Source organism: Lissotriton helveticus, chromosome 6, assembly GCF_964261635.1.
Source record: "Lissotriton helveticus chromosome 6, aLisHel1.1, whole genome shotgun sequence".
NCBI lineage: Eukaryota > Metazoa > Chordata > Amphibia > Caudata > Salamandridae > Lissotriton > Lissotriton helveticus.
In genome coordinates this window covers 1,401,142,209-1,401,214,297 of record NC_136067.1, presented here as the reverse complement: position 1 = coordinate 1,401,214,297, position 72,089 = coordinate 1,401,142,209, and positions in this window count along the sequence as shown.

The window sequence follows — 72,089 nt, the reverse complement described above, 5'->3', positions numbered from 1 at the left end:
CACAAAACCAAGTCCAGACATTAAAGAGATTCTGTTACAGATGGCTGATTTGGCCATTCGTTGTTGATGGTTCCAGTTTAAGGGACGAATATGGAGCATTAAAGGATGCCTATGCAGTATGCTCTATTACAGAGACACTGGAGGTGTCTGTAATACCAAACGTGATGTCGGCACAAGTATCAGAATTGGTTACTTTACCAAGAACGTGTTGCCTAACTGAGAATCTGAGTGTGACAGTTTATACAGATAGCCTGTGTGCTTTTGGTGTTGTTCATGATTATGGGCAACTGTGGTCATAAAGGAGATTCATGGCATCCTCAGGAGCTCCAATAAAGAATGGTGACTACATATTAGATGTACTTGTTGGTCACCCTTGAAAATAAGTATGCTGATTAAATAGCGAAATATTGCACACTACAGAAAGAATCAGTGGTGCAGCAATATGAGAATGATGTATTTGGAAATAATACAATACAGCAATTGAATAATGTAAACTGTTTCTTTATTAATTAAATGCAAACATCTTTGAGTGAATTATGTAACGTACAGGATGATGCTCCAGAAGAGAAAGGAAAGTGGGAACATGTGGGCTATAAAAAGAATGTTGCTGAAGATGTATATAATCGTTGTACGGTGTGTTACTTAAATATTCATGGTAAGAAGAAGGTTACTAACATGAATCAGAGTGGCAAATCAGAGGGCCCATTTACAAGACTGCAGGCAGGTTTTTTTGAGAAACCGCATCATAATGGATTGAACATCATCTTGGTGATTTTCTGCCATTCTTCCAAGTGGGTGGAGGCCTATCCCACAAAAAGAGCATATAGCCGTAAAGTTGCCAATTTGTTGTTGAGTGAACTGATACCAAGATCTGGTCTATCCACTTACATTGCATGAGATCGAGGTGCACATTTCAAGAATGAGGTGCTGCAGATAATCTGTACAGCTTTTAATATCAAGCAGTGTTTCCAATGTAGTTATCGACCACAATCCTCTGGAGTAGTAGCGAATGAATGGAACTCTCAATACAAAGCTGGTGAAAGTGTGTGTTGTAACTGGTTTGAAGTAGCCTGATGCTCTTCCCCGTATTTCGATGCATATGAGGAGTATCTTTGACAGGAAGATGGGTTTGTCTGCTCATGAAGTGGCGATGGGCAGATCGATGAGGCTGGCATTTGAACCTACAGCTGCAGTGGTTTCAATAACTGATGATCTCATGATAGACTATTGCAATTGTCTAGCTGATATGATGAAATCTGTCTCTCATCAGGCAAATGCATCTCCAGAAGATTACATATCCTGCCACGGGCTGAATGCTGGTGACTGGATCGTGATCCATAAACATGTCCTTAGTGGGTGCCTGGATGGAAGAGGTGCTGGACCGACTGCAGGTGGTACAAAACACAGCAGCCAGGCTAGTCCTCAATGCTCCCCCCAGATCTTCCTCTAAACCTCTGTTGGATAAACTTCATTGGTTATCCATTCACCAAAGAGTGAAATTTAAGACATGCTGCATTGTACATAAAGGATTACATGATTTAGGACCTGTCTATTTGGCTAATAAATTTGTTCCATATGTTCCCACACCTACACTTAGGTCAAGTGAGCAGCTGCTGCTAAGGGTACCCAAGATCAGCAGGACCAGACTGGGTGGCAAGGCTTTGTCAGTGGTGGGTCCTATTTTATGGAACAGCCTTCCTCTCCAACTAAGACAGTGTTCCGACCATTTTGCTTTCAGAAAGCAGCTGAAAACCTTCTTGTTTAGGTCTAATTAGTTAAGCTATGAGATACTTAAATATCAGCTAACTTGTGCGTTCTGGTGTTGTATTATTACCATTGTCCTGGCCTATGCATCTGTTGTCTTTCAGCGCGGAGATACTCCTCTGGGAGTTTATTCAAGCGCTATACAAACCCGCAAATAAATAAATAAATAAGGTGTAAAGGCCCCTACCAGATGGTAGTAACAGCAAATACAGCACTCACGTGTGAGGGTGTGCCTCAGCGGATCCACACTGCTCACACAAATTCAGTAAAAGCAGCTGAAGCAATGGATGCAGCCAATGATCAAGACGCACAACACCCACAAGTGACCGAAAGTGTTAGTCAAAGCCAAGCTCGGAGAGTGTATACAGAGGGGGCTGAAGGTACTGAAGACAGAGACAATTTACAAGACAAAAATTTACAAATCAAAGTCAACTTGCAAATTTGAAGGGGCAAAGTGAAGTTTCAGGTGAACAAACATTGTGATGGAGAACCTGAAACTCCAGAAGTCCAATTTCAGAGTGATCAGAGTGAAGAACTGTTGCAAAGCAAAATATCAAAGTATGAGTGGTAGCAAGAAGAATTAGTAGTTGATCAAAGCAATGACGAGCGAATGCTTGAAGGGGTTTTGTGCATGGCGACTAAACGAAGCGTCCCAGTGCTAGGCCAGGACGTATTATCCAATACCAAAACTGAAACAAGAAACTCCCCTAAAAAGGAGCAGAAAAGCCACGTTTTCAGCATCTTTTGGAAGGCTTCATTCAAAGGAATGGTCCAGGGTTCCAAAGGGAGCTGATTCCAGGCTTTAGCAACTAGAAACAAGAACATCTTACCTCCCTTATTCATGTACTTATTTGAGAAACTACCACCAGAGCTGCTGACACTGTTTGCAAGGATCTATCAGTAAGGGAGAAATCTGGCTGCAAAAAGCCAGGACTGTCTTGAAAGAGGGCATGGTGACCCAGAGACAGGGATTTCAAAGAACACACTTCTTAATAGGCATCCAATGAAGAGATCTTAACAAGAGGGCAATCAACGTCCATCTGAGAAGTCTCAGAATAAGGTGAGCCATCACATTTTGTGCAACCTAGTGCATTGCAGCAAAGCTTCAGACAACCCCAGGTCGAGAGCATTGGCGTAGTCCAACCTGAAAGTGACCTGTGAATGAATTACCATATTCCAACAGTGCATGAGGAGTATGACCAAAAATGCCTTGAGGGTTTGGAGCAATCCAAAGCAGGTGCAGATGACAGCCAAAATCTGAGGTTGCAGAGACAGTTGATTGTCCACTCTGACTCCCAGATTTTTAGCTAGCGAAGATGAAGGGGATGGCAGAGGGGGAGGCCAAGCTGCTTCCCAACAGTTGCCTGTGTGGGATCTGAAAAGAAGAATTTCAGTATTGTCCATGTTACAGTTCAACTGACTATCATGCATCAAAGCAAAGACCACCTGCATGCTATCCTTGGATGACTTCTCCACGGAAGAGGATGCTCCTTCAAAAGCACAGAGCAACTGGGTGTCATATGCATATGAAACTATTTTGCATCCAAATACTTCCACCAACATGCCTAGGGGCGAAGAAAAACATTAAATATTGTAGGGCTCAAAGATAAACCCTGCAGCACCCCCTGTTTTACTGCTTTAACAGCAGAGTTAAAAGACACCACTCAGACTGAATGCCCTCTAGAATCAAGGAACAATTTCACTCAGTCACACACATGACCTCCAACCCTCAGGTTGGAGAGCCATTGTAAAGGAATTGTATGTGGGACGGGTTCAAATGCTGCTAATAGATCGAGTAAGATCACACCACATTTTTACCTTGTCGCAGTGACCACTTGATGTGGTCAGATAATTCTAAAAGCACCGTCTCTGTATTGTGACAGAACCCTGATTGACACTCTAACGGCAGTCTGTGGAAGATGTTCCTTCTTAATTGTAGATCAGTGCCTAAACACTGCACTGAGACAGCTCTATTAAGAGAAGAACTCAAGCCAGATGTACTTTTTTTAACAGACAAATAAAATATAGGAGGCCCCCTGTTGAAAGGTCTGGGACCAGGGGAAAGGTTAGGAAACTGAGTGTCCCTAAGGTCAAGTCCTGCCGTTGATATGGTCTTAACGAATTAGGTACCCACTGCGACTAATTAATAACACAGTCACCACATGCACCTCTGGTGTCCACCAAATAAAATATATATCATGTGTATCAGAAACTTCAACTGACTGGCAACGTGCAATTTAGAAAACGCTAACTAAGAAATCGTGCTCAGAGCCGCAATAGACTGTCAAAAGTATAAAGAGCACGATTTCTTAGTTAGCGTTCTCTAAATTGCACGTTGCCAGTCAGTTGAAGTTTCTGATACACGTGATATATATTTTATTTGGTGGACACCAGAGGTGCATGTGGTGACTGTGTTATTAATTAGTCGCAGTGGGTACCTAATTCGTTAAGACCATATCAACGGCAGGACTTGCCCTTAGGGACACTCTCTTTTTTTAACGGAGACATGGCTTCAATTGGAAGCTGACCCGGCCGTTGTGCGGGCAGTCCCCCAAGGCTGCACAATAAAGAGAGCTGACCGTACTATTGGTAGAGGTGGCGGTTTAGCCATTATTTACAAAGATCTATATAAGTGTCGTAGTAATCCCCCTACACTCTCAGACTGTGAAAGTATGTCTTTTTCGCTAGAATTTTCCCCGATAAATACCCTCTCAAGTCTCTTAATTTACAGACCGCCAGGTGCTTTGGGTCAGTTTATTCGAACCTTGCTGACCTAGCTGCTACTTTAGCGCTTAATTCGGCCAACTTCACTGTACTGGGCGAAGTAAATCTACACTTAGATAACTCCCTTGATGTCTCAGCCAATAATCTTCAGCTGAGCCTTCAAGCGATTGATCTGGCACAAATAGGGTCTTCTCCGACACATGATAAAGGTCATCTTTTAGATCATGTGTTTAGTAACATCGAAACCCTGACCACTGAAACGCCCGTGCCACTTCCCTGGACAGACCACTACTTAATTCCTCTGACGTGGGTAACTGGAAGATCTGTATCTGTTCAAGAACCTAAAAAACAGTGGGGCAGAACGTGGGCCAAACTCTCTTCCACTCTATGGGAATCTGCTCTTGCTGACCTTAAACCCGTGAAGGTTTCTAATCCTAACACGGCCAGTAGTAATTTTAACAACTGGATCCAAAACTCCCTTGATCTAGTCCTTCCTAAGGTATCCATGAATTGTATAAATAGGCAAGAGGTAGCCCCATGGTTTACACCCAAACTGAGAGACCTAAAACAATCGTGTCGTAGGCTAGGGAGGAATTGGAGACAAGACCGCTCTCAGTGTAGGACTATAGAACAGCGGTTAGGCTATACAAAACTGAAATTAAGGCCGCACAAGCTCTCTTCTACAAAACAAAAATTAATATAGCTGCCAACTCACCAAAGGAAATCTTTCAGATAGCTAAATCATTGATTACTCCCCCTCAAGAATCAGTACCATCAGAAGGAGCACTTGAACGCTGCAATAATTTAGCAACATACTTCTATCAGAAGATCCAAACCATTTATGCCTCTTTTTCCTCTGATAATTCTGAGCTAGATGCAATGGCAATAGCTAGTTCTAGTATTCCGGCCATATGCATGCTGGAACAATTCACCCCTCTGGACACTGTCTCTTTGGACAAAATAATTCCCAAAGTCTCCTCAGGCTCCCCTATGGATCCAGCACCTCCCCATCATCTTACTTCAGTTATTGATTCGATTCGCCCAGCCATCCTTGACGTCCTCAACACCTCAATTGCCTCGGGCGCAGTCCCTATATCATGGAAATGTGCAATGGTTAGGGCCCTCTTAAAGAAACCCAATCTGGATCAACGCAATCTATCCAACTACCGCCCCATCTCCCTTTTGCCCTGGATGAGCAAATTGGCTGAGAAGCACATTAATAACATCTTAGTTGAGTATTTAGAGTCCAACAACATGCTGTGTACTTCTCAGATGGGTTTCCGTCCCCAACATGGGACTGAGCCAGCCCTGTTGGCAGTGACAGTGGAAGCTAGGAGTCTACTGGACCGAGGAGGGAAGGCAGCCATTATTCTGTTAGATCTCAGTGCTGCGTTCGACACGGTTAACCATGCCATTTTAGTACATCGACTTAGTGGCATGGAAGTGTCGGGCGCAGCACTGACATGGCTTACCTCCTTCCTTGATGAGCGTTTCTTTCAGGTCTTTGAGGGGGAGGCTACTTCCACAAAGAAGCCACTCAGCTGTGGGGTTCCTCAGGGCTCTGCCCTGAGCCCCACCCTTTTTAATGGTTACATGAGGCCCTCGGCGGAGTTAGTCCATTCATTTGGCATTACAATTGTCACCTATTGTTATGTTAACGTCCTCAGGATCGGTTTGTGGAATAGTATGCCCACCTCTAGATCGAGTCAACGCCTGAATAGCCGTAATGGCACAGAGCATTGAGAGGATCAAGCAAAGGGAAAAAGATGCAAAAATCAGGGAAGGAAAGGAAGGGGACAGCAGGGAGGGAGATCTGTAAGACACAAACAGAGCACACACATAAGACTATGTTTGCATCAATCGGAACTGACAATAGATATACAACCACCTATAAGTGTTATACCTGTAAAGGAAAATATAACTCTTCTAGATGAGTAGAGACTTCTGGTAGCGTAGAAATTGTTGCGGTGTAACTAAAACAATACAAAGCAAGTAACAATACTATAATAATTATTCACACCTTTCAGCCTTCTCTCTATACATACAACACATAGAGAAGAACCTACCTAAGTATACCTCTAACAATGCATCACAGGGGAAGAGTGAAACCATACACCTCTAGTATACCCCTGTTAAGTGGAAGAGGTAAATACAACCGTTAGCACCTAGACACAATGAATTACACACTGCCACCTTTTGTATTATCCATTTCAATAACAAAGAAACATGTGAAGACCCTTGGTAATTCAGTTCAATTACTAGCCCAAAGAATGCCTCTTAGATGGGTTCAAGGGTATATTCCAAAGTACGAGAGGGTAAATGATCACCACAGTTCATGTGCGCCTTGCACACCCAAAACCCCTACAGGGTAATCTCCGTTGGCCGACAATACCAACCGGGCCAAATCCAAAGTCAGAAATGGTCACAAAACCTAATCACGGTAACCGCCGTTACCGAGACGAACATAAACAAACACCAAACAAAGTACTTCAGCGATCCCGCTGCATAGCGCTGTGGTGCCAGGCACCCTTACCACACCAGATAGTCCAAAACTCCACAACGCCTCGAATCCCTCTGGAAGAATTCCCGACACCGCCGTCAGCCGCCGGATGTCTTAAATGCGTTCTCGTGTGATCGCGTTGGAACGCGAAGGATCACAGGAACGGTAGTTTTCGGCCCAGGGCGTGCCGGGAACCGTAGTTCCTACGGATCACGTTCATGACAGTACATCCCCCCTTTCAACAGAGGAGATCATGGACCAGGTTTAGAGGGGCATCTCCTATGGAAGGCAGAAACCAAAACCGGGGCATGAATTCCCAGAGCGGGTTCCCACGAGTTTTCTTCGGGCCCATACCCTTCCATGACACCAGATACCACAATTTACTCCTCCGAAGCTTGGAATCCAATATTCGTCTCACCTCATACTCCAGTTCTCCCTGTACCAACAGAGGAGGCGGACGATGCTGGCCCTTTGAGCGTGAAGGTTTCAACAATGAGACGTGAAACACCGGATGAATGCGTAAATGGGAAGGGAGCTTCAACTACACCGCAACCAGGTTCACGTGTTTCAACACAGTATAAGGCCCAATGTACCGAGGGTTGAAAACACCGCTTTTCCTGAAGCGTAAATTCCTCGTGGACAACCACACCTCGTCAACCTTACAGTACAACGGACCTTGTCTCCGATGCTTATCAGCAGCAGCCTTGTACCTAAGTTTCACCGCCTGCAACTGATTCTGTGCTTTAGACAACGTTTCTTTGATGTGTTCCACTCTTTGAGCCACCTCCGGAAGGAGAGACTCAGCTGTTGGGTGAGCATAGGGAAGAAACCGGGGGTGTCTGTCATACAAACAGTAGAAAGACGTGTTCTTGGTAGAACTGTGAGTGGCATTGTTGTAAGCCACTTCAGCCAACCACAAGTAGTCCACCCAGTTCTCCTTACTGTTATCCACATAACACCTCAAATACTGCTTAAGAGTTTGATTCAACCGCTCAGTTTGGCCGTCCGTTTGTGGGTGAAAACTCGTGGAAAGGGCAGTGTCAATATGTAATGAAGAACATAATTTCTTCCAAAACTGGGCGGTGAACTGTGAGCCTAGGTCTGAGACTATTACACTCGGCAATCTATGTAAGCGAACCACGTTGACCATGAGTAGAATAGCCAATTGACCCGCCAAAGGCACCTGCTTGCAGGCCACAAAATGCCCGTTCTTAGACAGGTAGTCGACCACCACCATTATGGCCGTACATCCCCGGTCAGCAGGAAGTCCCACAATGAAGTCCACCGATATCCGATCCCAAAGGATCGAGGGAGTAGGGAGAGGCTGCAGCAAGCCCTGCGGCCGTGAGTGGTCGGATTTCATGCTAGCACATTGCGCACAGGCGGACACCCATTGCCCCACATCAGGTCTCACAGAAGGCCACCAGAACTGTCGCAGCACACGCTCCAGGGTCTTGGCATACCCCAGGTGACCCGCACACGGAGACTCATGGCACCAAACGTAGACACGTTTCCTCAAAGCCAATGTAGGCACCAACAACCTGTTATTGAACAGTGGCAGGCCCCCATGCAACTTCCATTCCGGGTGTCTACCAAGCCATGTCCTCCAAACGAAGGAGTCAACACCCTTCTTGACGTCCCTCAGGAACGTATCAGGCTGCATAGCACATACCACTCTGTCCGGCTCCACGATACTAGCCTTGTCCCTCTCCCCACACTGGGAGACCGTCGACTGGCGTGTGAGAGCATCCGCCTTCCGATTGTCCGCACCTGGGCGGAACGTAATGACAAAATGAAAGCCAGAGAAAAACATCATCCACCTGAGCTGTCTAGGCGTGAGATGACGAGCGGCAGACATAAACTGTAAATTCCGATGGTCGGAGTAGACCGTCACCACATGACGGGCTCCCATGAGGAAATGCCGCCATTCCTGAAAGGAGTCTCGAATGGCCAGAAGCTCCTTCTCAGCAATGTGATAGTTTCTCCCAGCAGGATTCAGTTTACGTGACATATACGCCACCGGATGTAGCTGACCCGTATCCGCATGGCGTTGAGACAGGATTGCTCCAATCGCCACATCCGAAGCATCCGCCTCCACAACATAAGGTCTATCAGGATCCGGATGGGCCAATACCGGGGCTGACACAAAAGCCTCTTTGAGAGCAGTGAAAGCAGCTTGCGCGTCCTCAGACCATACAAACACGCTTGCTTTCTTCAACAGCTGAGTGATAGGCGCCACCAACCGAGAGAATTGATTGATGAAACGCCTATAAAAATTGGAAAATCCGATGAAACATTGTACATCACGGACATTACATGGAACAGGCCAATTCCGAACAGCAGCAACCTTCCTTTCCGCCATCTCCTGGCCATCAGAACTCAGCATTACCCCCAGAAATTCCACATTACGAACATGAAAGTCACATTTACTGAGTTTGCAGTAAAGATTGTTTGCCTGCAAAATGGTGAGCACGTTTGCCACATGCTGACGGTGCAGATCCTCCGAGTCTGAGTAGACCAGGATATCGTCTATGTAGACGATCACATACCGGTCCAAGATGTCACGAAAAACGTCATTAAGAAAGAATTGAAAGGCCGCTGGGGCGTTACAGAGTCCGAAGGGCATCACCCTGTACTCGAATAGCCCATAGCGAGTCTTGAATGCGGTCTTCCATTCATCCCCGCTACGCATGCGAACCAAATGATAGGCCCCTTTCAGATCAAGTTTTGTGAACACCGTAGCTTTTTTTACTTGTTCCAACAAAACACTGATCAAGGGTAGAGGATACCTATTTTTCACAGTGATGGCATTTAATGCCCTATAGTCCACACATGCGCGTAGTTCGTCATTAGCTTTCGGGATGAAGAAAAGTGGCGAGGCTGCTGGGGATTTAGATGGACGTATGAAACCCAGCCCCAATAGTTTGTCCAAGTACTCACGAAGGTGTAAGTTCTCAGGCTCCGTGAGAGCATAAATCCGCCCACAAGGTACTGCAGCTCCCGGGACCAGATCAATCTGGCAGTCATACAGCCTATGGGGGGGGGAGTTCCTCAGCCTGTGCCTCATTAAACACCTTGCCAAAGGACTGATACACCGCAGGGAGTCGAACACATTTTTCTGCTGCCGTGGCTATGCAAGACCCACCAGACAAGGCTTGAGCGGGTTTCATAGTTCCCTTATGACAATGATTCAAGCAATACTCCGAACCCATAGAAACTGTTCTGGTGTCCCAATTTATACTCGGATTGTGTTTTTCCAGCCACGGTAAGCCAAAGATTATACCATATTGAGGAGCCCTGATGACACTAAATGCAAGAAACTCCGAGTGTGTGTCCCCCAGTAACACCTCGATTTCTTCTGTGTCATAGCTAATGGGACCCATACTGAGCTTCCTCCCATCCACAGCATACACTTCCTCAGGCTTCTCTTTCTGCACTAGGTTTAAACCCATACGTTGGGCTTCCTGTATATCGATGAACATGCCCGTGGCCCCTGAATCCACCATAGCAGACGTGACTACAGATTCACCGGCCAGCAACAACACAATGGAAACAAAAAAAAGGTTTGTTACCCTATTCAATTTGCCTCATAACGAAGGGACATACATAGGACTCCAAGAAAACCCTTCCTTTTTCCCAGAGTCAATCAGTTTTCCGTCACCTTTTCTGTATCAGCGGAAGCCACTCGGTTACCTCGAAATCGGTTGGCTTTTGGCTTTGTTGGGCACTCTCTCACGTAATTGCCCTTTTTGCCACAATATAAACAAAGGCCTTGTTTTCTCCTAGATTCTCTCTCAGCCGGTGTCAAAGCTGTTCTCACCGCTCCTATCTCCATAGGTTCAGAAGAGGAGGCCTGATTCCCTTCCTTGGTAACATGTGTCTCAACCACTGGTTTCCTACGGTTTTCACCTTCCCTCTCGCCTAATCGATGATCTAACCTTAGGGCTAAGTCAATCAAACCTTCACAAGTAGTGGGTTGAGGATCTATTTGTGCTATGACGTCCTTAAGTTCGTCATTCAACCCTTGATGAAACAATGAGGCCTGTTTGTTCTCGGGCCAGGTGGTTTCTGCCACTAAACGCCTAAAGGCGTTCAAATATACAACTAGGTCACCTTTACCCTGCCGTAATCCCAACAATTCCCTATCTGCTGTGTAGGAATCAGCCCTTCTATCAAATACTCTAAGAAATTCAGTTTGGAAGGCTTCCCAATCATGCAATAAAGGATTATTACAATGAACCAACGGAACAGCCCATTGTGCAGCGTTGCCTGCTAAATATGAGATCAGGAAGGCCACCTTAGCCTGATTGGTAGGGAATGCTTTAGGCTTACAGGAAAAATGTAGAGCTATCTGAGTGAGGAACACCTGAACCTTGTCTGATTCCCCATGAAATCGTTCTGGAGACGCCAATGGAATAGCCACAGGCATCTCTAGTACCACCGGCTGCGGCGGAGGAGCAACCCCCGCATCGAATGGATTGCGCTGAATGCCATCCAAACGGGCCCTCAGGTCCGCAGTCTCCAACCGAGACGCGGAGACTTCTAACTGTAAGCTACCCAGAGCCTCTATCACATCTTCCAATGTGGCCATACTTGCACAACCCGACCAGGAGGACTATTATTTGTAGGTCGGGAATTCTGGTATGTTAACGTCCTCAGGATCGGTTTGTGGAATAGTATGCCCACCTCTAGATCGAGTCAACGCCTGAATAGCCGTAATAGCACAGAGCATTGAGAGGATCAAACGAAGGGAAAAAGATGCAAAAATCAGGGAAGGAAAGGAAGGGGACAGCAGGGAGGGAGATCTGTAAGACACAAACAGAGCACACACATAAGACTATGTTTGCATCAATCGGAACTGACAATAGATATACAACCACCTATAAGTGTTATACCTGTAAAGGAAAATATAACTCTTCTAGATGTGTAGAGACTTCTGGTAGCGTAGAAATTGTTGCGGTGTAACTAAAACAATACAAATCAAGTAACAGTACTATAATAATTATTCACACCTTTCAGCCTTCTCTCTATACATACAACACATAGAGAAGAACCTACCCAAGTATACCTCTAACAATGCATCACAGGGGAAGAGTGAAACCATACACCTCTAGTATACCCCTGTTAAGTGGAAGAGGTAAATACAACAGTTAGCACCTAGACACAATGAATTACACACTGCCACCTTTTGTATTATCCATTTCAATAACAAAGAAACATGTGAAGACCCTTGGTAATTCAGTTCAATTACTAGCCCAAATAATGCCTCTTAGATGGGTTCAAGGGTATATTACAAAGTACGAGAGGGTAAATGATCACCACAGTTCATGTGCGCCCTGCACACCCAAAACCCCTACAGGGTAATCTCCGTTGGCCGACAATACCAACCGGGCCAAATCCAAAGTCACAAATGGTCACAAAACCTAATCACGGTAACCGCCGTTACCGAGACGAACATAAACAAACACCAAACAAAGTACTTCAGCGATCCCGCTGCATAGCGCAGTGGTGCCAGGCACCCTTACCACACCAGATAGTCCAAAACTCCACAAAGCCTCGAATCCCTCTGGAAGAATTCCCGACACCGCCGTCAGCCGCCGGATGTCTTAAATGCGTTCTCGTGTGATCGCGTTGGAACGCGAAGGATCACGGGAACGGTAGTTTTCGGCCCAGGGCGTGCCGGGAACCGTAGTTCCTACGGATCGCGTTCATGACACCTATGCAGACGACACCCAGCTAGTGGTCTCATTAAACCAAGCTGAGGGGTCGTCTAGCACTCTGGGTCCCTGTCTAGAGGCAGTAGCCAGATGGATGGAACTCTCCTGCCTTAGGCTAAATGGGGAAAAAACTGAAATTATGTTGCTCGGCAATCCATCGCCCAACATTCTTGTCCCCCTATGGCCAACCTGTCTGGGACCTCCCCCCTCCCCCAATACACAGATAAAAAGACTGGGAATTTGGTTGGACAGCTCCCTTGATTTTACTTTTCAGGCCACTAAAACCTCATCCACCTGCTATGGTCTGATGAGAATGCTCCGGAAGATTCTCCCTTTGCTGCCGTTTCAGGCGAGGAGAATCATGGTCCAGGCTTTGATACTCTCTCGCCTGGACTACGGTAATGCTCTCTATCTGGGAGCCCCCCAGGCTGCAATCAATAAGCTTCAGGTTACCCAGAACTGCGCAGCCCGACTTCTCTATCAAATACCTCGCTGGCGGTCTGCCAAACCTGCCCTGAAGAAACTGCATTGGCTTCCTATTGCAGCCAGGATACAGTTTAAAGCCATGTGTCTGACTCAGAAAGCTATATGGAGGACTGGTCCAGCTATATTGCATTCTCTAGTCACTCCGTATCTCCCCCACAGAGCCTTGCGCTCTAGCTCATTACACTTGGCCACCTCCAATAAGATAAACAAGGCTCGTTGGGGTGGCCGCTTGTTTTCTGTCAACGCTGCAAAAATCTGGAACTCCCTTCCCCTTACCCTTAGAAAGAACAGTAATCTGTCGGCATTTAGAAAGCTTCTAAAAACTCATCTGCTTGGAATCACCTGCTAACGCCTGCCCTGTTGCTTCTCTGATTCTAGCCACCAGCGCTGCGAGGCCTCAGGGTAGTTTATGCGCTATATAAATATAATTTTCATTTCATTCATTTCATTTCACTTTGATGTAGATACTTCTCCTGCTCTAAATAATCGGATAGTTTGGTGTTCATAACTTTCTCCAACATTTGGAGCAACCTGGCCACAAAGAGATGGGACTGCAGTTACTAAACATGTTTGGATCTAGCGAGGGCTGCTAAAGCAGAGGAATCACCTTAGCTTGTGTCTAGATGGCTGGCAAGGGGTCGGGTGACAGTGATAGATTACATACTATGTTGATCACCAGATTAAATACCTCAACTGCTGCTGTTAACATTGCAGAAGGAAAAGAGTCCAACAGAGATCCAGATGTACAGTTCATAACAGCCACTGCTGATTGCTCAAGGGAAAACACCCTGAATACAAATTGCTGTCAATATCATCCGGCCTCACGAGTGGAGGTACTGCCTTCGATGAGTAAAAATTCTTTGGATATCAGCAATCTTGGCCTCAAAGAAAACATTAAGGCCATTGCACAATTTCTGAGAGGGAACAATCACCCTATTACAGGCGTTAGGGTAGAGAAATAATTTCACAACCTGGAAGGTAGCACTAGAACTACCCGCTACAGCATACATTTTATCCTCAATATAGAAGATCTGAGCCTGTTTAATAGATTCATGACATATCCTGAGAGCATTTTGTATCTGATTTTCCTCACTGAGTAGTAATCTTTGTGAAAGTCCCTCCTAGCTTTTAGCATGCTCTCCTTTTAGCGACCAAGGAGGGGTAGAACCACGGGGCAGAAGCCTCTTTCCCTCTCTCCTTTGTCCACTGGCACTGTGCCAAAGCCTCAGCAGCTCTACCCAACTATCTGGTAACGGCCACCACAACTATTTCCCGTAAGGTTTATTGATTTGTCCCGTGATTATTCCTTAGAATTTATTTAGTTATTGAGTGGTCCCAGTCATTGATCTATTGTATCTGTTATATTCTGTAAATTTGATGGGGATATGTAAAGATGGTGGCAACTCCAACTGCTACATCAAGTTGAGAAGTGATATTGAAAAGTACATTTTTGGGTGTCTAAAGTTTTTGGGGTTCATTTTATTATTGGGATTTGGTGCCTACATTGGCATTCACATTGTTATTCTGCCCACTACAGCATGCAGCATGTAGCAATGATATACCCTATTTCACTGTGAGCTACAGCATTCTGCTTTTTGGCAAGGAGCACATCCACACAGGAATCAGTTCCCTTGAGTGTCAAGTGCATTGATAACACTTAATGCTTTTGAGAACAAAACATATTTTTGCTTTTAGCCCACCCCTTTATATTTTTTAATTTGTGAGAGCCCAGCACCTTTCCCAATAATAATGTTTTACAAAAACGATGACAAAACAAAACAATCATTGACAAAGTCAAAAGGCTGGACGCCAAAGGTAGGCTTATTTGGTTTTGCCAATGCTATTTTTTAAATCTCTGTCAACAATCCTTCAAAATATTTCTTTGTTAAGAAAATTGAATTGCTGTAACCCTTTGCCTCCTCTCATTGTTGTTTTAGGACAGACTATTTTACAAGATTTTAAATTGGTTAATATTGGTAATTTGTATACAATACTGTATTATGATAACTATTTGACTCCAGGACTTGTTGGCGAAGAACAGATTAAAGCCTAGATTTGCTAAAAGTTGTGCAGGTGATTGTGTGATACTGCACAATTTTGGAGTGTATTTGCGGGCCTTTTAAATGGTATTCAAATGAACATAATTATTTTTCTTGCATTGTGCCACATGAGCATCCGTGTAAAACATAACTACCCTTTACATTTCCTTTCACTGTTCCCAGGTAAAATGTTCCATGTTGTCACTGCCCCCAACCCATTGCCCGGATAATAATTTATGGGTTTAACCACCTTATGTCCTTGACCTCCAACTTATTATTTGCAGATGAAACCCTCTTCTTGTGGTGTAGCATTCCCTAATGTCTGCCAAGAAGCTTACTCCTGAAATATACAAGGCACATCTCCACTCTCTTACGAGCAACTCACGGATACACCCATATATTCTTGCAAATTGAATAAGCTCCTTTTTTCCCACATCGTGATCACCCTTACAATGTTGCATCAGTTCTCCCTTCCCTCTACTGCCATTCTAGCATGGCGCTCATAAAAGCAAAAACACACAAGATACCCAATCAAATTAAGGGCTTCAGCATGCAATATTGTTGAAATAATTTACCACAATCAGGCCTCATGCTTTCACAGCAAACCACAATGCATAAATGTCTGAGAAAGTCCTCAACATAAAAAAAATAGATTGATTAAAACCAACGCACTCATTGTTAGAAATTGGGTTTCTAGTTGGCAGAGGTTTGCACCCTGTCCAAGTATGGACCACAATCCTAGCCAAGGTAAGCTAGATACACACTTTAAATTAACCTGTGCTCACTCTCTGGTAGCTTAGTACAGAGCAGGCAGGCTTAACTTAAGAGGCAATGTGTACATTTTTTGTGCAACACACAGTAACACAGTGAAACACCACAAAAAGACTCCACACAGGTTCAGAAAACAGAGAATATTTTTCTGAATAAAACAAGACCACAATGACAAACATCCAGTAAGTAGAAGTTGTGTTATGAATTTATAAAGAATATACCAAAAATAGTGCTTAAAAGTCATTAGCTGTCAAAAGGTTGCATGAGGTCACAGGACGACCGAGATGGACAGCAGGCCGGCTACAGGACCCGGTTTTTGCAGACATCAGCTGCAGAACCCTTTTCTGATGCCCAGGACTGGAAGGGGCACCTCAGACAAGGGTTTGACTCACAGATGGCAGAGTCCAGCAGCCCCAACAAGATTGTAGAAAGTCTTTTGTGTCCCTAAGACTTCGGAAAATGGGAGGCAAGCCATTGAAGTCACTCTGGGTTCAAGTGAGATGGGTCCAGTCTTTTTTCTCAGCAGTGCAGAGATCAGCAGGCAGCAGGGCAACTCAGCTAAGCAGATAAGCAGTTCCCCAAAACAGTCAGTTAAGGCAAAGTGGCAATTCTTACAGCACAGAAATATTTTCTCCAGCAGAGTTCTTCCCAGGTTCAGTAGTGTACTGATTTGGTAGTGTCATGGCCCCAGCACTTATACCCACAAGTGCTTTTGATGTAGGGGCTGACATCAAAAGAGTTCTCCAAAGTGCACACAGCACTCCGGTCTGACAGGCTAACAGTGGTGGGTGTGGGGGTGCATCAGTGCTTTGTGTATGGACAGGACACTACCTAATGAAGTGTACGTGTCAGCCTCTCCCATTCCTTCCTGCCCAGTAAGATCATCAGAATGCAATTGAGTGCAGATGAATGCTCAGAATGAGGACAAGCCTTACCTTCCTGGGTTTGTGGCTGACTAGAGAGAAGAGTGTAGCTGTCACCCAGCCCAAATCTGTATTGGAGAAAAGATGCAGACAAACAAGCCAAAGTTTAGAGCAGAGAAATGTCCAATTTCTACAAGTGGAAATTCTAAAATAATAATGTCAAGTCCAACTTTACCACTAAAGGGGATTTATCATTACCATTACAAAGATATGAAACAGGATTTAGCTATTTGTTTCTAATCAGAAATTACAGCTTAAAGGTATTTAAAGGAATTCCGAATGCTGGCATATGAGAGGAGTAGGGCCCGCAGTAGAGAAAAATGAATTTCGATGTTTGTCACTACCAAGACATGTAAAATTTAAAAGTATATGTCCTACCTTTTAGTTACACAGACACCCTACACATAGGGCTACCTAGGGCCTCCCTTAGGGGTGACATATATTTAATAAAATTAGAGTTTAAAGATTGACAATGGGTTTAAATGCCAAGTCGAAGTGGCAGTAAAATGTACACACAGATCTTGCAATGACCTGAGACAGGTTTGAAAGGCTACTTGTGTGGGTGGCACAACTAGTGTTGCAGGCCCATTCATAGCATTTAGATTACAAGTTCAGGGTATTTGGTATACCGCTATACAAGGGACTTACAGATAAACAAAATATGCCAATTAGGTATATACCAATGTCACCATATTTTAGGGAAGAAGCACATGCACTTTAGCATTGTTCAGCAGCGGTAAAGTGAGCAGAGTCATAAGGCCAATAAAAAAATACTGCAAAAGTGGAGGTAAGCAGGCGAGAAATTGGAGGAAGACCACACTAAGGATGACAGGTCTATCACTCATCTACATTACAGATAAACATTAGTTAGAACTGAGGCACATGCATTGTCTTCCAAGAAAAAGTAACATTGAAATAAACCAAGGGAAAAGCTGTTTGTATCTGGATACGGATCACAATATGCAAACACTACTTCAGTATCTTTATCAACGGAACAATAATGTTACTATCCTCTAACATCAATCTCCATATTTTTACCGCCATCTTCAATCAATTTAGGATCCTAAACCAAAGGTGGCACCCACTGATAACTCTGAATCACCCCCACCACATTAGCCAAATAAGGGTTCACTACCCAACTGGATCCACTGTTCCATTTACCAGCAGGCACTAAAATATATCTACTCAATTCTTCTGGTGAAAAATTTCTCTGAGCACCTTTCAATAAACATCCTCTTGCTGATTTTTAGCAATGAGTTTCTCCCCAGCATTTATTCTTCATGATTAATGCTTCCTGACCTTTCTTTTGCACTGCACCTTCATTAAACCCTCTGACCTCAATAAAGTGTTACTATTTGCTATAATTTTTAATTTAGTAGTTTGCATACTTATACCAATTTTTGATATAACATGATATATCATGTTTTTAATTCACTTATACATTTTTATTTAAATATACATATTTTCTAAATACATATTTTAATAAATACAATGGTTTAATTAAGATGTTTTAAAATAATCTCACCACCTTTATTGCATCATATGTTTTTCTAGCACAAAATATTAGTTTATTTTAGTGCACAAAAATTATAATTTTCATGTAATAGACTTTTAGTACACATACATGTTTACATGTTATTATGCAACTTAGTTAATCATGGTCTACAGCATTTTTTACATGAAAGTATTTTTGGGTTTATATGTATTTTTATATATTAATAAGTACTGTAAAATATCAGTATTTGGTTTTAAATATTGTTAATATATTCTTTGCACTGTAGCATTTTCACCATGTTTTCTATTGATTTACAAATATTAATAATGATTATACAGTCTGTCTTCATGATTATGGGTTGTTTGTGGATGATGTGGTCAGTGTTTCCCGTTACTGCTCCTTGGATCAGTTAACAGTATTTTACAGTTACTTTGTAAGGGTTTTATGTTATGGGGGAGGTGGTAAGAAATGGTTACAGCCTTATTTGTTAACTAGTGTTGTTTTACGATATTGTCTCCCAGTGTAATCTGTATTAGCACTTTTAAATTAGTGCATTAAGCAGTAGCTCATTTAGGTTAGTACAGTAAGCATTATTGTAATTTATAATACTTTATGCATCTTGTATGTTTTTTATACAAAAGTATAGGTGTAATTAATGATTTTGACAGTGTTTTTTATGTGGATTATAACTTTTGTTTGGGTGAGTTTATTGGTTTTACTTTACCAAGTATTTCAAATATTGGAGATTATTTGTAATCTGGATACATTGTTTTCAAGAGAAAATAATTGGTTATTTTTTACCATTTTTTTTCTTTTTCTTTGATGTTTTGATTTTCCTGGAGAGTCTATTCCTTTTTTTCATATGTTTCATAGTTTTAATTAATTCCCTAGATTAATGAAGTTGTATCGCATGTTTTATTTCTTTGTGGTTTATTTTTCCACTTTTAGGATGTTTTTCATAGATTCATTTTTGGAATTACTTTTTTGAGTCATGATTTCATTTAGAAGGACATCAGTAACGAACTCCTAACTGTAATTTGAATTAATATATTTATTTCATCAGTTGTGAACTGTTCAATTTTTGTTGTCATTTGTGTTAAATCATTATGTATACCTACATTTATTATATTAGGATATGTGTATAGTTGATAGAGAAATGTTTGATGATTTAAATCAGGCTTCTCCAGTAAGTAGCTTGTGAGCTACTGGTAGCCCTCCAACCACCTGTAAGTAGCTCTCCCTTGTACAACTCAGCAGAGACGTCTTGTGGGCCCTGGGCAAAACCTATTTTGGGCCCCCTGTTTGGAACAGCTTTGAATTTATGATCCAATGTCATGCCCTCTTTGGCCCGGTCATTAACGGAGCACAGGCTCACTGGTCCAAATTCAAAATATGTTTACATCTAATATTCAGGAATAGTGACGTGTGTTTTTAACACAGCCGCAGCTCACTAATATTACTTCCATCCATTTCTCATATGTGAAGTCCTGTTTTGATCTTAAAGAAACTTTTTTATGTATGTTGCATGAAACATAAACACAACTTATATCTGCAAAATCTCTGTAATAGACCACACCTCTCACAATAAAAATAAATTTAAGGCAAACAGTATATAGCACAATACTGTTTAAAAATTATTCAAGGTCATCAGTGTGAACAGAGCTGACTGTAACGGGGGGTGGGGGGGGTGCGATGCGATCAAAGGCTGAGGCCCTGGGCCAGAGCCAACTTTGCCCATGCCTTAAAATGTCTCTACAGATCAGTGAACTTAATTAGAAGCTAAGGTTGGTTGAATTCATATATTTTTATCAAAATTGAAATGCATGTATTTGAAAGAAAAGAGTGTGTATTTTCAGTATTAGAAATTGATGTTTGGAGAACAGTTGCATCTCCGAATTACATTTAAAGCTGATGTTTGAGTTATATAAATCAAACTGTGTTGGAGAGACTGTCACTTATTATCTTGGTGCTAGGGACACTGCAGCTATGGCCGTTATGCATTACCCATGTGAGGCGAACTGACGAAACCAAAATTATATTACTGGGGGCAACCATGCCTGAAGCACTGAGGTGATCATTGCTAGTAATCTTACATATGCGGCTACTAATGTAATCTTGTCTGATGTGGTTACTGCTACAGCTCTAATAATATTAGTTTTGTGTGAGAATTTCCCATTGAATACAAGTGGTTCTTATTTCAAAAAGGGTTGGAAACCTTTGAACTAAATGATTTAATGTTATGTAGTTTTGTATATCTATTTATTTATAAATATTTATTATTGCATTTTTTAATTATCAGCCTGAACAATTCAGTATTATACATTTATTTGTGTTTCCAGATTAATAGTAAACATTTGTTTTAATATTAATAAATACATATTATTAAAAGTTGTACTTTCAGTTATTTTGGAACATTTAAACTGTGTTTATAGGCTCTGTTTGGCATTTGAGAGGTCTGCGGCGCTTCATTACCAGTCACAGATAATTCTTAATAACAAAGGTCTTCACAATGGTACCCCCAAGAAGGGGATGTACGCCCCTCTCCCCCTTATACAATACTAGGATTGATCAACAGTATATGACATCATGAGGCACACTTAATTATATCTTGGTTCAGTACAACAAAGCAGTATGAAAAAACAAAGGTGAAAGATGTTTCTTGTTGTGGATTTATTGTTCAGTATTTCCACCTCTTAAGTAGATCTTGTAAGCTTTAAGCCTTTAGCCAACGCGTGTTTTATCGTATTTCGGGGGGGAGCCCACGACTTTTTCAAGGCTAAAACAACAGATACAGCCATCATTGCAGTGTTGTAAACTCAAATTACAATAGTACTTCATTGAAGCACCTCCAAATCCCTGCCTACAGTGTATAGCAACTTGTTTCAGCCTGAGGCGTTAGAATACAACAAGTACAAATATAGAATAATTCTGCTTAGTGGAAACCCATGTGTACACAACTTATATCTATGTCTCACCAGTATAGTTAGAATACATACATTAGGTTCCGTTGTCGAATTAAAGACCCCAAATATTTGGCCAATAATCGAGTGTGTGGAAAAGGGATCACTCTATATATTGTCCAAGGTATATGTTATTTCACCCCTAGGTATATAGTGCTAGGGAGGAAGGGAAAGTAGTTGCCAACGATCCATTATAGCCCTACTGGTTAATTTGTAAATACCCCCATTTCAAAAGAGCCTGAGGGAATCATAGAAAAGAAAAGAAAGTACCTATATGAGGCCAAGAACTAGTACCGATTTGGTCTTCATAGTCCTTTGTATAGTCCTATGATATAAAAGTAAGTGTAATCTGAGACTGCAAACTAGTATCTATAAAAGAATAATACGAGAGTCAACGAGCCAAACAATGCCTACCTGGAGTCTGGTAATTTAGTTCAACCCAGAAATTTGTGTGCATTATCACTGTATCTCAAAATAGGATAAGACTGATTTCCAAAAATGTGATCTATATCTCAGTATATTCTCTGCCATACGCCAGGACAATCCTCCCTATAAAGTAACACAAACTACCAAACTGATATTGTAGCTTGTTGTAGCCTGTATATTTGGACATGCATTTTCTTTACTCAAAATATTCAAAAAAGCTTAACGGGAACAAAATATCTCGCAATCAATCAGAAAACCATGCTGCAACCTTAGAATCAATAGAGTGTTCTTTTAAATAATGTGGGATAATTTTCCCTGTGAAATAAAAATAAAGAGCACTCATGATTAGCCCTCCAATATTCATATCAGTGACAATGAACAAAACTCCCTAAGCTAGTGGAAAATTGGATTTAGTAAAATAACTCACCTAGTGAAGTATCGGTACTCGTGTACGATGGACGTTTGACTCGGTCGCCATGTAGGGCTAAATGAGGGTAATCACGGGCGAGGAAGGACTCATATGAACGTGTACCTGTAAACAATAATATGTTAGTTTTATATATAGTCGGTCCCCAAAAATATTTTAGTTCCTGATCAATATTTAGGCCTTCTTCACATGCTTTCAAGTGCATGATACATATTGCCTCTTTCCTTCACAGTTTCAGTTCCCTGTTTCCCCTCGGGGATCCCTAGGTATATGTTCTATTCCATAGAATTCAAAGCTTTTATTTTTCCCTTATGGACTACAAGCCATAGCATCCCGTATCCGGTGAATACCTTTCTTGTTTACGTAACGGCCTAAACGCCACTTCAATACTGACAACAGGTATTACCCGCCTCTTGTCGACCTACACCCTTGGTCCCCTCATCTTATCCCGGTGCAGACTTTTTGCACTTCAAGAACTAACAACCCGAACAGGAGCGGTCTGGAATTATCACCGTTCCCCCGAGAACATAACTTTATACAATAGTGCAGCCCTGAAGAGTCATTGGGTTAATACCCTTACTGACGAAACACGTGTCGGCTGGTTTCTGTTTTTATGGATCTCCTCTGAATAGGAGTAACATATATACACCAATAAAAAAAACAAGAATGAAAATTGGACACTATTGTGTGATCTTATCCATTAAGAACATTTAATTTGATTACTCATATCGTTGAAATTGTTGTGTGCGCTTGATTTGACATTTACAAGCCATAGCATGTACCGCTATTGGATATCTCTCATCTCCTTGCCTAAGTGCCCACATATGCTCACTCACTCTTTCATTCAAGGATCTAATCGTACTCCAAACACATATTCAATGACATATGTAAAAACATATACAACAAATTTCATGGTACAGTTGATATAGATACAGATCTCATACATAATAATTTTGTCAATGCCAAATGTCTTCTTTTTGTGCAGTGCCCATTTGCACATGACACAGTGGTCACATTTATAGAAACCTCGAGTATGATGTGTAAGCCAGTGGCCCTGTGGTATAGATGTGGGGTAATTCAGACCAAGGATAGAACTAATGGTCCTGTCCTTTGCAAAAGGTGATATCAGGTCTGCGCAAGACGTTGGGGGTCATTAGGATGGCGGGCGGAGGGCGGACTTTGCCTGCCCGCCATCCTCACGGGGATTGGGCCCGCCCGCCATAAGGGCGGGGGTCCCGTGGTGGGGATTAGGATGCGCCCGCCTCAGTGGCGGGTGCATCCCTCATTTTTAACATTGTGGTGGGCGGTGCTCTCAGCACCGCCCGCCACAATGCTAAAAATGCATGTATGCATTTGCATACACGAAGCGGCAGGTACCGCGCGGTGCCTGCCGCTTCGTATATGCAAATGCTAGGGAGTACCACAGGTAACTCCGTGTGCACCCCCCACCTCTCCTTCACTCTGGGGGCCCACAGGGGGCCCCCAGAGTGAAGACCGAATGCCTCGCCGCCATGGAAAGGCATCTAACTGAGCCCATTGTAATATGGCTGACGGTGTCTAATAGACACTGCCACCATATTAAACCTTTTCCGCCCCGGCCTCAAGGCGACCGGGGCAGAAAAGCAGCGGACGGTGTTTCTGTCCGCCTCGGTTCCCCCCGCCATAGTAATATGGCGGGGGGGAAATGGGCGGCGGGTGGGCATAAATGTCGGGCGGATCGCCACCGCCACCATGGCGGTGGCGATCCGCCCGACATCGTAATGGGCCCCATAGTCTTCTAGTGTCTTTTCAGCACCCAGAATATGCTAATGCCTTTTCATACTTTTACATAGTACATTGGATAGCCCAGTATAATCAGTAACCATCCTAATGCGGCTCGGAAGGCTCCAACAGTGAGTCTGACCCTTCCGAACTGCATCATAACGGGCTCCTCAGTTTACTTTCCGACCACTGCATTATGAATCTGATGCTGGCGGTCGGAAAGTAAACCAGCTGGTCATTCCGGCTGACTGACTGATGGGTTCGTGGAGCCTGTCGGCCAGTTGGAAGCCGGCCAGTAATCTCAAGGGCGGGCCTTTCCGCCCTTGAAATTACGATGCACAGTTTCCGGCATGGTGGCCTATTGGACATGGAAACCATGTCGGAAAGCTTGTTTTGGGGCCACCAGCAGGGCCCCCTTGGGTGCGCGTCCTTCAGTTGGTGGCAGAGGAGGCACCTATGGTGCCCCCTGTTAATCCCTGCATCCTGTGTCAGGAACCTTGAGGTGCCTGCCTCGGGGTGCAGGGATGAGCCACACCTCCCATTTCTCTATGGGAGCATGCATTACGGCCGGTTTACAGCATGCATTTTCCCATAAGGAAATGTAGGAATGAAACCGAACAGTGTTCAATCACATCCTAATGAGGCGATTGGGACCGCCGACCGGCTGTCAGTCAGTCCCAAGACCGAGTCGGCACCCAATATCGAAATCTGGCCCTATGCCTCTTTTCTGCGTAGTGTGTCTCAGTGTTTGCTCTCGTTTGATTTTCATTATCTTACTCCATGCCAAGCAGACTGATATTCTCTTCGTACAAAACTATCTTGTATACAGGCCAGGAAGCCTGAGTCCTCTCTGCAATTGCGCCTTGCATAGGGAATAGATTTCACTTGCTGTCTAGGGTGAGCACTAGATGTTTTACTTTCCGACCGCTAGCATCAGATTCATAATGCAGTGGTCGGAAAATAAACTGAGGAGCCCGTTATGATGCGGTTCGGAAGGGTCAGACTCACTGTCGGAGCCTTCCGAGCCGCATCGTAATCGGCCCCAGAGACAAGCGTTAGGATGGTTACTGATTATACTGGGTTATCCAATGTACTACGTAAAAGTATGAAAAGGCATTGGAACTCTCAAAGAACCCCGGATTGTCTGCAGAATTGCTTAGCAATGCCTTTGAGGGATGTTGGAACAGACAGATGGGGACAAATTATCCAGGAAGGAAGATTGATACCTTGGGAAGCTCTGGCACTGATAAAAGGGGACAAGTTATCTATGTTAAAACATTATCAGTTGCTTAGTTGGACATGGTGGGGGGAGAATTTTTGGAGTACCAGCTAAAAGATAGCTCTTTCTTTTTGGCAAAATGGTATTGGGCGATACTGGAGTCTGTAGATGGAGACTTCACGTTGCCAGAGGAGATCTGGAGAACGGACCTGCCGCGCTGGAGTTAACAAATATTTGGCAAGTATCAATGCGCACTCTGTATGAAACTGTGAAATCTGCGTCTTTAAAGAAGAATCACTTGCTTACATTACACAGAGTATACTTGACCGCGAAAAGGCTGTCATTGTTGAGTTGAGTTACCGGGTAGTGAAGAGGTGCCATAAATGCAGACTCGAGAAGGCAAAGAGGTGTGGCTCAGCGGCCAGGGTGCCTTACTTTGGACCACGGGGGTCACGGTTCGATCGCCGGCTGCAGGTTAGCCCAGCACCATATGACTCTGGGCAGTAGCTCGCTTAATCTTCCCAATGGCCCCCAGCGCTGGGACACCTCTCCGGAGGTAGCTGTGCTCTACAAATGCTGGTATTTCGCTTCATTTCAAATGATGTACATGTGTTCATGCAGTGTCCCGGTATTCAGCTCTTCTGGCAGGAAGTGGGTAAATCCCTCTCCGAGATAATGGATAGAGAAATTAAGGTAAGCCTCACACTGGTGATATTTTTTTGTTATTTGGGAGGAATGTGGGTCTATTATTAAACTGTCCAAGAAACAGCAATTACTTTTGTTTTACCTGATTTTGCTGGTGAGAATGGAGTTTGTACGAAATGGATCTCCGTGCACCTCCCCCCAGAGTTTACAGAGTGGGCACAATCAGATGGTCCGCGACTGGCTACCCACCCCTCCCAGCTTCCCACACCATACCTTGAAGGATTGACATAAGCAAGTTGTCTTTAGAAGGCGGGGGGTCAGGGACCCCCCGGCCGTATTTATTATACAAAAACAATAAAAGTATGAATATCAACATTACATCAATATGTTAGAAACACAAAATTCATGACATTAGATTACAGTATTGAAGACAAGTCTCAAAGGCTAACCTTAACAAAAGTCTAATACAGCGTGTTTCCTATCCGAATCTAACATCCTGCCTGAATTTTGCATTCTAACATTTCTGGCCCGACGGCAAGGTCGCTAACCGGTGTCAAGTCCCACTAACCAAGCCCTTACCTACAGGTGCGCATGCGCGACAGGGGACCGCCTACCCCGTCGGCATCGTGAACTCCATTTAACCAACAAGGAGGGCCCTTACACTCTGCGTCATTTGCTGACGTCATGATGTATGTGCGGGGTGGCTACTGGCCTAAGGAAAGCGTAACTCCCTCCCCCGCATTTTTAGCAGCTAGCGGGTATTCCTGCCCCTGAAGTTCTAGGAGGGACCAGTGGCCCCTCCCCCTGGGCCGCCCCCTCCGTGGATGGTGACGCCCCCCCAGGACCTTAAATTGCTGCTCACCGATCATGACTTTACCGCCTGACCAACCCTAATAAATACGACGATGAACCTAGAGAAAAAAGGAGAACCTCACTAAAGGACAACTATACTCAACTAAAACCAAACCATAGTAATCCAAAGCATGCTGTACTAATGGGAAAAAGGCCTAAGCACACATAATATTACATTTTTAATGACAACATAATCACAGCTATAACGGGAAAAAGGCCTAAGCATACACAACCATATTTGATCACAACAAATCACATGCTATAAACGGGAAAAAGGCCTAGGTTCATACAATCACGTCAAACCTCCTACACATGTAACGGGAAAAAGGCCTAAGTTCAAACTTACATAGTACCTACGACTAGCATTGTTTAGTAGCTTGCTTTTTGGGGCTGGTGGGTGGGGAAAATTACACGCCCGAGCGTGGGGCACACGAGGTATGCAGGGAGCGAGCCAGGGACAAAGAGGGCGCCCAGCTCGCTCCCCGGGCCTCTTAAGGGGCTACAACACCAGGGGGTTGCCGGCCCCGCCGGCCCGCCCCCTAGCCAACCCGCCCCCGCTGCCCCGGAAGCTGGCCAGCTGCTTCCGGGTCACGGGGGAGGCATCAGCCTATCGGTGGTTGGGGCGCGCCGCGCGTGTCATCGACCCGCGACACCCCCCCACCACCGGGAGGCCGGGGGAGGGGGAGGGGCGCCGCACCGCCATGTGGGCGAGGGGCCGAGCGGCTCCCCCTTTTCACATGGTCTGTGACTGGTTACCCGCCCCTCCCAGCTTCCCATACCACACCTTGAAGGATTGACATAAGCAAGTTGTCTTTGGAAGGCGGGGGGTCAGGGACCCTCCGGCCGTATTTATTATACAAAAACAATAAAAGTATGAATATCAACATTACATCAATATGTTAGAAAAACAAAATTCATGACATTAGATTACAGTATTGAAGACAAGTCTCAAAGGCTAACCTTAACAAAAGTCTAATACAGCGTGTTTCCTATCCGAATCTAACATCCTGCCTGAATTTTGCATTCTAACATTTCTGGCCTGACGGCAAGGTCGCTAACCGGTGTCAAGTCCCACTAACCACGCCCTTACCTAAAGGTGCGCATGCGCGACAGGGGACCGCCTACCCCGTCGGCATCGTGAACTCCATTTAACCAACAAGGAGGGCCCTTACACTCTGCGTCATTTGCTGACGTCATGATGTATGTGCGGGGTGGCTACTGGCCTAAGGAAAGCGTGACTCTCTCCCCCGCATTTTTAGCAGCTAGCGGATATTCCTGCCCCTGAAGTTCTAGGAGGGACCAGTGGCCCCTCCCCCTGGGCCGCCCCCTCCGTGGATGGTGACGCCCCCCCAGGACCTTAAATTGCTGCTCACCGATCATGACCTTACCGCCACAGGCCTGCATTGTTTCCCGACGATCTGGGCCCCCTACAACTCCTGCCTGAAAGTCATCCCTACCTCACAAAGCCCTTCAACCAAGCTAGGATATTATCGCACCATATTGCATTCCCTGCCTCAGTCAAATGTACCCCATCATGTAAGTACAAATCATCCCCCCAAATGGTCCCATGTGGGATGGTCTGTAAGTGCGTGGTTTGGAAAAGTTTTTCTAACTTGGTATTGATCCTCTTTACCGAGTGATTCAATGCCCTGACGGAATCACCCCCATGGAATCACCCCCACCCCGTGGCTGAGACTGCAGCCGCGGTATCAGCTGAGACCAAACTACAGTGCAGTCAGGGCAAACCCTCCTCACCCAACCCGCTGCTGAGATGATCTCTTCCAGGAGGACCCTTCTACCCAGTCTAGCAAGGTCATTCCCTCCCAGGTGAAGAATTACCACCGCCGGTGGTGTTGCATGTTGGGCGACCAACTCTGTAAAGAATCCCCGAAATTGGCTGAGGCAGAGACCCCCCCTCCCAAAGAAGGAGATGGACAATTCTTTGTGCTCTAGCTCCCTTCTACCCTTGCCTGTAAAAAAGACATGTTTAGCACGATTCACATATGAATGACCAACAATCCAAACCCTGCCTGACCGCGTCCTGTGTTCCTGATTGTCCACGCCGCGATGAGTCGCTGACGAATCTTGATGATGACCCAAAGCGAGTCCCCCGCCTGCGTCACAGAGCAAAGAAACTGCAAAACCAGAAAAACAACTTAATGTCAGCAAAGCTCTAGGTACTTTACAACATGTGTACCCGCACATTACGTTTGTAGCAATTGGATGACCATCTCCCAATTCTCTTAACACTGTTCACCTGCAGACCCCTTGTGGTTGCCTCAGTGGCTGCGCCTATCCTAAAGGAGTGTGTGCCAAATTCCTTCGGGTCAAGGCCCACCCTGGTAATAGTCAACTCCATGACTCTTCTGAACTGGTATTTAGTTAAAGGGGTGCCGTCGGCGTGCACTAAGAGTGGCCCACCCAACAATCCACCTCGCTGCTTGACGAAAGTCTCCGCATGGTGTACTGGGCAGCAAGGATTGGCTCTCGCCCTGTGCATTACCACAGTCTCCCCCCGCGCCTCCTGATCAGTTTTTGATCTCAAAATTGTCACCCACAGTGTGTCTCCTTGTATTGTTGTGTTCAGGAACTGAATACCCCCCTGCCTATCTGCCTTGGAGGCTGCAACCAACTCGCTCAGTCTCAGAGCTCCATAGAAGGCCAATGTGAAGGCTGCTTTAAACAATTGTATCTCCCAGTCTGAACTACAGACGTCATGCAATGCAGGCAATAATGCCGTCAACCTCCCCAAGCCTATTGGTTTCCTAGTGTCAGCTGTGCTGCCCTGTAGGCGGCGCCAACCCCTTAAACCCTTACGCACCACAAAGCTATTAGTTGGGTCTTTTACTCCCTTTGCCTGTGCGTAGAAGGAGACAGCTGCCCTATGCCTGTTAGCTGTTGCCACTGAGCGACCCTCCTGGTGCAATCTACCCAGATTATCTGCAAAACTATTCTCCAGAGCCCATTTGGAGTCCCAGTCTCGCCCCAAGAAAGTACAATATGAACCAAACGCCCCTTCATACGCTGTCCTTGTCTTGGGGGCTAAGCTAGCAGCCACGAGGTCCTGTAATTTGGGGCACCAATCTGCCAGAGTGCTGACGGGAAGTGTGTCGGTGTAGGCTCTGCTGTTGGAAGATGTTCCCTGAATACCTGCATTTTTCGGCGAGAGAGTGCATCCGCTGCATTATTAAGGACACCTGGCACATGTTTTGCCCTGAATATAACATTCAATTTCAAGCATCTCAACACAATCTCCTTCAAGAGGCGGAGTATGAACCTACTGCGTGCAGCTTGCTGATTAATACACTCCACCACCGTCATGTTGTCTGACCAGAATATCACTGATTTGTTGCGCAGATGTTCCGGCCAGACCATTAATGCAACCCATATGGGGAACAGCTCCAGAAAGCCAATGTTTGTTGTCAACTCACTGTACACCCATTCGTCCGGCCACCTGTGGGTGACCCACTTGTTTCCAAGGATGGCACCAAACCCAACACTTCCAGCAGCATCAGTCCATAAACCTAACTCTGCTGAAGCTTATAATTACTACTCGTGTCCAAGACAACAATAATGCCAAACTCTTGTCCTGATGATGATGCCTCTATCCTAATAGGCATCGAAACGTCGTCGACTTTTAACCCCATATGCAAAGTATTTATGTAAAACTTAATAATGCAATGGTGTGGTTTTTTGTACACTTTAAGTCTGCTTTACTGAGGTACAAGTGCGCAGACGGATTCTTTTGCCTTGTTTACACTGCTTCTTTGTTGTTGTGTCTTGTATGTTGAGGGTCACGGCTGTGCCCGCTTGACATCTTTTCTAAGAAACACTTTTACTTGCAATTAATGAAAAATAAAAATCCTGTCCGGACGGACAGAAGACATACTACTTATTAAGTGTATGGTCATTGTTCTTTGTGTATCATTTACATATAGGGACCACTGTTTTTTGTAATATGTAATGCCCAAGGTCCCTATGCTATACCTTAAGGGTTCCCTTGTTCTGTTGAAACGATCCATATTTGCATGTCCTGGCGAACCTCAAGTGACAGTCTAGTGCGGTGGTGTTTTTGTCGCAGACCCTTCATTGCCTGCGCAATTGAGCGAGAAAAGGGGCGAGCCATTGGTATCACTCTCAACGCGAAATTCAATTGGCCCACTGTTTCCTGGAGCTGCTGTAAAGAGACCTTCTCTCTGGCCAGGCACGCGCGTAGTGCCGCCTTGAATTTTGTCACCTTCTCCTTTGGGAGCCTGAAACAACCCTCCACAGAGTCTATTTCAATGCCCAGAAATTCTAAGCAAGTAGCTGGCCCCACTGTCTTCCCTGGCGCCAGCGGGACCCCAAGAGCCCGCATGAGCACGCAAAATTTCTGCAGTGCCCGCGCACACTCCTGAGACCCAGCCGTGCCAAGGAAGAGAAAGTCATCCAGGTAGTGCATGACCTGTTGATGCCCGGTTGCCTGCCTCATTACCCATTCCAAGAAGGAACTGAACGTCTCAAAATAGGCACAAGAGATAGAACAACCCATAGGCATGGATTTGTCCATGTAATACTTCCCATCAAACTTGAAACCCAGAAGGTGGTGATCACCCTGATGCACCGGGAGAAGACGAAATGCAGACTCTATGTCAGACTTGGCCATCAATGCCCCTGGACCCAGGCCCCTAAGCAACTCCACCGCTTGGTCAAAAGAGGCATATTTTACACTTCAGACATTCTCATCTATAGCATCATTCAAGGATGCCCCCCTTGGGACTGAGAGATTATGAATGAGTCTATACTCGCCTTTCTCTTTTTTGGGGACAACACCAAGTGGGGAACAAACAAAGTTGAGCACTGGCACCTCATCATAGGGTCCTGCTATCCTACCCAGGCGTAATTCTTTCTCAATTTTCGCAGCCACTACACCTGCGTTATGCTTTACAGACAGTTGGTTCCTACACTCATTCTTCCCTGTGTACCCTCCTGCCGGTATCCTGAAACCCTGAGAAAATCCCTCCTGAAGTAGTTTAGCCACTGCGTGATCTGGGTATCTGTTCAGCCAGGGAAACATTGCCATGACATCAATGGGAGTTTGTGATACTAAACCCCCCTCTTGTCTATTCAGGTTTCCTTCTCCCCCTGGTCCCCTGGTTGCCACCCTTAAATCTGCAGGAAGTCTCGGGTGTGAGGGGTGCCCACACAAGGCACAGGCATGTTTGAACTTACATGTGCCCGCTGCCCTAGTGCAGGACCGTTTGTTGAAATCCCAACATACGCCCTTTTTATCCCCCCAACCCTTACTCTTTCCTGGTACCTCACTTCCTTGCGCATGCCGAAAGGGCTGTTGGGGCTTGGAAGGGTATATTTTTTGTGCACCAGTTGCCCCCATCGCTGCTGACCCCCCAGTTATCTGGTTGTACCATGACAGGGAATCCACCAAATCCCATGTTAAAGAGGGATTGAATTCTTTAGCTTTCCTGAGTGAAATGTCATATTCCTTCGAACCGTCCCCCACTTGTTTCTCGCTCCACATGGCAATCCTGCTCTGGTAGCAGGCCATTTCTGCTTGTAAATTGGGTGACCTTTCAGCAGTAATGGCACTGAACACGGAAAAGGCCCTCATCCAGTTAATAAATGTCTCCTCAACTCTGAACTTAACCCACTCTGTTCTCCATTCACTGGGCAACATCCATTCCTTTTGTGACTTGGCATATTCAAGTTCCCTATTATCAATTAGCAAAGAGAACCTGTTGATATATTTGCCTGCCCAGATCATCTCTTTCACAGCCTGAGACACATGCTGCGCCAAATTCGCCCTCCTTGAGGGCATAGCACCATCCTCGAGTAATGGCAAAGCCACCTCCTTACCACTGTCACCAACTTGCGATGTAGCACCATCCTTCTTAGCCGTCTGCTCACTGGAGGAACCTGTGTGGGAAGGAATTGGTGCCAATGGTGCCCCTTCACTCGCCCTGGCCAACTTAATCATCTCAACCAGTTTCAAGGCTTCCGCCGAATGATCTTGGGAAGATGTCAACACCCCCCCCCCCCAACTGTAACCAGGGTAAAACGGAGGCTATCTGGGATGCCAGTTCCACCGGGACAGAGCTGGTCGGTGGTACTGGTACCCCGACGGGGACAGGGGCGATGATCACGGGGATGACAGGGGCAATGACCCCGAGTGGGGCCACCGGCACCGCTGGCATAAGAGGAGCTGGGACCGCCGGTGCAATTAGGGGCATTACGGGAGTATCCATAGGCACTACTACTGGCCTTCCCTCCCCCTCAGCGGTGTTACTGGGCACTGTGCCTACACTTTTCTTGGACTTGCCCCTCTTAGGAGGAGTGACAAAATCACCTCTAGGCTGTGGCGGGTTAATAATCCTTCTTGGCCTGCCTTGTGGTCCCGTAGGGCCATCCAACCTCTGATTAATTTCTGCCACACTCCTACCTAACTCATCCATTTTACCCAGGCGCCTATCCATCGCGGTCATCTTGCGCATCATATTCTGCATCATTTGCTCCATGCGGGCACTCTTATTGACTCGTGGTCCTGGCATTCTAACACAATACCCAATGCACTTTAGTCCTAGCCTAACCAAGTATTTGAGTTCACGTGTGCACTTGTACCTTCTTTTTAGATGGGGGATGTGAAGATGGCCGTAGGCACCATGCAACTGTGACCGCAAACACACCAGCTAGTCTTAGCGTGTGGGCGAGCGCCAACCCCTTGTAGGAAGGACTCAAGCCCGGCGGCCCTCCAGAAGCAATGAAGTGCAGGCCCGCCTCACTCCCCTTACCACCGATAACCTGCGTGTCCCCTGTCCGATGCCGTCCTTAGCGCCCGCGATCTGTTGACTGCACAGGAAGAAGCACCCGAATCAAGGAGTACCAGAATCAAGCTTCAAGCTTCCTAGGGGGAAACAAATGTTAATAGAATGCACAAGCTTTTGTATCAAAACAGTGCCACGGGGACGAAGCACACACTAGCGGGGCTCCAGCCCCATGAAAATCGAAACAACAGGGTCTTACTCACTTATCCAGGCACAATTAAAGTATATCAGAACCTTCCCAAAAAGGCTTTTAGATAGTTAAACATGTACCGTAAACTTTCAGCAAACCAGCACCTTTAAGACGCTTTAAAACAGTTAACAAACATGCACTTCCTTATTGGTCTCCCATCCAATGGCTGCCCTGCTGGATCCTGCTTTGCCCCCCTTGCTTTCCCAGATTATAAATGATGATCGAGCTCGAGCTTGCCTGAATCCTTGCTACAGGGTTGCAAGAAGGCACACTACCACGTGGGAAATTACGATCGCAAACAAAATGGTCCCTCAGCTAAAACGGACCTTGTGACCTCTAACAGAGCAGCGCGCTTTTCCTGCTCCGACTGCTGCCCGAGCCCCGCCCCGCAAAATACCTCGCTCTTGTGCCTGGCGTCCCCCGCCTCACAACGCCGGATATCAACGAAGGTCCTACAGCCTATACCACGATGGTCCACCGTATCCGGGTGAGCCTGCTACTGCTTCTCAAGCCGAAGGCACCGCCGCCCTGTAACTGCCTCGGAAGTCCGGCGACACTATTCCTCTTCGAAGCCGAAGGCACCGGGACTTACAGGGGAATAAAATGAAAGAAAATTACACGCCCCGAGCGTGGGGGACACGAGGTATGCGGGGAGCGAGCCAGGGACAAAGAGGGCGCCCAGCTCGCTCCCGGGCCTCTGTGGAGTGGTGTGGCTCACTGGTTAGAGGCGGCAGACCTGGAAGCAGAGGACAGCCCGGGACCAGGGTTCAATTCCCGACGCGGCAGGGTCTTGGACCAGGGTCAGCAGACTTGATAATTCTCGCCTCGGTGCCTACTCTAACTAGGAATCCCACTCGGCAACTCTGGGCATTAGCTTGCCTCATCTCCACAACGGCCCCACACATACGCCGGGGATGCCTGGTCTCACCTTGGAGATACCCAGTAGGGACCATCTCACAGGGAAAGCCAGGACAGGTTCCCCAGCGGTCTATAGCGCAGAGATACTCCTTCGGGAGTCAATTCTAGCGCGTTAGAAACCCGCAATTAAATTAATTAATTAAGGGGCTACAACACCAGGGGGTCGCCGGCCCCGCCGGCCCGCCCCCCAGCCGACCCGCCCACCTGCCCCGGAAGCTGTCCAGCTGCTTCCGGGTCACGGGGGAGGCATCAGCCTATAGGTGGTGGGGTCGCGCCGCGCGTGTCATCGACCCGCGACAGACCCCCACCACCGAGTGGCCGGGGGAGGGAGAGGGGCGCCGCACCGCCATGTGGGCGGGAGGGCCGAGCGGCCCCCCCTTTTCAGTAGTGCTGGTTACTGGGTTGGATTGGGAAAGTCTACTCGTGGAAAGGATGGGGATGCGGCTGCCTTTTGACCAGTGGTGAAAGACGGAGGCCTCTAAGGGCAGATAAGAGAGGGGGCTGTCAAATGATTAAGACAATAGGACCATCTCACTGTCTAAGGCCATAATGAGGACACAAATAAAATGTTACTTACGCATGTGAACCATTTCTTCTGTGAATTAATTGAACAGAAAAGCTGTACATCATAGTGGTTCTGTCCCTCGTGTAAAGTGATGTTAGGTTTTCACAAATAATCTCATATTAGCTCACTGCAAAGTTGGGAGATCCACTGAAAACTACATAGATACAGAGGGCCAATAATGGCAGCTATAGGCCCTCTGCTCCATTATTTTAAATGTAGTCTCATTGCCTCATTGTTTTTCCCTGTCACATTTAGGACATTGCACCCCGAATGGGCAGAATTTTCGACTAGTTTTATAGTTCTTCTGAATCAGGCTATGCTGGTCTTTTAATGACCCATATAGCCCTCAACAGCAGGCAATAATTCTATATTATGTAATAATCTGCGTTATCCTGTGCAATGCGTTTTTTTTACATAGCACATTGTTTGCCATTTGCGTGGCCAACGAGTTCTCTTCAATTTCAACGCTAATAAATTTGAAATATGGCCTGTAGCATTTTATACTGTGAATATCCCACAGACCCTACTTTAAATGCACTTTTCTTGTAATTTGTTTACACTCCTCTTCAAAAATCTACAGTCTGAAGAATAAAAACACTTTTAGCTCTGATATTTTCTATCTGTAATTTACAAACTCCCAAGTGCGTCACAAACAATATAATACACTGTTTATACACTGTGTACATTAGAGAGCTACAGCTTAATTACTTCCATTAAAGTCAAACAGAAAATCAATAGCTTCGTTTAAACCGCAAGTTAAAGATCATTTGAGGGAAAAGACAATGTATTGTCTACATTAGTCTGAAAAGGACAACGGGCGATAAACGCCAGTTATAATTGGGTGAGTCAGAATTTCCTGGGGGATAAAGGCTGAGTGAAAAATGCACAAAATTAGGAAGAGACAGTTCAGCTTTGCTCCAGAGATATATTTCCCGACGACGCTACTGCGAGCGTTTAGGAGGCGTGCATGTGTGCATTGGGCCATGTCTGCACAGCATCGCTCCTCAGTCAAAACCCCAAGAGCAGTCGCTGTTACTTAAGGGCTTTGCCTTTGCTTGTGTGGCCGCTTCCATCTCACCGAGCTGAAAGAAAACAATGTAGTCGTCAGCAGTGTTTTTAACGTATGGGTTAAGATTTGCAGACATTAGAATATCAGGGTTTTTCCTTCACTTTAGTGGTAATGGGCCACATTCCTCATTAACCCCCAGATTCATCATTGTCCTCTTTTGCGAGTCCTTAATAGCGATTATTAAGGAATCGCTATTAAAGACTAGCAAAACGGGATGCATGTAGAAATCGCAATTTATTTTGCGATTTCTACTGCTTCCTTATTTGGGATTCGCCAATTGCTAATCGCAAATAAGGAATGGCTTTCCCATTCATTCCTATGGGCCTTAAGGCCCATAGGAATGAATGGGGAGTCATTCCTTATTTGCGATTAGCAATTAGCTAATCGCAAATAAGGAAGCAATTTCAAGGGTGCCAGGGTGTCCAAATGACACCCTGTAGCACCCCTGAAATGCAAATGTACACTGGTGTTGCGCACACACATGTCCAAAGGACATGTGTGTGTGTAACATACAAATTAGAAAAATGCACTAACGTGCATTTTTCTAAGTTTTCGCTATTTACCACGAAGTTACACTTCACGGTAAATAGCGGCCCCATATTGCGAATTCACAATTTTAAAAAGGTTCATGAATAGCATTTAAAGAATCTCTAATTGAGATTCCTTAAATGCGATTCTTCGCAATATAGCGATTTCTAGTATAGCGATTTTTGCATTTGGGATGATGAATCCCAAATGCAAAAATAGCGCTCGCAGAGCCGATTTTACTTTGATGAATCTAGCTGTAAGTTTGTTATTTGACACTTCTGTTGTACACCTATTAGGAAACTTCCTGTGCCATTGCTCTACAAATAAACGAAGCAGTGCACGCAGTCAGGCGTGTTATTTTTGTATAGAGCAATGTTTCAAGCCAGGGGAGCTATTTATTTCAAAAGAACAAGGTTTGTGGAGGGTCAGCGTCACTGCGGGGGGCCAGTGGCGTAATAAAGGCCATGCCAGCCCCGCAGTGCAGCCCCCCAGCTCCAAGGGGCCCCCTCAGCATAGTACCCTGGCCTGAAAGCTCCTGAGTAAGTCCAGAAGGGGGGCCCTCCATGTACTTTGCAGGGCGGGAAAATCAAGTTTAATAACACTACTGCGGGCCACAGTCAGAACCCTCACACGCCCAGCCTGAGTCAAGGAAGGGTACAGAGTGGAGCAGAGCACACACTTGGGTTACATTGGGTCGGCATGGGGCCTGGTGGCTAGGAGGGCAGACAAGGATGTCTCCAGCTCTGGTGACAACTGCAGATTCTGAAGTTATTATTATTATTGACATTTTTTATTGCAAGTGTATGCCACAACAATACCAGCATTACAATGCAATAGGTCCCGCATTTGTGAGAGTTAGCTATTGGTGTTATAATGACAATGTCTTTTATCTATGTTTTTGCTTGGAGTGTAGTGGATGTATGTGGTTTGGAATTTGAATTATGTCAGTTGTATTGGAATTGTTAGTTGTGTAATAGTGTGGGGTGGAATTGTAAGGGCTGGAGTGTTTTTGGGTAGTGGAATTATGCGGCAGAGTGAATAGATAGGGGTGAGAGCTGCACAGAATAGATAGAAATGAAGATACAGAGGGATAGGTAGTGTGTGCAGGAAGTGGTGAATGAAAACGAGATAGAGGAGCAGAAAGAGTGTGTGAGAAAGAAAGGGTGAGCAGGCCACAGACATATAGAGAGGGTGGACCTGTGTATGCAGAAGACATCCTAAGAAGAGGAAGGAGAACGTGCGTTTGAGGGATGGAAACCATGAAAATGCACGGGAAAGAAATTGTGCTTGTATGTGTGAGCAGGCAGCATAGAGAGGAAATAGGGAGTGTGAGGGAGGAATGAGAGGATAAAGTGGCATTGCGAGATGAAGAGGTAGTGCCAGTGTGAGGGAGAGATGAGGGGAAGTGGGTTTGTGGGGGAGAGTTGACAGTTTGTGGAAGTGCAAGGGAGAGATGTGGTGGATCGGAATTGTTGTGGAATTGTGGTGTGAAGTTGTGTAGTGGAAATATGTGGTATGTCAGTGACATACCTGTGTACTGGATAAGCAAACCTATATATTTCTGTGGGATGTCAGTGGTGTACAGCTGCATGTAAATCAGAAATTTTAATTCCCTAACCCATATCTAAAGAAAACACATTTGGGGCACCTTTTTTGGTATCCTGAAGGACTGGACTTTTAACAGTACCAGCGGTGCCAGGGAACAACACCTATAACCTTCATGGGATACCTGTTTCGGCGCACAAATTACAGAGACACGGGATACTTCCTTCGGCGTCAAAGATCAGCGTTTATTACTGCAGGGAGGCAAAAGTCACAAGAAGTACAACAGTGTGTAGGTTCTGAGAGTCTGCTTCAAATTGTATATGTAGGTCACTCTCTTTTATACAGAATGTTGCCATTGCATAACATGTGGACAAAAGATTACAATCCGGTTCCCACAGTAGACTTCAAAAGGGTCGCTTTCATGTGTTCAGAATCCCGGAACATAATTACAATAGCCATGCCGGTTCCCAACTGTAAAAGTACATCTTCCCACCATTAGGCACACCCATTAGAGTTGTAAATGACAAAGAAGGAGAGACCAGAGCAGCTGCAAGGAAGTCAGACACGTGTAGAGAAAAGAGTGTGGGGGTAATATCGGAAGCATGATCGTAGGATCAAAGAGTTGGATCCCATCGCCTGCAAGGCTGTCACAATAAGCCGGTACAACCAAATTACCCTCAAGCTGTGCCATCTGCCTTAGCTGTGTCATTCCTCCGGCCATAAAGACGCATGAAAGGAATATGCGTCTTCCGCAAGGCTTGGGAACTAGAGGGTCAAGGAGCGAACAGTTACCTGCTCGCTGACTACATGAGGGCAAGAAACAAAATGGATGCCGTATCTAAAATGGAACCCGAGGGTTCAGATGAAGAACACGTAATATTAGACGAACCCTGGCAGGTAGTGTAGCGCAAATTCGCACACTTGTCGAACTCGTCATTTGCGGTTCGTAGATACCAAACTCGTCCATATTCGGCAATGCCCAGAACATCGTAATAATTTTTACGGAACCTCAGACGGTCCTTTTGCCCTCATGTAGGCAAGCACTAGTCGGAATCATAATCGATTTCGATACTCATCAGATCATCCAGATGTTGTTGATACATTATTCTATCCTTCAATGCCTCTTTGGTGACAACGGGCTGTCTTATACACGTCGTAGCACAAAGGCCACATAAGGCAGGACCACATTGCACACAAAGACAACATGAGAACAGAAATGTCACAACAACCCCTATGATCATCAGAATCTTCCAACCCCAAGTTGATATCAGACCCCAAAACCATCCCAGAAGCGTCCAATTTCCTTCGTCCACGTGTATGGACTCCAAAATTTTGTGCAACTTAGAGATGGCTTGATAAACCGTTGGAGCGTTATCAGGTATGAATATGCAGCAGCTCGAATGGATGACTTTACAAACCCCACCTCTATCTGCTAGAACGATATCTAGAACCATACGGTTCTGCAACGTCATTAGTCTATCCGCCTGGAGTTCGGCTGTCAAATTACCAAGGGCATTTGCAGTTATGTTGGCAGTTGATTCTACTACACGAGTTAACTGTCTCAGGTTCCTGCTATTAACCATTGGTCCCCAGAACGGTAGAAAACCCTTAAAGAAGTCTCCAGCTTCTTGTCCGGAAGTATCTTCTTTGCTAATCACACCTCTTACAATTCTATTTCTGTGATAATCAGAGGCCACAGTGAAAGTCGGAGGCAAAAGATTTGCAATATAGCAGGTACCCGAGAAGTCATGAGGTAACCACGTATAGGCTCGATCATAACATACGAAGTAGGTACCCTTGGCAGGCAGGAAGACAGGGGAGGAGAGTGTCGGTAAGACATATGTCTCGGTACAAGCACTCTCCCCAAACTGAGCTCTCGGATTTCGACCAAGACCTTTCAAGCAGAAATTACCAAGGTGAGGTACAATCCATATCGGTGGCGAGCTTTTAAGCTGCCTCTCACCCACTGATAAGCTGTACTCAGCTTCACTTAGTTCCTTATATGCTCGCACCTCTTCCTCTGGGATGAGCGATGCGTCAAAAATATCTCTATCTAAGTCTGCAATAGCTCTCGCCAGAGTCTTGTGGTACGGGCCAGGACCAGAGTTTGCTGAGCGTGGTTTTCGATGGGGGTAGGAATCTAGTGCGCTACGAAACATAGTTTGTAATGCTCGAGCTGACCCTTGTGCACTATAAGGCAGAACTAAGTACGGAATACCTTTATCCATGGTATGTGGCATTAACCCACACACCCAACAATTGGTAGTGTTTACCACTAACTGATGCTGATGCAGGAGTTGGATAAAAGAGTTGTTTCTGAATTCCGCACGTCTGATTTGTTCGTGTTGAGGCAGAGGATAAAAGGAATGTGGAGAAACAGTAGAAACGAAATATTGATCATGAGATGGAAGAGTAGGTGTAGCAGAAGACAATAAGAACTGAGACCCATAATATATTCCTCCTACCAATAGCATAGATATGGTGAGAAACAGTATGATTACTTGTGAGAAAAACCATTTTGTATGACATATTTTCTGCAATGTAGATCTTTGCGCCAACATTTCTTCTCTTTTCGACAGCTCAGACAATGATGATTCCATCCCCTAACGACCGTCCGCGACGTTCTTGACGCACTTCGTTCTGAGTAGTGGTTATCAATTCCCAGGAGTTCCCAGAAATTGATAATAGAAACCAACCTTGTGTCGATAGCTGCTAAACAGAAGGAAGTACCCGCACGGCCTTACGGTCAACCTGGATGGTAGGTTCTAACTAAATAATGTTCTTGGCTGTACGAAAAAAGAAAAAGATACACAATATATAATGTCCACTGTTTTCAGAGCAATGTAGAACCTATAAACAAAAAAAATCTTTTTATTTATGGCTTGTTCGTGGACGAAGAAAATATCGGCTACTTCCAGGGCGAGTCTGATCTTCAAACAATGGATTGGACGGCAAAGGAGTGTTCAATTGTTCAGGCAATTGTTCAACAGTCAAATTTTCCAAGGTTGACGTGGAAGAGATTGTTTGAGAGGAGTCAGCAACGGTGTCAGATACAAGCCGAGCTTCGCTGAATGGAACGAAACGTGGTGAAGTGTCGGTCTCAGATGAAGAAAGACCTCTTCTCATCCAGGTGTCCGACGGCAGAGGAAGCGGGACTCTTTTGGTGTGGGTAGCGTGTACCCAGTTCCGGCGTCCGTGTAGTCGAACCGCCGTCCTCGTAGCCAGCTGTACCTGAAACGGGCCCACAAATCTTGGTTCAAGGTTTCGTTTTCGTCCGTAGTTTCTAACAAGGACCCAGTCCCCTGGTTGAAGTCGATGACCAGGACCCTCTGTTTGTGACGGCAGAGACTCAAAGACCTGTTGATGAATCAAACTCAATTTAGCAGTCAGATCATAGAGATAATCAATCAACATAGGGTATTCAATTCTGTCAAATTCCTTAGTTCTTGGGACTCCCCATACATTAGCAGGACGGCCGAACACAATCTCATATGGGCTGAGCCCTACTCGAGAGTGTACAGTTGCCCTGGTCGACAGGAGAGCCAAAGGCAAAGCGTCGGGCCATGATAAACCAGTTGTTGCCTGAATTTTAGCCAATTTCAGTTTTAAAGTGCCATTATATCCTTCCACCAATCCTGCTGACTGTGGATGATTTGCACTATGAAATTTTTGTACTATCCCTAAACCGCGACACACACTCTTCATCACACTCCCAACAAACTCACTTCCGTTGTCCGACCATACGACCCGAGGCATTCCGTAGCGGGGAAAATACTCTTTGAGCAAAATTTTTGCCGTGGATAAAGCCGTATTATCCTTAAGGTAGTAGGCCTCAATCCACCTAGAGAATGCACACACCACAACCAACACATACTTCAAGTTATTACATCGGTCCATGTGGATAAAGTCCAACTGGATGACTTCGAAAGGGTATGTAGGAGGGGCAAAATGGCCAGGTGGAGTGGGGGTGCCCTTACCAGGATTGTGCATCAAACACACCATACAATTCTTAACCACTCTCTCGGCACACTTAGTAATCCCATCATTCTTCCATACATGAGACAACAACTTGCATATGCCTTTAGTGTTGATGTGCGCCATACCATGAGCCATTGTAACAACAGCGAGCACATACGCATCCGGTAACATCCATCTCTGCTTCTCTGATAAATCAACCCAACATCCATTCTCATCCAATCTTCCCGTGCTCTCTCTCCATTTTGTCCTTTCCGTCTCAGTGGCTTCATTCTGTATTCCTTTCACACTTTCAAATGTGTCTTCACACATACCAGTCTCTGTTGGCCATCTTACTGAGCTCGTAACATACATTCTGTTCGTCAAATCTTTAGCCGTCTCTTTAGCCGTTTCATCCGCAAATGCATTACCACGACCCACATCATCTGTTATTTTCTGATGTGCACTACATTTGACTATGGCCACTTGTTTAGGCAATGTGAGTGCATCTAAAAGATCATTTACAAGCAGACCATGTTGAATCTTCGTGCCATGCGACGTAAGGAATCCTCTCTCTCTCCACAGTCGTCCAAAACTATGTGTCACACCAAACGCATACTGGCTATCTGTAAACACATTCACCCGTTTATCTTTAGACAACACACACGCTCTCGTCAAAGCGACTAACTCGGCAGCCTGAGCCGAATTCTGACTTAGTCTTTCGCTTTCCACAATCGTTCTCAATGTAACTACAGCATACGCAGTCGTCACATCACCGTTCGGCAACTTGAAACAAGAACCATCCACATACAAAGTACCATCGGGATCTGTCAATGGAGTATCTTTTAGGTCAATACGACCCTTAGTTTCCTCTTCAGTTCTGAGATAGCAGTCATGTACTGCTTCACCACTTGATTCTGTGTCGATCGGCAGCAATGTTGCTGGATTCAACACATTACATCGTTTTATCCGTATGTGACTGGCCAGCAACGTCAACTCATATCCAGACAATCTTGCGCTCGTCAGATGTTGAGTTTTCGTTCGATTCAATAGAGTGTCAACTGCATGCGGAACCATTACCGTGAGCATATTATTCATGACTAAACCTGCGGACTGTCGAATGGACGCCGCAGCTGCCGCCGTTGCCCTTAAACAACTTGGCAAGGCTCTTGCTACTGGGTCTAAAGTCAAAGAAAAATAGGCACATGGGCGTTGTTTGTCGCCTAAAGGTTGTGTCAGAACACTCAACGCGCAACCATCCCTCTCGTGAACGTATAGTGTAAACGGCTTACTGTAGTCAGGAGTGCCCAACACAGGAGCCGAACACAACGCATCACGCAATTCAGAAAAACCTTTCTGACACTCTTCAGACCAAGGTACTGGGGATGGGACATCCTTGCACGTAAGGGCTATCAATGGTTTCGCCAACAATGAAAAATTTGGAATCCATTGTCTGCAGTAGGACGTAATACCTAAAAAGGCACGAACATCTCTCTGGGTTTTTGGCACAGTCATTCGGGAAATCGCTGCAATTCTCTCTGGGGTCAACCTTCTCCCTTCTCTTGACAATAAGTGACCTAAATAGGTAACTTCTTGACAACAATACTGTAGCTTTGAAGGCGATACCTTGTGGTGTAAGTCATGTAGATAGTGCAATAATGACACTGTAGCCGTTTTGCAAATAGCTTCTGTATCAGCTGCCACTAAAAGATCGTCAACGTATTGAATCAAAGCTGCACCCGTTGGTAAAACAAAGGCATCAAGCTGACCTTTAAGTGCTTGGCTGTAGATTGACGGACTCTCACAGTAGCCCTGTGGAGCGCGTTTTAGCCTAAAGCTGCGACCACCTAATGAGAATCCGAATAGGTCTCTGCTTTTCTCGGCAATCGGAATGCTAAAGAAAGCATTCTTTAGATCGATCACCGTGAACCAGGAGGCAGGTGCCGGAATCATTGTTAGTAAAGCCGTAATGTCAGGGACCACAGGAAATTGTGGAACTACTATTTTGTTTACTTCTCTTAAATCTATAACGAAACGATACACAGGAGGTTTAGTTGGGTCAGTTCGTTTCAGAATTGGCAATACAGGGCTATTACACACGTTTCCACGAGTTTCTTCAACAACACCTTTTCCAATGAGATCATGAACGATTGCTAACAGCGCTCGTTCGCCCTCAAGAGAAATACGATATTGAGGTAAACGCGGTAATCGCGCATTTGGTTTCAATTGAATCACATAGGGTGGAATGTCTAACAGGCCTACATCATTAGGACCTGTGGCCCATAAGGACGCAGGGAGGGAACACAATTCCGGTGGGAATTTATCGACCGATAAATACATTGGAGAGATCACTCTCCGTCCCAATGTAAGCTCCACTCCTTCTGGGGAACAGTACAATGTTGCATATAGTCGTTTCAACAAATCCAGCCCCAACAGATTCTCACCACAACCTGTAGATAGAATCAGTGGAGCCGTTAGCTCACGAGGTCCAATCATAAGGGGTAAAGGACTAGAGACTGGGTTACTAACAGGGGCGCCAGAGAATCCAACGGAAACGTTTGTTGAGCCAGACAAAGGTGCGCCAGGGAGTTTCGAATGCATGATGGAACTTTTCGTCGCACCAGTGTCTAACAGAAAAGGCTCAACTACACCCAATGTAGCCACTGCAACGTAAGGCCCACTCTGATCGACCGGAACTGACACTACTCCCTCTCTTTGTCGTTGGCTGTCCTAGTAATGGTCATTTGCAACAGTCTCATGCTCTACGTAATAATCATCCACATTATACTGTGCAGATCGAACTGACCCCATATTTCGCTGGTCAAAACAATTATTTGCATCTGATTGATTTTGATGGCGATCAATCTGATTTTGGGATGAACCACGACCTCTACCACGTAGTGCCTGTTGGGGACCACCACCACGGTTTCCACGTGTCGACACACCATTCAGACGGTCCCGTAACGCAAGACAATCATATTTTAGGTGTCCCTCTTTCCTACAATATGCGCACTGATTATACCCAAGTGAAGATCTGTAATCAAAGTTGTCAGAGCGCGGCTGTGTCCTATCAGGCTGTGCTCGTGGTCGATACTGCTGTTGTGAATCATTTTGGTTTGATCGTGGAGGGTATGCTTGCTGCAACAAAACCTTCGTTTTGAGTTCCTTCGTTTTCTTCTCTACACGATCACTTTCTTCCTTTTCCCTATTCTCATAATACTGGGCTGTTGCTAGTATTTGCGCAGGGGTTGAAACTGCCCACGCACTCTCTGAATTCTTCAATTTGTTGCTTAGTTCAGGCAACAAATTCGATACGAACTTGTCAACGAATAACCGCTGGCCTCCCTCAGCGCCCATGTCCTGGCCGCTGTGGTCGACAAACGCTTCCTCGAACCTTGTAAAGAAATCTGAGACACTCTCGTCTTTCTTCTGCTTACAAGCTGATAACTTATCCCAGTTCACCTTCATCGCTGGCATGAGAGTTTTCATGAGCGTAATTATTTTCTGAGGCAAATCCAAGATCAACTGGTCAGGCTTAGCCCCACCAACTTGTAATGCATCAGCTGCTATCAATGCAGCCCAATCACCCCCTAATTCAACTGCGTGATTGGCTTGACGAATTTTAGCCCAAACTGGTTGCGGTACAACATTACCGAACAACATGTCGATATCGGCAAGGTTCATAATAGTAGCTTCCACCAGTTGTGATAACTCCTTATAATAACCAGCCGGATTTTTACGCGTATCGGGCAAGGATTGCTTCACTTGCAAAACTTCCGATCGTTTCCATGGAAGATGTATCCATACCCTTCGAAAATGCGGTAAAATCACAGGGTTAGCTTGCGGATCTCCAGGCACCCACAGTGGCGGAACCTCTCTCATGAGATACTGACCAGGAACCGCTTTCCAATTCTCGGTGGTATCATCTGATGACACCCGAGAATGTGCTGTGGATCTGAACGCTAATAAGCGTTCCACTGCACGTCGTACATCTTCACCTACGATCATACCGTTCGAAAAGTGACTCTGGAGTTCAATTATGTCGGGCGGTACGTTATCTACATCATCATTATACCATTCTTCCCTCAAAAAGTTACACATCTCTTCAAACACGAATCTCTGCGTAGGCTCATTAAACTGAGAAAACGTGTCAAAGACCACACGAGGAGTGTAGTTGGCAGGATGTCTTATCCACCTATGTGCCATGGTTATTAACGTCTCTTTCTCCCTACCACTAGGGATCTGACTCCGTCTCTGAGGAGTTTCAGATAAATCAGACGAAAATAATGGACCAGAAAGAGGTGAATAAAGGGTAGCAACAGAGTTAGGAACACGCTTACGAACAGAAGGGGAAAGAAAAACAGGGGCAACAACACTGGAGGTGAAGGAAGGCATAGTAGGGACGGACAAGGTAGTCGGAGTAGCAGAAACAACAGTCTGCGAAGGTACAGGTATAGGGGCAGTAGGAACAAGGACAGGTGGTGGAACAAACGTAGGATTAACAACGGGCTGGCCCGCAGCCGCTGGAGCAACAAGGGGTACAACAGGAGGAGCTTCAGGAGGAGCTACAGGAGCAGTAGCACCCTGTACGTAAGGAGGTGGTGATTTCATCAAATATGATAACAAGGAATCCTCCTTTAAATCTTCTTCTTTCTTTTCTAATTTGTTCGGTAAAACCGGATAACATTTATCTATTTTCATGTGATGCAATCTAGTAGAGATTTCCATGTCCTTTTCTTCTTTTTCCTGTTTACATTCTCGTATAGTTTGCATTATCGGAACGAACCCTTGCTTTTGATCCTTTTTAAGTTGTTTGATTTCTTTCTGCTTGGCCTCTTTACGCCATATCCGAAAGGAATCAAACATAGCTGGCCTAGCTTTCTTTAAAAATAATTTAGCCTCAAGATTATCTAAAATCGAAAGTTCAAAAGTTCCATGTGGTGGCCATCTAAGGTCACCGTCTTTCTTTGTATAGCGGACCCAGTAATCATTATATATTATAGGACCCACCCCATGTCGACTATAAAGATCATGTATCGGAGTTCCAACTGGAGGTATCGGACACGAGTCCTCCAACCGGGAATCCATTGCGCAACATTGGAAAATACGAAACAAACCACTATGGCTAGGCATCGTGCACACTAACCTAGTATCAAACTTCAAGGATTACCGAAGCAATTAAACCTCGTGTAAGTCAAAACCCTCGGTTTTTGGCAATTGCAACTGTCAAATAATACTAAGAACCAATACTAAGAACCACAAATGCAATGGAACCATGCAATACAACAAAGCCTTAAAGCTATCACAAAGCTCGGAGAGCTAACAACAAAGCCTGAGGAGGCTATTACAAAGCTCGGTGAGCTATTACAACAAAGCCTTAAAGGCTACAACAAAGCTTTCAAAAAGCTAGAACAACCACTAAGGACTGGGAGCGACCCACAAATACTTAACTCAGAACTTCAATGGCGTCACCAGGAAGGCCCGTCTGTCATCTCGCTTGTACGTAAGGTCTGCACCGGGCGTCGAAGACAGGTCGACAGTCAGGGCATCGGTCCGTCGCAGCCGTCAGGAGGCGGGAATCTTCGCAGGGAAAAACTTCGGGCCACTTATTTCGACAACAGGATCGATGAAGCGGGGTGCACCTTCCCTCGGAGATTTCACACGAAATTCCTCACGATCATCAGGCTTTGGACCGGTACCGCTGAAGTCGCCCCACGTTGGGCGCCAACTGAAGGACTGGACTTTTAACAGTACCAGCGGTACCAGGGAACAACACCTATAACCTTCATGGGATACCTGTTTCGGCGCACAAATTACAGAGACACGGGATACTTCCTTCGGCGTCAAAGATCAGCATTTATTACTGCAGGGAGGCAAAAGTCACAAGAAGTACAACAGTGTGTAGGTTCTGAGAGTCTGCTTCAAATTGTATATGTAGGTCACTCTCTTTTATACAGAATGTTGCCATTGCATAACATGTGGACAAAAGATTACAATCCGGTTCCCACAGTAGACTTCAAAAGGGTCGCTTTCATGTGTTCAGAATCCCGGAACATAATTACAATAGCCATGCCGGTTCCCAACTGTAAAAGTACATCTTCCCACCATTAGGCACACCCATTAGAGTTGTAAATGACAAAGAAGGAGAGACCAGAGCAGCTGCAAGGAAGTCAGACACGTGTAGAGAAAAGAGTGTGGGGGTAATATCGGAAGCATGATCGTAGGATCAAAGAGTTGGATCCCATCGCCTGCAAGGCTGTCACAATAAGCCGGTACAACCAAATTACCCTCAAGCTGTGCCATCTGCCTTAGCTGTGTCATTCCTCCGGCCATAAAGACGCATGAAAGGAATATGCGTCTTCCGCAAGGCTTGGGAACTAGAGGGTCAAGGAGCGAACAGTTACCTGCTCGCTGACTACATGAGGGCAAGAAACAAAATGGATGCCGTATCTAAAATGGAACCCGAGGGTTCAGATGAAGAACACGTAATATTAGACGAACCCTGGCAGGTAGTGTAGCGCAAATTCGCACACTTGTTGAACTCGTCATTTGCGGTTCGTAGATACCAAACTCGTCCATATTCGGCAATGCCCAGAACATCGTAATAATTTTTACGGAACCTCAATCCGCATAGCTATTAAGATTGGGCAAAGCATGCTTAAGATTAAAACACAAAAAATATATTGTTTTACATTTAAATAACACCTCTCCCTCCCCTATCACCCATGCTGTGATGAAGCACAGAGAAAGGCTCCTGAGCCTGGGTTTTGGCTGAGAGTACATCTACATTCTTTCACTCCCCTTAAATACTGCTGCTTTCCATAATCAGGGGAGTCTGTGCATTCCCAGGGTTCACTTCTATCTACACTGTGATTGTGCAAGATATGGTCAGTGGAAATGCGAGCATGCACATTAATTAAAACATGCATGCTCACATTTCCAAAGAGACTTACTGAATCACAAGAATTATAAATTAACTCTACTGCTGCACTGAGTCACCTTATAATACAGCAGTACTTAAGAAGAGTCACTCACTCATCTCTCGTAAAAAAAAGTCGCATGTTTTTAATGTATTAAAATGTGCCGGGACAATCCTCCAAAAACTGGGCCTGTCCCGGTAATCAGGGACGTCTGTTCATATTATTTACATGTAGAGACACTACTCTGCTGGTGCAGGTTCAATGCTACAAGTGCAAGGTTTTAAGCGCTAACTCAACAGAAACACAAATCGTGCTGCACCCATAACACGCTATACGCAATCAACCCATGTATGCAATATGTCTTCAGTACTGCATATACTTAACACCACTAAGCATCAGAAATTTAATGAATCATTATACTAGTGGAGGGTCACCTTGTACCATGGATAGTCACCAGGAGCCGATCAGCTTCCTCCATACCAGGTTCCACCCCAATGATCACATCGGGCCGCCGTTAGGACTTGACACAAGCCCACACCATTTAAACTCCGAGAATTAGGAAGCCATGCTGGAAAATAATTCAGCAAGCCACCACGAAAATATGACATCAACACATACAGCACTTTACTAAATGAAAAGTAGATACTGAAGGTGGACAAACTAGGTCATATGGGAATTAATTGAAACAGAAGAAAGACCTGTAAAGGTTATAACCAGAAATGTTTCATTTTAAGCAGAGAACTTAAAAATTACCTTTGAAACATTGCATTTTACTTGCAATGTAGTGACTACACAGTGCATAAAAAAGAACTCGGATATCTTGTGACATTCAATTAACTAAAACTGAAACTGAGAGGTGCCAAGAAGGACGAAGGGCTGGGTGAAAGAATGATAGTACGGGAACCTTAAAACACAATGATGGGAGATGCAGATTGAACAAGAACTAGGGGAGGGGAAGGGGAATCATCGGTGCCGCACAGGCGGCCGGAGAGAAAAGAGCCCAACAAGCAGGAGGCAGCTGCAGCCCGAGGAAAGTGAGGGAGCCGGCGAGAGCAGGGGGAGTAGAGCGAGGAGCACCATCAAAGAATAGAGGAAGTGTGGCAGCCATGAATCGAGTGGCACGCTGTGTGGAGAGCTGTTCAAATTTTTTAAATAACCTCATTAAGAAAAATAGTGCTTACAATCAAAATAACACATACCGTGCAACACTTGAAGTAAAGGGGCCAGTAGCCAAGGAAGGATACAAGTAACGACATGGCCATCATAAGTAGGGACTAACTAGCCTGGAAACCAATTGGAAGGCATCATTTAGGAAGGACAACGACACAAGTCAATAAAAAATATGGGCAGGGGAGTGGGCGGGGCTTCCCTCACTTACTGAACTACCCCAGAACTTCCCTAGAGCAGGTCTTGCGTGCTGACTCAAGGCTCGACCTAAAAAACAAATGGAAAGAAAAGAAAACATGCTGCCTAGATGTGCCCAGTGTGTGCTTAAACTACAAAAATAAACAAAATAACCAGAACTTCGAACTTTAATAGCCCAGTGCTGGTGCTTCGCACCAGGGCAGGTGAACTTAGAGCAGGTATAGAATTTTTCTCTCCATTTTTTATGTATAACACAGGAAGATATCATTCTTATTGGTGCAAAGTAAGGGTACTTTTGGCTTTGATTTACTGTAACCTGTTCACATAGTTTAAATGCACAACAGCGATAAAAAAAGATAAAGAATGGAGAGAAAAATGCATTGGCAAACTGAAGGATTGGCTACCGGCCCTGACACTGGTGCACTTCTTTTTAGGCGGATATGCAGGGCAAAAGTCCTAAAAAAAGAAGTGGGGAGACTAACCAGGTTAGGCAGTATACAAGCGAAATCATGGCGCGTGACATCATAGGTCATTAGGTCACGACGTGTTACATTGCACGTGACATCACAGGAAGGGACATCACTGGAAGTGACAGCACACAAAGTGACATCAGATATTAAGACCTCACACATATGTTTAGCAGGTATATAATGAGTACATTCAAGCACATTATGAGATTTAACAAACGGGATTTGGCATTGGGGTGAGCCAAAAAAGTGGCACAACCCCAACACAAAATCTGGGCCTGAACTAATACATTTATTTTTGTAAGCCCTGCCACAAAGTAATTGGCAACAAGGAGAAGCATGGTAGTACATCTATTATGCTTAATTGGTTGCAAACTCTACATTTTAAAATATTTGATTGGGTTAAGTCATCTGCTGTGAAGGTGTCCAGTAAATGCTACAGAATAGTAATAATGGTGAGATAACTCTTGTGGTTAATGCACTTGCTGAAGAGATCTGTTTTTGTGAAGTCCCAGATTTGAATCAAAGTATTAGAGAAGGTAAATGTGCAAAGCACATCCTCTAACACGCAGTTGACAGATTTTTTATTTATGTAGATAGTAAAGTATGTTGCTGTTTTTATTGCTGCTTTTAACACAGAGATCCTTTTGTTAACTGCAGTTCATAAATTGTAATCCTTCTAATAGACCACAGTGAGGTAAGAAGGGCTTGTGATTCCTACACCTTGTAACCCTCACTGTCTCATGTAACTCATTCTCTACATTGATTTACACATGTACATGATTTATTGTCAATGTATAATCTATATGTTACGTAAAGAGCTTTAACGCCCTGCACTGGGTTGCATAGTGCTATAAAAGAAATAAAATAGTGCTATTAAAATTTTTATTTATGTAACTATTGGGACAGACCAACACACCTGTCATTCTTACAGTGCATGCATCTCTTATATACAGGGGCTGAACAAAGGCAAAAGCATGCCTCTATTAAGTATGCTGTGTGCCTTTGTTTCCCCTCCTTGGCATTTACATTTAAGTGTGAGGTTCCAAGCCACCTCCAGTCACTATATTCAAATAAAAGGAGGCCTGAAGACCCCTTAACTTCGGCCCAGCTGGAGGTGAAAAAAAAAGCTCCCTCGCTGCCTGCACGGCGCTGCTATGAATTGAAAGCAGACAATGTACAGGCGCTGCTGAACATGGCTTGGTGTCTGAAAATAACTCCGGCACAAGTTCAGCATATTATTGTGGTGCTAAACTTCTTGGCAGGGGGGACAGCGTCCACCCTGTGAGAAGAGTGGGTGGATGCCCAGTACCTATGTGTACCGCCGACTTGTGCCCTGCAGATATGCACTTTTGGTGAGGTAAAAATGACCTTTTATAGTGCAAGAGAGCCAATGGCTGAAGTGGGCGGACCCATTACTCCATCCTGTGTGCTATGGTTGGCAGAAGTGAAATCGGGAGGGTCGTTGAATAGACCAATGGATAAAGAGGGCTGACCCAAGGCACCTCTAGGTATGTACATTTATAAAGTGCTTTTTTACAACCTTACACTGGAGAGTCTGAAAAAGTCTTGGCCTGATGTTGCAAACCAACATGGAAACAGCACACTGTGGGACACAATATTTTCGTCCTTCTGTGGCTGAATAAAAAATACTGTATCTGCATAACTATCACACTATGGAGCTACAATGCAAGCAACATCATCCAAAGTCCCCTTTGTGGCATGGGATGCAGAGGGGACTAAGATACAGTTTCTTTTCAATTGAGTCATTAGTTTGTCACTTCTTACTTATAAATCTACCTTTGTAACTGTTTATTGCATAGGATCCTGGATAACGTTGCAAAACAAACTATTGATAAATAGCGTGTTTACTGATGATTTTTTTTTCCAGAAACACTTTATGAATTTCTCAAGCAAAATATTCCATTTCACAGATATTCGGCTGTGTCATCAGTTATATAGAACACACCTTCATTAATATACTTATTATGTGGTACCCTTTTTTTTTAGCCCCATCCCTTCTTTTTTTAGCCCACCTAAAACCCTGGGCACACCTGATTGTGACAAAAGGAACATTGAGTCTTAGTGACACCCAACAATCCTGTGTTGCATTGTAAATTTTCTGAAAATGCAACTGAGAAAGTAAAGCTTGCCCGAACAAATTTGATGGTGGAGTGGCGAGTGAACTGGAGGATGAGGAGATCCAGAATGAAATCAAACCCTGACCATGGCTGATGCTTATTGCTGACGACTACAGTGCCCCAGTGTGGCTGTCAGGAGATGGGGGACCAGGATAAGGGGACCCTTGCTAAAAGAGGATGGACTGGTCTAAGCAGTGTCTGGGCTCTGGGTTCACCCAGGGAGTAATGCACTCTAAGAGTTAAGCTGAAGGCACAGAGCCGGGCTATTGTGATGGCCCAATCAACAAATCTTCAGGTACAACGTATTGGATGTTAAAAACGAAAACTGAGGTAAAGACCAACAGCTTTTTAACCCCGATCGCAGAAAAACAAGCATAGTGTAACGAAAGGAGCGATTCAGCGTTGAAGGCTTTACCATGATTCAATCAATTAGTCTCTAAGCAGCATGAAAAAGAAAGTTCAATTTGAACTTGGAGTTGACCAATTTAGAAGGGGATGTAACAACAACAGAAGGATGTGCAATAGAAAAAAAAGATAAAGATATAGCTGGTAATACCGTCTATAAACTAAGTAAAAAGCCTTCAACAAGAGAGGGCAAATGGCTTCCAGAAAGATTTGAGAAAATAAAGGACAAACAAGCCAATTCATGACTACATTTATTTCACCAAGTGTCCCCGGCAGCAACGTGTGTGTGTGCGCACTCTCTGCACACCCAGAGTTGCACAATACATGCGGCACATTTTCCTTCATTGCACTGGGTGCACCTTTTAAGCAATGGAGGACAATGCACCGTATTATGATGAATGCGCTGCCCTCAGGGCTGCCGCAAACTCATGCTGCCCTGTGGGTAGCGCATTCATATGAAAAACAGAGCGGCTGCATTGAAGCCACTCCGTGTTTTCACAGTGCAGGCGACAACCAGCCTGCACTTTCAAAGGGTATTAGAGATCCCCTTGCAGTCAGGTGTAGTCAGTGACTGTACCCACCTGCAAGGGGATCTCATGGGGGTCCATAGGAGCTCCCTTCCCCCTTCCAGAGGACTGCTCTTAGGGGGTGCACTGATAAGAGCTTCTTTGTCTCTGTGCCAATGTCTGTAATATGACACGGGCCGAGAGGAAAAGGGACTCTCTCATTTGCATGGGGCACTCCCCCATGCCAATGAGGGAGTGCCCCTGAAGATAGCGCTGGTGCATTGTGCACACCACCGCTATCAGTATTACAGAAGGGAACACACAAGCATCTGCCACCCCTTCTATAATACCAAAGTGCCCTTGGGGCACATAAAGTGGGCGCAATCGCCCCATTGCGCCCCTGGGGCACTTCTATAATACTCACCCCGGAGTACTTTGATATTACAGAAATGCTGCAGACTCCTGCGGGGCCTCTATTGTAAATTACATCGCTCTGAAGCACATGTAGCACAGGCACAATCTCTTGGAGGCATTCCCTCATGCAAATGGGGGAACACATTTCCTCTGCATCTATGCCTTCTTACAGAAACGGTCTCTGAGGCAAAGGAGTACATCTGAGGAACACTAGTTGTGCCCCACTGGGATACAGTCAGTGTGCTGCCTTAAGGCAATTAGCTTTGGAGTACATTGCCTTCTGGGTCAGTACTTTGGAGTGGTTTTCCTACTGGTCCATACACTTTGACATGCATTGTTTCCTGGCACACGTGGTTTGGTTTGCATGGCCTTCTGGTCCCTGCACTTTGATTTGCATTGCATTCTGGCTCATGTGTTTGGTGTACATTACCTTCCGGCTCATGTACTTTTGGTTGCATTCCCTTCCAGCTCATGTACTTTTGTTTGCATTCTCTTCCGGCTCATGTACTTTTGGTTGCATTGCCTTCTGGCTCATGTTCTTTTGGTTGCATTACCTTCGGGCTCATGTACTTCTGGTTGCATTCCCCTCCGGCTCATATACATTTGGTTGCATTCCCTTCCGGCTCATGTACCTTTGGTTGCATTCCCTTCCGGTTAATATACTTTTTGTTGGATTACCTTCCGGCTCATGTACTTTTGGTTGCATTGCCTTACGGCTCATGTTCCTTTGGTTGCATTACCTTCCGGCTCATGTACTTCTGGTTGCATTACCTTCCGGCTCATGTTCTTTTGGTTGCATTCCCTTCCAGCTCATGTACTTTTGTTTGCATTCCCTTCCGGCTCATGTACTTTTGGTTGCATTGCCTTCTGGCTCATGTTCTTTTGGTTGCATTACCTTCGGGCTCATGTACTTCTGGTTGCATTCCCTTCCGGCTCATGTACCTTTGGTTGCATTCCCTTCCGGCTCATGTACTTTTTGTTGGATTCCCTTCCGGCTCATGTACTTTTGGTTGCATTGCCTTACGGCTCATGTTCTTTTGGTTGCATTACCTTCCGGCTCATGTACTTCTGGTTGCATTACCTTCTGGCTCATGTTCTTTTGGTTGCATTCCCTTCCGGCTCATGTACTTTTGTTTGCATTGCCTTCCGACTCATGTTCTTTTGGTTGCACTGCCTTCTGCCTCATGTACTTTGGCTTGCGTTGTCTTTTGGCTCAAGTGTATTGGTTTGAATTGCCTACTCCTGTCTCCTGTGCTTTGATTTACATTGCCTTCTGGCTTATATATTTGGTGTGCATTGCCTTCTGCCTCATGTACTTTGTTTGCGTTGCCCTCTGGTTCTTCTACATTGCAGTACTTTGTCATATAGGTCATATACTTTGGTTTTCATCGGTTCTTTTCATTGACTTTTTCGTCCACTCCTTTAACTTTTCCCTTATAGTCCCATTTTGCATCTAAAATTCCCCTCACTTTAATGTCACACCCTGACAACATGGAATTTCTTACACATTTGTAGATGTGAACTGCCTCACAGGCGTACGCATATTTTTTTTCATTTATGAATTAGCAGGTGAGTTAAGGAAGGTCTAAATCTATGTGTGCGCATTTTCTGAATTATTCCGAATAAAATGTCTTGAGCAATCGAAACAATTTGAAAGTGAAATATGCTTTGGTAATTCAGCAATTTCAATGAAACCCCGGATAGCTTGATAAATTCTTCCTTTTATTTTTAACTCCCGCTTCCTTCATGAAGAATTCCTTCTTCTGCAGCCCTGCATTTTAGCTCTGAAACATTTCTCGCGGTGAAAAAGAGAACCGCCTTTTTGAGAACAGATGCGACACTTTCTCTCTAATTGCCCGTGCATATCCAGTGAAGATACTGCCGCCTTTGTAATGCACAAGTAAAACTCTGTCAACAGAAGTGCCATCGCTTCATACATACTCATTATGCTATTTTCTGCCGCGGGCTTCGTCTACCTCCTCAGATGGAGAAGGCGCATGGACTGTTTCTATTCTTTCTAGAATATGTTACGGGCACAAGGTTGGTGCGCATGCGCCACCGTTTTCCATCTTTAGTGTAAGTGAATCTAGAGCCTTCCATTTAAGTATTTATACCAAAATGTTCTAAATATTTTTTTTTCCGTATTTTTCCAAATAATTTGTAAACTCTAGCTTTCACTTTTAGTTCTAGTAATGCAATCCAAAGTGACTGCATTTTGGCTCAGTTCATTTTTGCCTGAATTCCTAGATATCTGTTGTAGTGTAATGTAATTAAACTGAAATGTTTCATTTGGGAAGATTTAATCAAGGTATGTACTCTATTTACGGTATGGTATGCTATGAAATAGATGTAGAGCGCACTGTGTTACCCAGAGGCTTCTTGCCTTTAAGGAAACTATTGAGTTAGATATGTCAAATAAGCTTAACCAAAGAATTGATTGAAAAGTGGAGAGGTGGGGTGAGAAAGGGAAGGAGTTATTCACGGAGTTTAATATACAAGGGTATATTTACTCATGTGTAGATCTTCTTCTACACCTAGATGTTGCTCTCTACATTTTCGCTCTTCATCATTTTTGAGCTGTAATTTACACCTAAGAGTAGAAGTACATGTCTTCATGTCTTCAAATGAAGGGGTGGAGCATCCTGCAACAGAATTTATGAGTGCAAAGTTACAACTAGTAACTTTTCACCTGTTGGGGAAGATTTCCACCACATGTGTGGCCATTTCTCAGGAAACAGACTTTACAACGTGGTTTTGACCTCCTTGTGCCTTTACCACGCATTTTTAAGCACACATATTTTTACCACATGCATGCCTTTACAAAGTATGGCTTTACCACAGATTTAAGGTACGTTTGGGGTGTGGGGGCTCCCCCCCCCACAAATACATTATTTTTATCAATAAAAACAATGCGTGGTAATGGCATGTGTTGTAAAAGCATGTTCATGGTAAAGACATGCGTGGCCAAAAATGTGTGGTAAAGGCATACGATGTCTTTACCTGCGTAGTACCGTTGTACAACCTATTTCTCTATGGGAAGGTATAGGAACATTTAATGAAGTTTATTATTTTTAGGAAAAAATAATTGAAACATATTTTGATATATAATCCAAAAGTAAAATAAATTCAAATATGTACTATTACTCTGGAGCTGGTAAAATACAATAGTTCTGCATATTAACTCATTAGAGTAAATGTGTGCAAAATAATAAACTCATTAAGATATTTTAATTTAATTTATAAATATACATTTTTAAATAATTATTTAAAAATACTGACCTTCAGTAACATTTCAGTGTTTAATTCATTTTAATTTGTAGTAAACTTGTGTACTAGCTATGTATTTAATTATTTGAACTACCCTTTACATTTTTTAGTTGTTTAAAACTTAAATCTAATATTTTAAAATTAGTTTATTACATTTTAAAAAATAAATATAAATAATTTATAACTAGACATTATTTCACACTATATATATATTATATACATATATATTCACTGAAAAAACATAGGTTTTACAGACGTTATAGTTAGGAATTAGCATTTAAAAAACCTTAGAAATTCACACAAAAAAACAAAGGTTTCGGGGACGTTATAGTTAGTTGAATATTTGACTCATATAAAACCAGAGACATTTGCTTGTTATAGTTAGTTGAGCTAACTATAACTCGCGCACCCACAATGCACTGGTGATGACGTCACATATTACATCACTCATGACATGGTAAGTGACATCACTGATGACATCTCAAATGACATCACTGATGACATCATCCAGTGAATGTGTGTTTCTGGAAAGTTTAAATATTTTTCATATATATCTATGCCAAGGTGTATTGAAAAATGAGTGGATTTACAAGTGCCTGAATGGATTAATTAGTAGGTGCGTGACTGACTGTATAAGTGAGTGATTGAATGTGTCTTACTGAATGCATGGGTTAGTGACTAAACTGTGTGAAAGTCTGTATTAGTCTCTCAGTTGGTGTATAAGCGGCTGCATGGGTTGGTGAGTAGCTACATGAGTGTCTATATGGGTTATTGATTTGTTGTCTGAGTATCTGTATGGGTGCCTGAGTGTTTGTGTGGGTGGGTGGGAGGGTGTGTGACTCTGTGCATAGATGTCTGAGTGGGTGATTCACTGGTTGTATGGATTCAAAAGTGCATCTAGGAAGGGCTGTATGGGTGAGTTAGTGTGTGTATGGCCGTGTTGGTGAGTGAATGAATATCTCAGTGGTATTTGTGTGAGTAACTACATATGTTTTAAGGCAGTATATGTGAGTTTTGGAATATATAAATGACTATACGTGAGAGTAAGTTATTTGAAGAGTGTGTGTGTAAATGAGTGTCTGCTTGTATCAGTGATTGTATAAGACAGTAAGTATGTGTTAGTATCTGCATAAATAAGTGATGCGGTATGTGTATAAATAATGGAGTTGGTGTGTATAACTGTATACATGAGTAAATTGGTATGTGATTGATTCTTTGCATGACTGACTAGGTGTGTGAGTTACTCTATGGATGAGTAGCGGTGTGTTACCGTATGTATAGGTATACAAATGCATATTATAGTACTGTATTGATGAGTAACTGCATGTATAAGTGTCTGGATGTGTGTACAGACCTAGGAAATAGTGAGTGGTATGTAGTATCTGGCATTGTTGTGTGTACGGTTTCAAAAATAGTAGTCTGTATTTTAGAGTGCATGTATCAAACTTCATATTAGGGCATCAGTATTTGCATCGGATTTTCACGTGGATGATGTCATCAGTGATGTCATTTGAGATGTCATCAATGATGTCATCAGTGATGTCACTGACCATGTCATGAGTGATGTAATATGTGATGTAATCACCAGTGCATTGCGTGCTCGCGAGTTATAGTTAGCTCAACTAACTATAACAGGCGAATTTCTCTGGTTTTAAATGAGTCAAATGTTCAACTCACTATAATGACCCTGAAACCTATGGTTTTTTACTGAATTTCTAAGGTTTTTTAAATGCTAATTCCTAACTATAACGTCTGTAAAACCTATGTTTTTTTCAGTGAATTTCAAAGGTTTTTTAACATTTCACATTTTAATGTTTACAAAACCTATATTTTTTTTCTATTATATTTTTAAATATTTTGGAACTCTATTATACTTCTTTTTTTTCACTTTAAAAATTATGTAATGTTTTATATCTTCCCCCCCAAAATATGTATTTTTTTGAGAAAACTGCATTCCCACACCGGTAGCGTACCAAGCTCCATCACCACTCGAATCTGATCCACCATATTGCTAAACTCGTAAATGATGCACATTTCGTATCCGACGGGTTCGTGACACCGCGTCCCGCGTAATATCATATACGCATGAAGTCGCCCCAGCTGCTACTTTGGTATCCGACGGGTACGCAGTACCAAGCCACGCGTTATGTCATGTACGTATGGGATCTCACCCGCTTCGCGTTGCTTATGCAACGAGTGCATGCCGCCAGGCCCTGTGTTACGTCACAGACGTATGGTGTCGCTCCGGGTACACCATTCCCTCTTTTTTTTGTCTCAAAAGTATATCTAAATAACTTTAAACAGTATATGACAGCAAGCGATAATCTAAAATATTTTAAACATTTATATATTTCTTACTGTAATAAACTTATATTATGATAAACATATTTTCTCAAAATTGCGTCGGGTGCAGCCTCCTTGCTCGCCCGGTGCGTGATTGCCATGTGACCTTAAAAGAAAGCATTTGATTGCTTCATAACATTTCCCATTGTAACAGTTGGACGACCCCACCCATTTTAGTCATTCTCTCTACAGCGTTTGGTGATACACACCTCTTCACATAAAACAGCTTTTTTGAAAAGTTTTTTTTCTGTGCACACATATCTGATACTACACACAACATGCAACGATCATCTTGATCAATATTCATGTCTGTACATTAAGCCTTCCACGTGTGATGGGCATGCATCTGAAACGTTACTTCAAAAAACAAATGTGTGTCACACGATGCCTGTGGTGTGTGTGCACATTATTGTGCTTCCTTTTGGCCTGGGTATTGGTGGCTCTAAGGAGTATCATCAGCCGCGGGCAGAGTGCAAATCCTAGATCACATGTGACAAACAGTAAACAGTCATGTGTAGATTTGTATTGCTGAACGCTCTGTTGTCAGGCTTTACCAATATAGTAGTGTGTTATATGTGAGACTTTCAGATTCACGTTTGACATACATTTTTTTTTTGTCCTCATTAGCCACATATTCGTTCGAAGGGCGCTCCAGCCACGAGACCCAATCTCCTCTGTAACACCGGGGGACCAGTGAATGGTCACCCTGTATACAAGAAGACAGACAAGGTATCTCAGGGAAAAAAGAGCCCTGCACGAGTACTCTCCATTCGAGCCATTTGTAGGCGGATAGTCCGACAACAGTGCGGCATGGGGTGCCTCCCATTGGACAAGGAGATTTTGGCCTAATCATTGGACCCGGGGAACAAAAAAAAAACAAAAAAAAACCCGGGTTGGCTAACTAGTCCGTTTCCACTCAATCAAGAAGTCCCAGAATCTCACGGAACGGGGGCTGCATAATCTGGTTAGATCTACCTTCGATGTTGCGTACAATGAAGACAACCATTCTGCATGTGTCGGGGAATTCATACTGACCCAGTTCTTACAAATTTCTCTCCTGGCTAGTAAAATGGGGTAGAATAGAAATTCTCGTTCTAATCCCTTGATGTTCTGGTCTAGGCCAAAGATGGTTAAAGACCATGACAGGGGGATAGGAATTTTGAGAATTGATTCGAGTGATGTTTTAATTTCTTGCCAATAGGTAGCGATAATCGGCCACTCCCAAAACATATGTAGGTCTGAGGCTGCTGGTAAGGAGCATTTGCTACAATATTTCCCGGGTTGGAATTTTGAGAGTTTCTTGGGGGAGTAGTACGCCCGGTGTAGAGTAAAGAATTGGTTTCTCCTCAGCCATGCTGGCTTTATGATTTTGTACAGGAGGGTGAAAGAATCTACCCATGTGTCCTCTACCTGGAGATCTCCCTCACCTCCCCACAGTTTTACCTGAAGGTTGAGCTCGCCCTCTCCATCCTCTATGATGTTCCAATAGTAAAGTGCGACTTCCTTCCTTCCTGCGGGTTTCTCCACTAGGTTATTTTCTAGGGAACTGTGTTGCCCCAGTATCGTTTTTTTTTTTTTTTGAGATCGGAGCCAGCTGGCCCTTTGTATGTATACTATCCAGGAAAATGATGTTGTTACTCTGGCTTTAAGTATTTCCAAATCTATAAGGGATCTTTCTACCACTAGCTCCCCCCATCGTGTTAGGCCAGCATCCAAAAGGACCGTTTTTAGCGTTTTAGAATGTTGTGTTGAGAGCCCGGGTAATTCCCAAATCGGTGCATGGTTGGAGAGATACCCTATCCCAGCTTTAGACTTAATTGAGTCCATTCTTTGATGGGGCCCAGTAGTGACTTTAGCCTAACTTTTTTAAAGAATTTCTGGTGGCCGAACTTGAATAAGAAGCCATTCAACGGAAGGTCGGAGCCCGATAACATTGCCTTAAACATATTGCCGTTTGCATTGTCCAGAGGGATCTTAAGTAGCATCCTGGAGTGAGTCAGATGGAACGCCCAGGCGTAGCATTCCAGATCTGGCAAGGCTAGCGCCCCCTTTTCTCTTCTTCTTCTCAATTTCTTTCACGCCAGTCTGCTTGACTTGTAGCCCCAGATGAATGAATTGATGTTTTGTTGGCATTTTGCAAGTTGTTTAGTTTCGAAAGTTAGTGGGATGGTATTGAAGATAAAAGTATACTTTGGGAGAATGCTCATTTTAACCAGACTGGTTCTCCCAAAAATGGTGAGCGGGAAAAAAGGACCAGGATTTCATCAAGGTTTTAGCCTCACGGGAAATCCGGTCTAGGTTGTTTTGGGCCAGAAGATTCAAGTCTTTAGTGATTGTTATTCCTAAGTATCTCATTGAGGATTTTACCTGGAGTTGGAGATTTGTGATATTCCAGGACATTATTTCAGTCTTCCCGGCATTTATTTCATATCCAGAGAATTTCCCAAATTCCTCCGCCTTCTTTATAATCGTTGGAAATGCCAGGGCCGGGTCCGTTGTGTAGATGAGAATGTCATCGGCATATAGCCCGACTTTCTTCTCCCACCCAGAAAAAGAGAAGTGTGGGATGTTAATGTCCTCTCTTATAGATTGAGCAAATGGCTCTACGTATAAATTGAAGAGGAGGGGGGAGAGGGGACACCCCTGCCTTGTCCCTCTACTAATTTTAAAAGGGTTTGTTCGTGAACCATTGACTAACAGACAAGCGCTGGGGTTATTGTATAGTAGGCCTATCACTCTACAAAATTTAGGACCAAGTTGAAATTTCTCCATTGCTATATTAAGGTATGTCCAGTTGACCCTATCAAAGGCTTTGTGGCGTCGAGTGTCATGATTGCAAGGGGCAAAGAGAAAGTTGAGGCGATGTCGGCGGCTCCCACTAAGTCGTATGTTAAATCAGCCAGTTGTCGGCCTCTGATAAACCCCTTTTGATCCTCGTGGATAATTGATCCAATCTCGCTACCCAATCGTGCAGCCAAAATTGACGCAAAGATCTTATAGTAGTTGTTGAATAGCGAGATTGGACGATACGATCCACACTCGGCTGGGTCTTTGCCTGCTTTTGGTATTAAAGCTATATTTGCTTCCCCCCAAGAGCTAGGTGGTGTCTCGCCTCTAATTAGTATGTTATTAAATAGGGACGTTAAGACTGGGGTGAGAGTAGAGTTAAGTGCTCGGTATAAATCCCCTGGGAGACCGTCTGGCCCTGCGGCCTTTCCCTGTTTTAGTTGTTTAATGACATTTTCAACTTCTGTTTCTGTTATTTCCGTGTCGAGGTTTTCCCTTTGGGACCTATTTAGCTTTGGAAGTGTTACTTTGTCCAGCCATTCGGAGCTTTCGTCAGAGTTAGCATCAATCACTTCAGTGTAGATGTTTTGAAAAAAATCACTGAAGGCTTCCCCAATGTCGAGGTCAGTTGTCCTGTTGGTCGTTTCCCCAGTCACTCTCACTTCTTTAATGTAATTTCTAGTCTGGTCCATTTTTATTTTCCAGGCTAGGAGTTTCCCAGCAGATTTGCCGTATTCAAAGTGCGAAAGCTTACTGGCCTGCCATTGTTTATTCAGTCTCTCTTGAAGTAGCTTGTCTAATTTATCTTTTAATTCTTTTTTCTCCTCTTGGTTAGCTAAGGGGGCTTGGTCTGCCGACTCCAGTTGAGTCAGTTCTTGCTCTATTTTTAGGATCGCGTTTCTATATTTCTTTTTCCTATAAGAAGCCCTGTTAGTAATGCAGCCCCTTATATAGGCTTTCCAGGCCTCCCATACATTTACCAGAGAGGCAGAGCCAATATTCCACTCCAAGAAAGAGGCAGTTTCGCATATGAGATGCTCTCTTTCCTCTTCCTCTAATAGTATAGTTCGATCAAAGTACCATGATGCATGGACAGGTCCCTGCTCTAATTTTAATGTGAAGAGGATGGCTGAGTGATCTGACAGGTGCAGAGGTAAGTACGTCAAGTTTTTAATCTGATCTTTAAGAGAGAGGCTAAACAGGGCATAATCGATTCGCGATTTGTGCTTGTACTTATAATTATGGAAGGAAACTCCCATGGTTTTCCCAGCTCTTTGTCTCCAGAGGTCGTTTAGCCCCAGGTTTGACATGCAGCTCCAGAGCGTATCCCTCATGTTGCTTTGCACTACGGCCCTAGAGCTGGGAGATTTATCCAACTTTGGGTCTAGCACTAGATTGAAATCTCCCATCCATATTATAGGATCAGAACAAGTGATCAGATGGTTCTGTATTGTGTTTAAATATGAAGGATCATCCTGATTAGGGCCGTAGTAATTAACAATAGTGAGAGGCCTTGAATGCAGTTGGGCATTGACTATCAGCCATCTGCCACTCGCGTCTGTTTTCCAGTTCGTGATGTGAGCCCTTGCTCCTTTCTTGAAAATGATGGCATTCCCTCGAATGCTGGCGTTGTGGTCAGTGCTTACGAATTTATCTACCTATTTCAGTTTTTTGAAAATGTCCGTGATCTCATGTTTATTTAGATGTGTCTCCTGGATCGCCATGATCTGCGCGGGTGAGTCTCTAAGGTACTGAAGAATTTTGTGTCTTCTGGCCCTTACTCGCAGACCATTGACGTTCCAGGATAAAATTCCTATATCCGTCATCTAAGTGTATCCCTCCACTGTCCTACTACTTTTTCGCTTGTTTTCCTGCCCACCATTTCCTGTTTTCAGCGAACATTTATTATTTTGCGCCTTCGAGTCCATATTTTTTAAGATTTTAGCATTTGGCATATGAGAACATTTTGATTTTTGTGCTTTCCCCCCCCTCCCACCCCTGGAAACCCCCCACTTACTCTGGCTGGGTGTCTTGCCAGATTGTCGTCCTCCGACGTGCTCCTGTCCGTTGCCCTTTTGTCGCCTTTATCGGTCGATAAACTAAATGCTTTATGAGTAGTAAGGCTTTGCTTGTTTTGTATTAGCTATATTGAGTATATTATTTCTGTTAGTCTCCATTAGGTTACTAAAGAAGAGTTGATCTTGCATAGGTGTTCTTATCCAAGTTAACTTAACGGAAGAATGGAAGAGGGTAATCCAATTATAAGATTGTCTTTTTTTTTTTTCCCTTTCCTCTCCCACCCCACCCCTGTTTCCACCCCTTTTTTTTTTAATTGGCTTCTCTCTCGTTAACAATTCGCTTTCTAAACTACCTTTTTTAAAAATTTTATATATATCTGTTATTGATTTATTTTATTTTTTTCCCTTTTCCCCCTTTTTTTTTTTTGACTTATTTATTTTATTATATTTTATTTCTCCAGATACTCATTGCTCCCCTTTTTTTTTTTTTTCTTCTCTCCACGGTTCCTGAATACTTTGTCTCCTTGTCTCCTTGACTCTTTAGCTCCTCCGCGAACCCTTCATTATTTAATAGCTGCTGATGGATGTACTAGGGTCTTTGCGGATTGACTAATAGAGGCTATTAGCTCGTCAGCCTCGAAAGGTGTCTTGATATTGTACATCTTATTATTGTACATTATCTTTAAGAAAGCGGGGAAACGCATCTGCGCGGTAGCTCCCAGTTCTCTAAACTTCTCCATTCTCTGACCTAGTTCCCATTGCCTATCCAATGTGGTCTTGGATAGGTCTGATCTAACTTCGAAAGGGAAGTCTGCAGTTCTCAGGGTCTTGTTTTTAAGTGCTAGGTTCAAAATCTTTTCTTTCAATGTATACGTTAAGAAGTTTACCAGGATCTTTCTCGGTTTAGTTCTGTTAGGGTTGAGGCGGAAGGGGTCACGGTGTACCCTCTGTATGTCTGATGCCAGCTCTGACACGGATTCTTCCAGGTTGAGGGAGTCCTTAAGTATGGTTGCCACGAAGTTCTCAATCTCCGCTCCCTCTTTCCCCTCCGGAATTTTTAGCAGCCTCAGATTGTTCCTTCTTGAAAAATTTTCAAGGGACTCTACCCTCTCTTTAACTGCATCTCCCTCTCTTCGTAGAGTCTGGATCTTTGTTTCTGCATGGTCCAGTTTAGCTTTGAGTTCACCAACGGTGTCTTCTAGGCTCCCCATTCTCAGAAAAAGCCCGTCAACTTTGGTCTCCAGATTTTCACACATCGTGCGGATCTCTGATTGATTTATCCTTGACTCTTCAAAGCATTTTTTCGACTCCTCAAACCCATTTCTGATCTCCCTTCTCATGCTAAGAAGTATGTGTTGGAGGGTGTCATCACCGTCCTTTTCTTCTACACCTCCTGCACATATATCAGGGTCTTCTGCTGTTTTTTCTATCTCGCCTGGATGGCTACTTGGTGATTGCCAGGAGGCGTCATATTTGTCATATTTGTAACCTGCTTTGCTGTATCACCCATCTTTAAATTGCCTGCCGGCTCTCCCGTGCTCGTTACCTCGGCTGTCACCCCAAGTTTGCTCAATGTACGTGCAGGTGTCGGGCAGAAAGCGTCAATTGGGGTGGGTGCGTTTTGCGTTTTATTCAGCTCTAGGGGTTCTTGAGGTATATTAAGGACCTGAGGCAAGACCTTGAAATAAGACTTAAGTGAGGGTGTAATCCGGGGGGCCTTGATATTTTTGGAGCTACCCTTATTCTGGCTCTCCTTGTGAGGTAGTTCCTTCGGGCTGATGTACAGCAGCTGGTGTCGCTTGCTCCTTCCTGGTGCTTTTTGGGTCTGGGGTTGTGTTGTTTCTAGCACAACTTCTGTCTCTGACCCTATGGCAGTTTGTTCTTCTGGGCTTCTGGCGGATGCTAGCAGCTGGTCAACGTCCCTGAGTTCCGTAGGGGCTCCTAAGTCTTTGTTTTTATTACTCCCTTTCCCTTTCCCCTTTGCCTTTCGTTTCCCCAGGGTTCCAGCGGTGACTCCCTTCTTCTCTCCCAGGATCTCTTCCTGTGGTAATATTTTACTGTTAATCTGAGCAGGGGTTACGTGGGGGGAAGCTTGCAAGTTGCCTTTAAAGCAAAACAAATTTGGTGAAAGAACTGGATGAAACCCTTTCTCAGAGTTAGAGGCCTGATAAACTGCAAGGCAGGTTTTTAAAGTATGTTTTTTTCTCCCCTCGACAAACATCCTCCCTGTTGATCTCCCTTACCGCCCCGTGTTGTCACAGCTGGCGAGGTTGCTCTCCTCGAAAGAACGCTCCGGCTTCTTCGCAGCTCCACGGCTGCGTCTTTCCAGCGGTAGGGCGCGGGGAGGAAGTCCCGCCCCAAACACATCGGCTGCCTCGGCTGCGGCTGCGGCCGCTCTGACGCTCCGGTGTGTATCCGCGTCATGCAGCCGCTCACCCCCCGATCCGCTTGCCTCACGGAACCGCTGCTGACACTCACAAGCTGCCGGTGTCCCCTGAAGGCAAGTACCCTCGACCGATACACTTAGCTAATCATTGAAGGCATCTCGGCTGGAGACTCCGTCTGGGACGAGCGCGCCGCGTTAGCTAGCGGCCGCCATGTTTTCCCCAGCTCTCACGTCCCACGTTTGACATACATTGCTTGACTGTAATGAGCGTTATCACTGTGTATGACGTAGCCTCACTGCTGATCCTCCCTCCATCCGAGCACATTCACATGTGTACGCTTCGCAATAGCAACACTTTTAATAATACCATACACCATTGACATGCATGTATGCACACATCCACAACCTTGACAACGACATGTGATGTTCGCCATTCAATCTTTTCGAACAGTATCTCATTAGCGATAGTTGCCGCCCTTCCGATACATGCTACATTAATGTAAATTGCGCATTCTGCGACGTCAAAACTGCAAAAGAAACACACATAAGTACGCTTCCTGGTAAGGCAGGAACTGAACAACGCCCAGATCCCCGGAACAAATATTCACACCCCTACGCTGGCCTGGCGTATGCAAGCTCAGCCCACTTTGCTTACGTGTAAATAGGATAATGACGACGCCATATGTCCCAGTTCTTCCACACTGCCTCAGGTGATATGGCCGTATCCACCTCGCATATCAGAATCGCAATAAAAAAAAGGGTTCCATGAGGTGTACACCACCCTGGCAATCAACACTGGTTCTAAATTGTGAACTCTACTGCCTGTCGTGTTTCCAAAGGGATCCATGAGGTGTATACCATCCTGCAGTTAACACTACAACTGAATTGTGAACACTGCTGCCGTAGTGTTTGCACACACAACAATGAAAGCAGGTGAGCAGAGGGGCCTGGGTGCACAGCGGCTCCAATTGAGCGTGGAGCTGCAGGAAGGGTGGGCTGCATCAGCCTGAGTGAGCAGGTGCGAACAAGCAAAGTTGCCCTGCGTAATGATGTGATCTCTGACCTCATTCAGTCACATCTCTGTCTCATTTTAAAGACCTTTTGGACCATACTGTAGGACTGAGCCAGCGGGCATCGCTGCCCTACAGACACGTGTTGAGCTCAGTGCTGTGGGAGGGGTGGGCTGCATCAGCCTGGGTGCGCAGGTGCGAAAAAGCAATGTTGCCGGGCGTAATGATGTGATCTCTGACCTCATTCAGTCACATGTCTGTCTCATTTTAAGGACCTGCTGGACCGTATTGTAGGCCTGAGCCAGCGGGCAGCGCTGCCCTACAGACACGTGGCGTTGGCTTTTAGGGCACTGTGGTGAGCTCATTGCTAAGTGTACATGCACACAGGCTTCCGCCACTGCATTACAAGTGCACATTATGCTTCTAGCATGCGCTCTGTTCCTTTGTATGTGAACCTTGGTATACCATATTATTATTTAACCTTGTGTATTGTTGTGCACTCCAACTCCTCTTTGAACCACGATTACCACTAACACTTGGTAGATCGTACTTCAAAAACGAAGGATGCACTCAACTGATGTTTTCTATTAGGCTTGAAATAAACCTTCATTTACCTCCAGACGTTTCCACCATTACATTATTTCTCCCTTTTCAGACACTTAATTGATTGAGCCAAAATGGGCAGAGCTTGTGCTCACCCCTTGATGATGCCCTCTGCATTCTGACGCCTTCCATCGTGGTATCAAGACACCGTCCCCATCTGGAGACCTCCTCTCCCACCCTACAAAAGTACCCCGGACTCGGAGCTTGCACCGGCACGTCATTGGACACACAGATGGTGCCAGGTGAGCAGTGAAGCCTCGGTGCGCAGGACCTACAATTGAGCACAGTGTGTGGGAAGGGGCTGGGGTGCAGTAGCCTGGGTGCACAGGTGCAGGCAAGCGATGTTCCCGTAGCTAATAATCTTATCTCTGGCCATACTGCGGAAGGGGTTAGTTGCATCAGCCTGGGTGCGTAGGTACGAACAAGCAATGTGGCCTTCCGTAATGATGTGATCTCTGACCTCATTCAGTCACATCTCTGTCTCATTTTAACGACCTGCTGGACCATACTGTAGGCCTGAACCAGCGGGCCGAGCTACCTTACAGACACGTGTAGAGCGCGGTGCTGCAGAGGAGTGGGCTGCATCAGCCTGGGTGCGCAGGTGCGAAAAAGCGATGTTGCTGTGCATAATGATGTAATCTCTGACCTGATTTAGTCTCAACTCTGTCTCATTTTAAGGACCTGCTGGACCGTACTGTAGGCCTGAGCTAGTGTGCAGCACTGCCCTACAGAAACGTGGTGTTGGTTTTTAGGGCACTGTAGTGAGCTCATTACTAAGTTTACATGCACACAGGCTTCCACCACTGCATTACACACGCACATTATGCTTCTAGCATGTGCTCTGTTCCTTTGTATATAAACGTTAGCATAACATATAATTATTTAACCTTGTGTATTCTCGTGCACTCCAACTCATCTTCGAACCACGATTACCACTAACAGTTGGTAGATCGTACTTCAAATACGAAGGATGCACTCAACTGGTGTTTTCTATTAAGCTTGAAATAAACCTTCATTTACCTCCAGAAGTTTCCACCATTAAATTATTTCTCCCTTTTCAGACACTGAATTGATTGAGCCAAAATGGGCGGAGCGGGTGCTCACCCCGTGATGATGCCCTCGGCATTATGACGCCTTCCATCGTGGTATCAAGACACCGTCCCCGACCGGAGACCTGCTCTCTCACCCCACAAAGGTATCCCGGAGTCGGAGCTTGCACCGGTACGTCGTTGGACACAGTAGTGGTGTCAGGTGAGCAGTAAAGCCTTGGTGCGCAGGACCGACAATTGAGCACAGTAGGGGGGAAGGTGCTGGGGTTCAGCACCCTGGGTGCACAGGTACAGGCAAGCAATGTTCCCGTAGCTAATAATGTAATCTCTGGCCTCATTCATATGTTTCATTTTAAGGACTGGCTTGACCACATTCTTTCTCGCGGACCCCAGTGTCCTAGACAAACGGGTGATGGGACGTAAACACTGAGGGCTGGGTGCAGTAGGCTGATGCTCTGTCTCCTCTTCACTCTGTTCTTTTGACTCTCCCTCCCCTTCTCCCTTCCACCCACTCCCTCTCCCTCCCATTCTCACTATCTTCCTTTCATTTGGACTACCTTTCTTTTCCTCTTATACATGGCACACATACTTATGTTTCATTTTTGTCTTTCAGGTTTTGTACACTGCTTCCGGAGGAGTCCCACCCACGTATTTCATGTTACACTGTTGTTTGTTCTAATAAACTTGCGTTTCCATTTATTTGTGTTGTTTTAATGAAGATTATTTCTTTTTCCAATAAATAAGTGAGTGTATAAGTCTTCTTTTTCTGACAACACTTGTCTGTAGTTTATTGTTTGTGAAAATTGTCTGTTTATAGGAGGTTATGAGGGAAAACATTTATAATTTTGCTGTGCACCTACCAAATATAAACCAACAGGCTATTACATAAATGAAGCCTGCGTAATTCTACAACTGCAAGGGTTCTATGCGTGTATCACTTTATAACACAATGAGCACTGCCCATGTGATTATAAGAACCAATAAGGCACTGCCTAGGACCACCGCGGCTTCAGGGACTGCTGAGGACCACCCTGCATATTTAAGTAAAGCCCCGAAGGGTGGCGATCCCCGGACTTCAGATGGCCTCGAAGCCCCCCGAACAATTAGTAAGCAATACCCAGGAAGGTGGCTATCCCCTAGGCTGCGAAACATCTCTGTGCCCTTCCGCGCCTAATTTACATGTGACATTAAGATCCCCAGTCCTACAGGGACCACACAATATAATAATAAGATTAGCCACGGAACATTTAAATCAACGAGTGAGACCCTGCTTTTTTTCCTCCATTTTTACCATCCGGATCCGCTCTATTAAAGCGATACAAGGTTTTCCTCCTCTCGCTTCAACTAGTCAAACAAGGATTTGCTATCACAGGGTGGAAGCCAAGCACCCTCCTCTAATAGCAAACTTAAATGTCCCGCGGATGCACACCCCGGAACATTGTATGAGCTGCACCTGGGAGGTCATGCTCCCTAGGACCATGATGCATTGGTTAGTATAAACGCATACTAACACTACTTACACACGTGTAGTACAGCGACCAGAGTGTAGTGAAGAGGCAGAGGGAGCGCAAAATCTAAAAATATAAATCCTACCAGAGGTTGGATGACATAGTTCAATGAGCCGACGACCCTGCGATGAGTAGAAACAGCTACACAGAAAAAATGGGTCTTCAGCACAACGCAAGCAACTTTGAAATATTGGTGAGTGCTGCCTTTTTTTTACCTTCTCCAGCTCGTTGCCAAATTTATGTAGTGAAGAGGCAGACAGCAATGGATCCGATAAGTAGATTTATTGCAGGAAAACAAGACACCTTAAATAGCCACCAATAGGAGCAGACAGCAAGGCAACCGTCTTCTCCAGCACCGTGTACAAACTCCCCAAGATTCCCCTCATGACAGCCCTACATTCTAACATTACATACTTACATTCTAGCAGAATTATATACTAACAATATACTATGTCCTACATTGGAATACTACACAGAGCACATGACTTTACAGCAATGAGATCATGGTTTCATCCAGGAGTCTTGAGACCGGAAGGGGTGAGTACTTTGCTTCCCACTCCCTGTATTATATAAACGCAAACTAACGCTACTTCCACAGGTATAC